The sequence below is a fragment of the Chenopodium quinoa genome, unplaced genomic scaffold (assembly GCF_001683475.1).
Source record: "Chenopodium quinoa cultivar QQ74 unplaced genomic scaffold, ASM168347v1, whole genome shotgun sequence".
NCBI classification, from domain to species: Eukaryota; Viridiplantae; Streptophyta; class Magnoliopsida; order Caryophyllales; family Amaranthaceae; genus Chenopodium; species Chenopodium quinoa.
The window spans coordinates 10,410,820-10,482,908 of NW_018742204.1; the positions used below are offsets into that span (position 1 = coordinate 10,410,820).

At 37.4% G+C, this 72,089-nt stretch overlaps 6 protein-coding genes across 6 annotated transcripts; 2 read left to right on the top strand and 4 right to left on the bottom strand.

Moving 5' to 3' along the window:
* Nucleotides 1-19,719: 19,719 nt before the first annotated feature.
* LOC110723098 lies at nt 19,720-20,433 on the bottom strand. The gene is made up of 2 exons (XM_021902429.1): nt 20,239-20,433; nt 19,720-20,154 (listed from the first exon to the last, which is right to left on the bottom strand). The coding sequence occupies exons 1-2, from the start codon at nt 20,431-20,433 to the stop codon at nt 19,720-19,722; spliced, it is 630 nt and encodes a 209-aa protein (XP_021758121.1).
* A 3,091-nt stretch (nt 20,434-23,524) lies between these two features.
* On the top strand, nt 23,525-28,799 carry LOC110715231. The gene is made up of 3 exons (XM_021893824.1): nt 23,525-23,835; nt 24,197-24,753; nt 28,264-28,799. The coding sequence occupies exons 2-3, from the start codon at nt 24,297-24,299 to the stop codon at nt 28,311-28,313; spliced, it is 507 nt and encodes a 168-aa protein (XP_021749516.1). The 5' UTR covers nt 23,525-23,835; nt 24,197-24,296; the 3' UTR covers nt 28,314-28,799.
* A 15,702-nt stretch (nt 28,800-44,501) lies between these two features.
* Nucleotides 44,502-47,249, top strand: LOC110715319 (photosynthetic NDH subunit of subcomplex B 5, chloroplastic-like). The gene is made up of 5 exons (XM_021893915.1): nt 44,502-44,812; nt 45,822-45,882; nt 46,371-46,433; nt 46,502-46,560; nt 46,657-47,249. The coding sequence occupies exons 1-5, from the start codon at nt 44,561-44,563 to the stop codon at nt 46,885-46,887; spliced, it is 666 nt and encodes a 221-aa protein (XP_021749607.1). The 5' UTR covers nt 44,502-44,560; the 3' UTR covers nt 46,888-47,249.
* Nucleotides 47,250-47,754: 505 nt separating this feature from the next.
* On the bottom strand, nt 47,755-52,078 carry LOC110715407 (zinc finger CCCH domain-containing protein 15-like). The gene is made up of 3 exons (XM_021894015.1): nt 51,815-52,078; nt 50,506-51,250; nt 47,755-48,622 (listed from the first exon to the last, which is right to left on the bottom strand). The coding sequence occupies exons 2-3, from the start codon at nt 51,235-51,237 to the stop codon at nt 48,314-48,316; spliced, it is 1,041 nt and encodes a 346-aa protein (XP_021749707.1). The 5' UTR covers nt 51,238-51,250; nt 51,815-52,078; the 3' UTR covers nt 47,755-48,313.
* Nucleotides 52,079-61,470: 9,392 nt separating this feature from the next.
* LOC110723266 (E3 ubiquitin-protein ligase RNF115-like) lies at nt 61,471-61,950 on the bottom strand. Its single transcript, XM_021902646.1, has one exon. The coding sequence runs from the start codon at nt 61,948-61,950 to the stop codon at nt 61,471-61,473; it is 480 nt and encodes a 159-aa protein (XP_021758338.1).
* Nucleotides 61,951-63,741: 1,791 nt separating this feature from the next.
* On the bottom strand, nt 63,742-64,164 carry LOC110723351 (E3 ubiquitin-protein ligase RING1-like). Its single transcript, XM_021902729.1, has one exon. The coding sequence runs from the start codon at nt 64,162-64,164 to the stop codon at nt 63,742-63,744; it is 423 nt and encodes a 140-aa protein (XP_021758421.1).
* Between the last annotated feature and the right edge of the window lie 7,925 nt (nt 64,165-72,089).

The following is a 72,089-nucleotide window of genomic DNA, read 5'->3' on the forward strand; positions in this document are numbered from 1 at the left end:
ATGCTCAGCAGCCTCGCGTCATTGAACATATGACACGGCGGAGGAGCAGGAACGATAAAAGCACCCAAGGAGTGCTGAATAGCAACCCTCTCTCCAAGGTATGCAACCGCTCCATACGTCCTTAAGAAGTTGCGACGCTCAGCGGTGTACTCCGCAGCTAACCTAGGGACAACCAAGCCGTTCCATGGCCGGTACTGCACAACAGGCTCCTGCGAAGAATGCCTATGAGACGAGAGTCTACTAAAGATAATACAAAAATGTTCAACTATGCAAAAAATCATACCGAAAGGATCTGATCCCGAACATAAGCGGTAGACATGCCAACGTGGCGGCCTCCCCAACAGGTGTTCATAGGAAACCCGCGGGGCGACGGTTTCGCCAGCGCGACTGAAGGAAAGTACTCGTAGAACAAGATCTACAAAAGAAAAAAAATTATCAGCAAGTGCTACAAAAGCTTAGAGCTAACTTTATGGGGGATAAAGTATACCTCTACGACTCTCCAGAAGCTGGACAGAGCGACGTTCCCCGTAAAAGACCGGTGTCGACAATAGTCTCGCAACGCTCGAACAAAGTCAGCATAAGCTAAGCTGACCCAGTCATAAGTCCCGATCATGTGGAGATCAAGGACTGCAGGAATGTAGTATAGCAGCACTCTACTGCCTTTGTCAGGGGAAAACTTCCCTAACAGCAAGATAAGCACAAAGATGCGCACCCGCTGCTCTCGGGTGGTCACATCATCCTCAAAAGTTGCCACCAAAGTCCACCGGCGAATGCCCTTAGCACTGAACTGAGTCGACTCTACCTCAGCACAAGCCCAAACAGCAATCGAACCCAACAGCTCCTCAACCTCAGGAGAGAAGATGCTGATGTTACTATCAAACGGCAACGCAGTAGAACTAAACTCCAGTCCCGTAATGAGACTGAAGTCGGTTGGGGTGACCATCATCTCACCCCAAGGAAAGTGGAAAGTGTTGGTGGTGTCCTAGAAGAACTCCACAAGAGCGCGAGCCACGCGGTGACCCCCATCAGAAGCAATCATGGCCTCCGCGGCCTCGAACAGGGCGGTCAGCCCACAAGACTCCTAGTGAAGTCTCAACTCTCCATCGACGCCGATGTGCATTCTATACAGGTCGCCCAGAGTATCGTTGCCCGAGCCATGGCAACGAGTCCTACCAACAGTAATCCCATGACGCACCCTCTCAGAAATGTGGTGGTCGGGGGAGAAGTACAAAGTCCGCTCATCCCACTCAGGGAGGGGACCGAGAGAAGTGGACGGGTCAGCGTCCTTTTCTACGGGCTCATGCTCCCGTCGTGTGTCTCAGGACCGTGAACTTTAACCTCTCTTTCTAGCCATGCTACATTGTGCAAAATCAACATAAATTAAGGTTCTATAGTATCTAAGGTTCTCATAGCCGCATGATACTATGTTCGCAAAAAACAGAGTACGTAGTACTAAAACAGAGCACAATTTCAATGTGAACATATACGGCATTTTTCAAGCATCCAAACAATGTCTTGCAATACTATGGTAATTATTGTGACAAATTGGACAAGAATTGCTAGTAAAAACATCAAGAACAAGCCACATTGTCTTCCCGACCTTAAGAGGTCCAACAATGGTGATTTGTTTGTTTCTTAACCAAATTGAGTCAAACAAGTCTCAAATTACTCCCAAGGCAATATATAAACATAATCAAGCAATTTCATGGCATAAAATTTTACAAACAAAGCGAATTAATCAATTTAAGGTTCGAATTTTCCTAAAATTCGTGAACAAAGAATGTCAAATTTATTAAAAACCGGAGAGAGTTTGAAGAAAACTTACATAGATAGGGAAAGTAGATGAAAGAAGCTTTGATTTGCAACAAATTTGACAAAATTTGGTTGAGAAACAAGCAAGAACAACCAAGACGAAGTTTCGCGGCGATTTTCGAAGAAGAAGCAGCAGCAGCGGCGAAATCAGGAAGAAAGGGGATATATACGAAATTCCCGACTCTAGCGCCAAACGACAGCTTTAGCATCTGGCGCTAGTGTTCAACGCCGGGCGCTAGTTCCAGCATCTGGCGCCAGAGAAAATTCGTGACGCCAGTAACATTTCAGCGGCGACAGAATGCTAAACTACTCAGAACGGTTATTTCGATCTCTTATAGCAATTTTGGGTTCCTTGGTACGCCATTTAGCCCCTCTAAGAAATTTGACATGATCTAATAATCGGCTCGATTACAATTGCATTAAGTGATCGACCTGATGAATAAACGTCTCACTTAGCTTAAAGCGCCTAAGCATTGGCTCATCGAAGGCACCGACATAATGGTTCATAAACAGCGAAAGCACCGACATAATGGTTCATAAACAACAGAGGCACCAACATACTGGTTCACAATTCAAAGCAGCAAAAGCGCCGACGTACAGGCATAGCAAATCAAAAGATGGATAGACGTTGGTCTTCGGTGATACTCTTCAAAGTATTGTCGCAACAAATGAGGATAACTTCAGGCGAGGATATTTTCGATAGCGTTCCCTAGCTTGTGGAGGGTTGTCACAAACAACTGGAGGTGATTTCATGCGAAATTATCTTCGATCGTGTTCCCTGGCTCGCGGAAGATGGTCACAAAGCGCTAGAAGGTCGTTTCAGGTGAAGCAATCTTTCGATGGGGTTCTCTAGCTTGTAAAAGTCTATCACGGCAGGATGGAGGCAATAGGCGTAGCAGTCTTCAGGCGGTATTCTCTAGCTTGCAGAAGATCGTCAAAACAAATAGCAGGATGGCATTCCCAAGCTTGCGGAGGGTTGTCACAACATCAAATACAACAGTGCAGCAACAAATCGGTTACCTCCAGAGACGTGTGCTCGACGGTGCAAGATACACGTTTCTTAACTCTTTTATCTGTTTAAATAACTCTAGTTTGCAGGTATCGACATTACAAAAATTATTTAGGATTGCAAAACATTTTGAATCATTCTCCGTCCCTATCGATACTTTGACTTTTGTTTTCGAAGCTTGCGTTTCTCCAAAGTCAGTTAAAGTGGGGGCTTTTGTAGACACCCATTTGTGTCTCCCCACAACCAAACCCAATGAAGAGTACCTTTTACGTCAAATCATAATCGAATGAAGTGAAAGTGTGGAAAGTCTAGTGTTCCGGATAGTTTTTATTTATTTTCTTTCTCTCTATTTTTGAAAACCTATTTTAAGAAGACAACCAATCCAGTTTGGTTTGATCCATGGAAGGGTCCAATAATAGTGTAGTTGGGCCAGGTCAAAAAAGAGCTTTCCAAAAATATATTATAAGCCCAATTCCGATGAATAATGAGGAAGTTATGGCCAAATTACTAAACTGGGCCCGGTTTGATATTTATATGCGGCCCAATGATCTAGAGGAGGGCCTAATATTGATTTATCATTCCTAATGCAATTAGAATTGATTATAGTCTTCTAGATTCTTCTATAAGGTTCTTTTAATTCCTAATTTAATTAGCATTGATAAATTGACTTTAGTTGACTTTTTAGAGTTTTAATCAGAATAAAAGAAGTGTTTTTAAGGAAAATACGATTTTGCCCTCCTGTACGGCTAAATTTTATCAAAATTAAGAAAACGTGTGGAAACTGTTTTCTAGCGCCTGACGACAGGATTAGCGCCTGGCGCTAATGCTTTGCGTCTGGCGCTAATGTCTAACGTCTGGCGCTAATTCGTTTTATTCTCTTCGAAACTCTGATTCATTTTTCTATCCATCCAACTGATTTTCTCTATAAATAGCCTCCTAAAACCTCTGTTTTCAATCATCAACAACTATCAATAACAATTAATTTTCTCTAATTCTCAATTCTTCTCATCAACTCTCATCAAGAGTCTCTTGATTACTCTCTCTCTCTCTCTCTCTTCTAAACTAGCCTTTTGCATACAAAATTCCGCATTCACAAGATCTAGAAATAGCTAGCCAAATTCGAAGTTGCCTAGCCCTAGACGTGAAAGGTTTTAATTTCTGAGGGTTTGGTCCCATATCCCTATTTCAATTATTTAATTTAATTGTTTTATTTATTATTTTCCTTAAAGTTACTAATGTATGTATTTTGTTATTAGAAAGAGGTACGAGGCATCCAAGTAAGTGCTTTAATTGTTTAATTGATATTATGATATAGAGATCATGTTTAGGTTGTTATGTTGATTCTTAGTATCATGTTATGATGATTTTCTTAATTTGATGTTTAGGGTGACAACAATAAGTTCTTAGTATCATGTTTAGGGTAAAAAATATAATGTCAATTATGATTTCTATGATATCTTTTATTGTCTTTTCCTAATAGTCCTGTTAGTATCATGTTAGGGTTATATATATTTGATCTTTATTGTTTAGTGACATTCTAGGGTTTGTTATTAATCTTGTTAGTATCATGCCTAGGATCTTGCTATTAATATTATTATACTTTAACATGATTATGATAATTATGATTATGATTATGACTATTGTTGTGTCGAATTATATAATTAACGTAATTTGTTAATTAGCGAATTGTTTCACGTAATTTGTTAATTTACAAATTGTTTTACGTAATTCGTTAATTTACGAATTATTACATGTCATTTGTTAATTGACGGATAACTTATATATAATTTGTTAATATCATGTTGCTTGATGCATATTATTATTTATTGCTTGATCACGCCTTTTATGCATGTTTCACTCTTAATAAGATAATTAATAATCTTGTTTATGGTTAATCTGATTATAATTCAAGTGATCACCAATAATAGTTTTATTTTTGCTTTAATATTCAACCAACATAGATTAAACAGGTTTAGTGTTAATCCTATTGATTGCATGTTAGTTAGAAAGCGCACATGAATACGATCAGAATAAAGTAGAGACCTATTATTAGGGCAGGTTCAATCTCTTTTTGGTTGGATTTATACCTTCATCCCCGAACTACAAGTCATGGTTCCAAACCTATTGGAATTAACGATCTCCTAGATCGTTAAGGGTTGTAACCTTCACCTCGTGAATAGTTTACAAGTTCCTAAAACTTGTTGGCGACCCTTTTGCTCTAGCTTCCTTCCCTTTGGACGCCACCGTACTTTAGTGTATGATCACAGTGGGTTCAAGTTTGGGGTAATGCTTTAAATATTCCCTACAATGACCAAATATACTTCCCTTAGGAACCCTTTGTCATGAAATCTTAACACAACGTTGAAGCATGCCTTGTCATATCAACATTAATCATCATTGCATTACAAAGTATGAAGTACTTAGCATCTACGCCTAAGTCACCTAAATACTTTCATTATCAAGTTAACAATTGAGATAGCCTAGGATGAATTAATCCTTGTACCTTGAGAGATAGTATCAAGCAACATTTGACTAAGCTCATTCAACATGCACCTTTAAAAACTTCACTTCTTTCTTTTTTTTTTTTTTTTTTTGCGTCTTTCTTTTTCGGGAGAAAGTCAGTACCCTCCACAAAAATGACGGATATTTTTGTTTTCCTGCATTTCGAGTCATGTAAGTATCGAGTTCATGAGTCAACACTATGCACACACGAGTCACACAAAGTGAGTCAAGTTTGTACCTTGAGTCGTGTCAAGTCAATGAGTCAAGAAACACTAAGCCTTAGGTCAACCCTAAGATAATAAGAAAGATAAGAAAAGTCCTATAGTCAAAGATATAAATGCAGGTGCATCCCGGCAAGCAAGAACATTCCCGGATTTTTTTCGAAAAACCGCGAAGATAACACAAGAGATTCTTCCAAGATGAGAAGAATTTGAGAAAAATTACATGGATCAGTAAATTAGAGATAAAGAGCTTTAATTTACAAAATATTTGAGCAGATTTGGTTGAAAGGAAACGACCAAGTTCAAAGTTCGGAGCGAAACCGAGCAACAGCAGCAGCAAGAGCAAAATAAGGAAGACCCGACTCCAGCGCCAGACGACAAGGCTATCGCCTGGCGACAACACCTGTCGCCTGACGACAGAGCACAATCGCGGCGCCAGATCTCGAAGCCTCTGAAAACGGTTATTTCGACCTCGTACAGCAATTTTGGGTTCCTTGGTATGCCACTTAGCCCCTATAAGAAAATTGACATGATTAGTAGTCGGCTTGATTACAATCGCAGTAGGTGATTGACCTGACGATGATCGTCTCACTTAGCTTAATTGGCTCATCACAAACATTAACGCATCGATTCAAAAGCAAGCACTTATACGATAACATTTGCAAGATTGGATTATCATCCCCAACTGACAATATTTCCAAATGTGGATTGTTGTGCATCTTCTTCAAATGACAATTTTTCCAAGATTGGATTGTCATCCCTAACTGAAAATATTTCCAAAAGAGGATTGTCGCACATCCTTCTAAAACAACAATTTTTCCAAGATTGGATAGTCATCTCTGGCAAAGTTTCCAAGCGTGGATTGTCATGCTCCTTCTCTGTTTGGCAATTTTTTCCAAGTTTGGATTGTCATCGCTGGCAAGTTTTCCGAGATTGGATTGGAATATACCTAGTTCCCTATGGCAAAATTCCCAAAGTATTATCGTAGGTCTCTATTCATCATAAATTTCGGCAAAGGGTCCTCAACATGGATCGTCATTCATTTCAGTAAGTGGCAAATTTTCCAGAAGTGGATTGTCGATCGACTCTTTTTTGCAAACGTTCCAAGACGCGGATTGTCAATAGTGGCAATATTTTCCTAAAAGGATTAACACATAGCATTGCAAATTTCCAAGGTGGATTGCTTTCAAGAGTTATATTCCAAGATGTGGATTGTTGATCGTAGCAAAGTTCTTATGACAGATTGTTACGAAGCATTGACAACTTTCCCTAAATCGGATTTTCATACATCAGACAAGAGTTGTGTTGGCAACTATTCCCAAAGAAAAGAGGATTGTCATCACCGCAAAAGCACCGACATACTGGTTCACAATTCAAAAGCACCGACATACTGGTTCACAAGCAGCAAAACTGCCGACGCACTAGCATAACACCATTAAGGATCAACAAGCAGTGGTCTTTCGAAGACTATCACAACGGAATTGGAGGCAGTTACAGGCGTAGCAGTCTTCGGGTGGTATATCCTAGCTTGTAGAAGATCTTCAAAACAGCAGGATGGCGTTCCCTAGCTTGCGGAAGGTTGTCAACAACAGCAATGCAGCAACAAATCGGTTACCTCCAGAGACGTGTGCTCGACGGTGCAAAATACGTGTTTCTTAACTCTTTTATCTGTTTAACTAACGCTAGTTTGCAGGTATCGGCGTTACAAGAATGATTTAGGATCGCAGAACGTTCTGAATCATTCCCCGTCCCTATCGCTACTTTGACTTTTGTTTTCGAAACTTGCGTTTCTCCAAACTCAGTCAAAGTGGGGGCTTTTGTAGACACCCATTTGTGTCTCCCCAAAACCAAACCCATTGATAAGTACCTTTCAGGTCGAATCATAATAGAATGAAGTGAAAGTGTAGAAAGTCTAGTGTTGCGGTTAGTTTTTAATTCTTTTCTTTCTCTGTTTTTAATACCTATTTATGAAAACAGCCAATCCATTTTGGTTTGGTCCATGACAAGGGTCCAATAATGGTGAAGTTGGGTCGGGTTCTAAAAGAGCTTTTCAACGATATATTATAAGCCCAATTCCGATGAATAATGAGGAAGTTATGGCCAAATTACTAAACTAGGCCTGGTTTGCTCCTTTTATGTGGCTCAATGATCAACAGGAGGGCCTATTATGATTTATCATTCCTAGTGTGATTAGGATTGATTATAGTCTTCTAGAATCTTCTAGAAGGTTCTTTTTAATCCTAATTTGATTAGCATTGATAAGTTGACTTTAATTGACTTTTAAGAGTTTTAATTAGAATAAAAGAAGTGTTTTTAAGGGAAATACACTTTTACCCTCTCGTACGCTTAAATTTTATCAAAATAAGAAAACGCGTGGAAAATTGTTTGCAGCGCCATACGACATGTCTATCGCCTAGCGACAGACCTGGCATCTTGCAACACGCGCAGCATCTGGCGACACGCGCAGCATCTGGCGACACGCGCAGCCTCTGGCGACAGCCTTGTCGTCTGGCAACAGGCGCGTGTTTGGCGCTGCAATCGTGTTTTATTCTTTTCGAAACTCTAATTCGTTTTTTGTCATATCTGGCTTATTTTCGTTATAAGTAGCCTCTTAAAATTCTGTTTTCAATCATCAATTCCTATCAACAATCATCAATTTCCATCAATTCTTCTCATCAACTCTAATTAAGAAATTCTTGATATGCTCTCTCTCTTTTTCTAAACTACCCTTTTTACAAACAAAATTCCGCATTCACAAGATCTAGACATACCTAACATTGTTCGAAGTTGCCTTCGCCCTAGACGTGAAAGGTTTGATATTTCTGAGGGTTTGGTCCCAAATCTCTATTTCAATTATTTAATTTAATTCTTTAATTTTATTATTCTCCTTGAAGTTACTAATGTGTGTATTTTGTTATTACAAAGAGGTACGAGGCATCCAAGTAAGTGCTTTAATTGTTTGCAATTTTATTATGATATAGAAATCATATCTAGGTTATTATTATGATTCCTAATGTCATGTTAGGGTGTTTTGATCTTCCTAGTATCATGTTTAGGGAAAAGGTTATAATATTAAAAATGCTTATTATGATTTCTAAGATGCTTCCTATTTCTTTCCTAATCATGTTAGTATCATGTTAGGGCTATATATTTGATCTTTATTGTTTAGTGACATGCTAGGGTTTGTTATTAATCTAGTTAGTATCGTGCTTTTGATCTTGCTAATATTATTATGCTTTAACATTATTAATTTTATTATTATGATTATTATTATGTTGTTTGATGTTTATTATTGTTATTGCTTGATCACACCTTTTATGCATGTTTAAAGAGAATTTGTACTTGTAATCACGCTCAATAAGATAATTAATAATCTTGTTTAGGGTAATTTGATTATAATTCAAGTGATCGCCAATAATAGATTTATTTTCTTCATTAATATTCAACCAACATAGATTAAACAGGTTTAGGGTAAACCTTATGATTGTTTGTTAGTCAGAAGGCGCACATGAATACGAGAAGAATAAAGTAGAGGCCTATCATTAGAGCAGGTTCAATCTCTTTTAGGTTGGATTTGTACCTTCATCCCCGAACTACCAGTCATGGTTCCAGACCTATTGGAGTTAAAAATCTCCTGGATCATTAAGGGGTGTAACCTTCACCCTGTGAACGGTTTACAAGTTCCTAAAACTTGTTGGCGACTCTTTTGCTCTAGATTTCTTCCCTTTGGACGCCACAATGCTTAAGTGAATGATCACAGGGGGGTTCAAGTTTGGGGTAATGCTTGAAATATTCCCTACAGTTTTTGGCGACTCCACTGGGGAGGATTTCTATTTTAATTCCTGAGATTTATTTTGTTAATGATTTAGAAATGAGTGGATGAGACTCGAAAAGTTCTAAGTATTTCATGTGCGTAATTTTGATTATCATTATTGTCATATGCATAAAAAAAGATCTTATTGGAAAGACCATCCGTAATGAGTTAAAAACATAGGATTTTCACACGTAGGAAATTTGAGGAATATCTTTCACAACTAAGATCAAAATAATGCTGCGCGAAATTGGAAAATTTTATCGAGCATAGAAAGTTGTCGAGGCATGTAGGAACTGGCGTCTAGAAAACAAAGTATATCGCCAACGATATGACTCTGTCGCCAGGCGACACTTCTGTCGCCAGGAGACAGAGCCATATTGCGGCGACGGCCTCAGTTTGCTGGCGCCAAGTTCTTCCAATACCGAGCCATAAATATGTGTTCTAATTTTAACCAGTTTTTAGCATTGTTTGCTTGATTCTACTTCCTGATTAAGTTTTTCTCACTTTTCTTAAACCTATATGTATTCTACATACGGACATAACCCACTAGGAATTCATGCTCCATCTACCTGATTGAACGCTTTGTGCAACAAAGGGTACATCCGAGAATGTTGAATTCACCAAGCCATGGAAGCGAGTTTTTAACTCGCGGTGTCCCATCTACTCGCGCCAACCCTTCAAAAGGTAAGGCTTCCGCGTGGTGCATCTGGACAATTAACCATGGACCCTCTTTAATTAACCCATATCCCAAACTTTAGAGAACTAGAGCACGCCATGGTTAGTTTGTGATTATTGTTATTGTTGTTATGATTAGTGTTCTTAGTATTTTTTATATTAAAAGTACATTGGAAAATTATTATTAATTATTGTTATTATTATTATTATTATTATTATTATTATTATTACTAAAATTGGATTTTGTACTTATTATATGTAGATCGAGGGTTCTGGTGCTCGACATGCAATATCACGACGTCTGAATGCGTCTGTTAGGAGACGGTCATCTCGTTCAGCACCGTTTCAGGCCAAGCAGCAATACGGGTCTACTAGTGGTTGGTCGGGAGACCCACGATCTGGTAGTAGTCGGCCCTTGTACTCTGCAAGTGGAGCACCTACACCTGACGAGGAAGACGAATTCTCGGCTAGTAATGCTGGTGACCAGGATGAAGAACCGGACCCTCAGGATTACCATATGGTATATAGGGGTCAGTTTGGCAGATTTGTTGGTAGTGGATCGAGTCAGCCTACTATCAGCTGTTGACACCCAAATATGTCTCCCCAAAACCAAACCCAGTGATGAATACCTTTCGTGTTGAATCATAATCGAACGAGGCAAAAGTGTGAAAAGTCTAGTGATGAGGATGTTTTCATTAAAATATCTTTTCTTTCTGTTTTTAAAATATTTCTTTTTTTACCCTATTTATGAAAAACATGCATTCTAGTTTAGTTTGGTCTATGAAAAGGGTCCAATAATAGTGTAATTAGATGGGACTTGTAAAGACCTTTCCAACGATATATTATAAGCCCAATTTCGATGAATAATGAGGAAGTTATGGCCAAAATACTAAATTGGGTCCGTTTTGGTTTTTATATGCGGCCCAATGATCTAGAGGAGGGCCTATTATTAACTATCATTCCTAAAGCTATTAGGATTGATTATAGTCTTCTAGAATATTCTAGAAGGTTCTCTTAAATCCTAATGGAGTTAGGATTGATAATTATGTTTCAAAGAGTTTGAAATTGTATAAAACTACTCCTTTTGAGAATCCTTGTTTTGTACGAGATGAAATATATTCAAATATTATTTTCGTGCCTCATAATCTTTATCCAAATTTTATATGATTGAATAGATCTTGAAATTATCTTTCCAATGATATATTATAATATTAAATCCGAGATATAACGAAAAAGATATGAATGGAATATGAAACTCTATCCAAAACTAACACCTTTCCACTATTTCAGACATATCTTTTTATCTGCAAAATATTTTAATCTGATCCTAATTGTATTGGAAAGTAGACTTCAAGAGCTTTCCAACGACATATTATATGACTTATTTGGTCTTCTGGATCAAAAGATATGATAAAAACAAAATCCGTAAATCTGTCTTGCAGCGCCGGACAACAAGCCTGTCACCTGGCAACAGACCTGGCGTTTGGCACTGCACTCCAGCGTTTGGCGACAGGCGCGTGTTTGGAGCTGCATCGTGTTTTATTCTTTTTGAAACTCTGATTCGTTTTTTATCATATCCGGTTGATTTTCTCTATAAATAGCCTCCTAAAACCTCTGTTTTCAATCATCAACAACTCTCTAATTCTCTTCTCTCTCTAAGCTAAAGCTTATTCTCTCTCTCTTTTTTAAACTAGCCTTTTGCATACAAAATTCCGCATTCACAAGATCTAGAAACACCTAGCCAAGTTCAAAGTTGCCTTCGCCCTTGACGTGAAAGGTTTTAATTTCTGAGGGTTTGGTCCCAAATCTCTCTTTCAATTATTTAATTTAATTGTTTGATTTTATTATTTTCCTTGAAGTTACTAACGCGTGTATTTTGTTATTAGCAAGAGGTATGAGGCATCCAAGTAAGTTCTTTAATTGATTTATTGATATTAAGATATAGAAATCATGTCTAGATTGTTATTAGGGTGTTTTGATCTTCCTAGTATCATGTTTAGTGAAAACGTTATAATATCAAATATGATTATTATGATTCCTGCGATACTTCCTATTTTCTTTCCTAATATTCATGTTAGTATCATGTTAGGGTTAAATATTTGATCTTTATTGTTTAGTGTCATGCTAGGGTTTGTTATTAATCTTGTTAGTATCAAGCCTAAGATCTTGCTATTATTATCACTGGATGTAAGCCCGTGCGATGCACAGTTCTAGTAATTATTTAATTTAATTTAAAATTGTGTATATTTATGAATATCATTCATTTGGATAAAATTCCTAATATCATAAGATAATTTTTTTATTTTAACATTAAAGTTATCTTTTGTTGTTTTATTTATTTTATGTGACGCAGTGACGCTTGAAATTAAAATCCCAAACCTTATTCACTAATTTTGCTTATGTGACAATTTAGATTTTTAATTCAAAAAAGAAATGACAAATCTCGTTTTTTTATTGATCAAAATAAGTCGTTTTCTTATGCATTTATTAATATACTCATTCTATTTAAAATGTTAGTTTCATTTATAATCGTTTAACTATAAAAAAGTCTCGATGAGTACATTATTAAAATCAGACTTTTACAACATTTTCTAGGGAGAGATTAAAGATATTTGCGATTAAAAATTTGCATCCATATATGTAAAAAAGATAATTATTACTTAGTTTTTTTTATTGTTTTTTTTTAGAGAGGATAACTATTGGTTTTTAAAAGTAATTTAAATTTTAATTATCTCTATTCGTTGTTTTTACCTATGTGTCAAAATTCTTAAATTTTATTCGTCACTTTTGCTTAGGTGGCGAGTAAATTTTTTAATTCTAAAATAAATTATTAATCTAATTTTTCATTGGACAAAATAATACCTTTTCTTATGTGGCGCGCCAAAAGCTCCCGAAAAATGCCTACTTTATTTATATATATTAGATTATTATTATTATTATTATTATTATTATCATTATTATTATTATTATTATTATTATTATTATTATTATGCTTTAGCGTTGATATGATTATTATTTTTATGATTATTATGATTGTTATAATTATTATGATTATTATGTTGCTTAATATATATTTATTGTTATTGCTTGATCACGCCTTTTATGCATGTTTAAAGGGAATTTGTACTTGTTATCATGCTTAATAAGATAACTAATAATCTTGTTTAGGGTTAATTTGATTATAATTCAAGTGATCGCCAATAATAGTTTTATTTGTGCATTAATATTCAACCAACATAGATTAAAGAGGTTTAGGGTAAACCTATTGATTGCATGTTAGTCAGAAAGCGCACATGAATATGAGAAGAATAAAGTAGAGGCCTATTATTAGGTTAGGTTCAATCTCTTTTAGGTTGGATTTGTACCTTCATCCCCAAACTACCAGTCATGGTTCCAGACCTATTGGAGTTGACGATCTTTTGGATCGTTAAGGGGTGTAACCTTCACCTCGTGAACGGTTTACAAGTTCCTAAAACTTGTTGGCGACTCTTTTGCTCTATCTTATTTCCCTTTGGACGCCACCATGCTTAAGTGTATGATCATAGTGAGGTTCAAATTTGGGGTAATTCTTGAAATATTCCCTACACCAGCTATGCAGAGGCATGGTTAGTGTAGGAACCGATGCTGGGTGGTCTTGAGGATGGGACTGTTATCCCTAGTTTTGGTGGTCACGTGGCACGATATATCTTGATCGAGCAGGAGCGTAGTGTTTTGCTCTGTTTATGTAGGTCAAAGTTGTGTTTTGACTTGGTTACGTGGCGAGGTCGTCAATCAGTGGAGAACCTCAAGGAGATTGATTGTAGTTGGTTGCCTCACTTGCCCGGGTTGATGTTTAAAAGACTTGATTGGCCGTTGATTTCGGCTTTTGTTGAGAGATGGCAGCTAGATACAAACACCTTTCATATGTCATTTGGGGAGATTACGATCTTGTTGCACGAAGTGTACAACATACTTGGGTTACGTGTCGAAGGTAATATGGTCACCACTACTCCTAGCACGGACGTGTTACGGGACGCTTGCTCAATCATCATGGATATGACTCCAGATGATTAGTCTGAGATTGACGGCACAAAGACAATTTGGCAGGGTAGTGGGGTGTTGAGTGATAAGATTTTTGAGTCGACATTGGAGGTTGAGAGGGAGTTTAGTGATCAGCTTACTGGATACTTGTGGTTAGTGCTTGGAGGTACACTGTTTGTAGACAAGAGTGGTAACCGTACGCATCTTTCCTTCCTCCACGAGCTATGTTATATGGATGTCCCTATTAACGAGTATGCTTGGGGAACAGCTGCACTAGCTTACTTGTATCGGCAATTGGGCATGACATCATGGAAAGGTGTTGCTTCGATTGCTGGTTGTCTCACGCTTCTGTAAGCGTGGATTTACGAGGACTTTCTGTGCTTTCGGCCACAGCAGGGTACCTTGACCCGGGACCTTCAAATGCCGCGTGCGTCTGCGTGGGATGTTGGACCGGGATGTCCTAGCAAGAACTTGGAGTGTCTGTTATCTTTTCGTACTAGAATTGATGCGCTGATTGACCGTGAGGTGAACTGGCTACCGTACGGAGTTGATCCTGCATTACGAGTGCCCCCCACTTAATTCATTGGCTGCATCCAGTACCGAAACATCATTGAGTCATACATGCCTGATAGAGTGGTTCGACAGCTTGGTTTCGTGCAAGGCATTCCTCGTGAGATCATCAAGCCAGAGAAGGCCAAGAGGCCGACTAACTTGAAGATGTACCGGGTAGACTTCCCGACCGAGATGACATATGTGATGTGGAAGAGGTTTGTCCCTGGGGTATCTCATAGTGTAGTTTTAGGTGTCCTCACCAGGTTTAGTGCTGCAGCTCCTTCGGTTGCGCCTGGTTACATGTAGTGGCTGTACAGGTTTTCTCACATGCGGGTATCCTCAGGTGCAGGAGTTACAAGCAACCTGCCTGAGCGGACTAACACTGATTAAGTAAGTCTCTATGCTTATTATAATATTAAGAATGACTTCTACTAATTGTTGTGTATATAATATGTTATTGTTTGATTTGCATTGGATGGGTCGGTCCATGGAGATTCACCATAGAGCACTGGCTGAGTATCCTCACATGTCGAGTGAGACTCAGACAATGACTGAGCAGCTTGTATTCAATTGGAAGTAAAAAATGGGGCTTTAGCTTATTTTGATTGGAAGTCGTGTTAGTGGTTTTAATTACTTGTTTGAACTGATTTATTTTTATATATATATATTTTTCATGTAATGTAAAAACTAGACACTGATTTATTTTTGTTGCACGTCATGTTAGAATTTAACTAAATTAAAAGCAAGCACATTAAAAATTATATTAATAATTCTACTATTCTTACAAATGTTCAAAGTCAATGAATGTACATTACAAACTACCTAACTAATGCACCCCACATGTTCCTTCTAAATTCATGTTGTTGACCCATCCATTAACACTAGCCTCATGGTGTTCAGTCCACCAACCGGCGATCGGCGGGAGAGGTGAATCAGGTACAAGGTCAAGATGGATGAAATGTGATCCACCAACTGCAGCAATCACGAACTCTCGACTCGGTATCCGAACCCCGTTGCGTGCACTCAACGGTAAGAATGTGATGCATGGGTAGTAGCAAGTTGGTACTATGCCTACCCCGAGACAAATCACCCTTGTGTTGAACCATGTAGAATAGGAAATAAATCTTGAATTGTAACCATCCAATGTCGCTCCCCGACAGCCCCACTTTCTCATCGAATACGCTCTACGTTCATCCAAAGTCGTCCACGCCCGTAAATCCGTTCATACAAATCAGGATGAACGGCGATCTCGTTCGCTACTGTTTCCCGAGCGTCAAACCACAACACCTGATCGCCATAGAAGAAGTCGGCGACACAACGAAAGCCACAGTTCCCATCACCAATGACATCCTTCCAAGACGAAGACGAAATGTACGGCAACATTGGGCCGGGAAGCAAGTTCAAATACCTGCATTGACTAATGTCACACGGATCTATTGCACATAATTAATAGATAAACAACAACAACAACAACAACTACAACAACAACAACAACAACAACAATAATAATAATAATAATAATAATAACAATAAACAATAATAACAACAAATACAAAACAATAATAATAATAATAATAATAATAATAATAGTAATAATAGTAAAAATAGTAATAATAATAATAATAATAAAATAATAATAAAAATAATAATAATAATAATAATAATAATAATAATAATAATAATAATAACAACAACAACAACAAATACAACAACAAATACAACAACAAATACAAAACAATAACAATAACAATAATAATAATAATAATAATAATAATAATAATAATAATAAATAATAATAATAATTATAACAAAAAATACAGAACAATAATACCCTAACATTAATTACTAATTAATATAATAATAATAATAATAATATTTATAAAATTATATTTCTAATAATTAATAATAAGAATAACAACAACAACAATAACAATAATAATAATAACAACAATAATAATATTATTATTATTATTAATAACAATAATAATAATAATAATGTTACAAAAAATAATCATATTACTAATAATCATATTAATATAAAACAATAATAATTACATTTATTATCAAAAACTTAATCACTACAACAATCACAAGCGCACGAAAAAAAAAAAACTTAATTAACATTAAACAAAAATAAACTTAATTAACATAAAATAAAAATAAAATTAAAAAATAAAAAATAAATAAAACTGGAAAAGGGACATCCGCCTAAAAATTTCGGATGCCCCATGGTGGATCCGCCTAAAATTTCCAACATCCGAAAGTTTCAGGCGGATCCCTACTTCCGCTTGAAATTTCCGAATGTTCCATGCTAGATCCGGAAATTTTAGGCGGATCTACCATGGGACATTCGGATTTTTTAGGTGGATGTCCTATTTCCAGGAAAAAAAACAAAAAACTTACAGAATGTTCCGACGCATTCTCCGGCGTACGAATGTTCCACTCGTCGTCCATGACCCAAGACCCGTCGGAAAAATTTTATGATTAATTTTTTTTTAAAAAAAGGAATTAAGGTGGTCGTGGGGACCGATTTGGTTTTAAGGTTGTGGGGACCGATTTAGTGGACTCGGGATAGTAACGTCGTAATATGAGGGGACCGTTTGATAAAATGTGTCCATATGGGGAACAAAGTCCACAAATTTCATAAAGGGCATATTTGTCCATTCAAGTCAAAATGGGAGCGTTACTATGTAAAATGGGAGCGACGAATAGCAGTTCACATAATTTACAATATCCTCCTCTTAACCATGAACCAATGAACAATTGTTCATGTTACTATTCACCTACCCCACCTCAATTTATCTTTTTACTAAAAATTAAAATACATACATAATTAACAATATATTAATCTCATTTAATATGTAGTTTATTGTTATTATCGTAATTAGTTACGTTTTAGTATTATGAAATTACAATTAGCATTATTTGCAAGCAAAATTAGCTAAAATTATCGTAATTAGCGTTGTTAATTGTCTGCGATTAGCATAATTAGTGTTATTAATTACTTTGTTAATTAAAAGATACAAAATACAAATTTTTTATTAATAGAAAATTTGTGAAAAAAAAAAACAACCATAGTGCATTAGACATAACACATACTTAACAACATAATTGAAATCTAATTGTTACTGTTCTCGTTACACCCAAATTTCTTCCAAATGTGTTCAAACAAATCGTGTTTTAAATGCAAGGGTTGATCTTCAATCTCTGTTCTTCATTGCAAATATATATTGATGTCTACTACACGCTCATTACAATACTCGAAGGCTTCCTCGTTAGAACCACTTTGGTTGTCAATGAAGTGAAACGTGTCAGAGTTGTTCAAATATGTATCTCGTTCATCTTCAATGATGCACGATAACATAATTTTGTGAAGTATTTGAACATCCCAAGCAAGAGATGGTTTTCTAATTATAGAGAATCGAGATTTTAGAACTCCAAAAGCTCGCTTAACATCTTTCCTCGCTGCTTCTTAATGTTGTGCAAACAATTTATGTTTCTAAGTCTGTGGACTAGTGATAGACTTCACAAAAGTATCCCACTTGGGATAAATACTGTCAGTAAGATAATATCCCTTGTTGTATTGATGACCATTAACAAAAAAGCTCACATGAGGTGTACGCCCCTCCAACACATCCTAAAATACAGGAGATCGGTGTAACACATTTAAGACATTGTAAGAACTCGTCATCCCAAAGAAAAAATGCCAAATCCACAAGTCTCGATCAGTAACAGCCTCTAATATAAGAGTGGCTACTATTTTTATGTCTTGATATTATCCTTTCCATGCCGTCGGAAAATTTTTCCACTCCCAGTGCATACAATCAATGCTTCCGCTCATGCCTAGAAATCCACGCTCCCCTCCTATTCGTAGCAGCCTTTCCATATCATGACCATTTGGGCGTCTCAAGTACTGATCACCGAATTGGTTGATGACACCTTCGGTAAACTTTTCTAATGCCAACTTCGCAGTACTTTCGCTTATTCTTATGTACTCATCACAAGCGTCGGCGGCTAAACCATAAGACAGTTGCCGAATTGCTGCAGTGCACTTTTGTAGTGGAGACAAGCCTAGACGGCCAGTAGCATCTCTTTTTTGTTGGAACCATGTATCATTTTTTGTTACTGCATACATAACACGTTCATAGACATGCTTGTGCATTCGGAATCTACGTCGGAAAAGGTCAGTTGGGTAGACTGGAACTTCTGAAAAGTAATCATTGTACAACCGCAGATGACCTTCTTCACGTCGTCTATGTGAGCGCCGTGGTGGAGGTGTTGTCGTCGAGTCTAGGATTGGGAGGTAAGTGGAGGTGACTGTGTCAATCATGTCATCTATTTCCCTCTCTTCTCGAGCTAATGCTTCCCTTCTATCCTAATCTGAGTTATCAGTGGAGCTTATATTAATTTTGTAGGAATCCATTTTCTTCTTATGTTATATGAAAGAGTAAAAGTTGTTAGTTTCATAATTAAATTAGGGTTTTGATGAAGAAAGGTTGCACTTTCGCAGGCGTAGTTTGGATCTTATATAAAAATAATCAATGATATGAATGCACAAGTGCATCACATGAAAATTAAATAAAACTTTATGTAGATTTGACAACTCAATGAATTCTGAAAAGTCATCACATGTAAGACCATTGCATGTAATAAATGGATTCTGAAAAGTATTTACTTTGACTCTGAAAAGTATTAATAGACTCTAGAAAATTATTCAAATAGAGTCGTCAAATCAATTGGATTCTGAAAAGTACTTATTGAAATTGACTTAACAAATCACGTGAACAAAGTTTCACACATAAAACGACAAAATATTTAAAATTTTATTACATGGTTGCAATACTATTCATTACACATACAATACCATTTTGAAGGACAAACACATAAACTAAACATAACACAACTAACCTAACTTGAAACTGAATACATTGAAGGGAAAACAACTTAAAACATCACTAGCACAATGCAACCTATTCCATAACATAACATTAAAATGCCCTAAATTTGCTGAGGTATTCTTGGAGTTCGATGATCATCTGATCTTCCCACAGGGCACGAACTTCTTTGGCAAGCAATTATTAGATCATGTCCCAATTCATTTTATATTGTTGCATCTAAATGTTTCTCTCCTCCAGCTCAATTTGCTTTTGTTTTCTAGCTTCTTTCTTCTTCTCCAACTTGAGCCTTTCTAAATCTCTATCAACAGTCTTATCCCTCATCTCACCGTATAGTTTAAGTTTGTCACCAAATGATTCGAAAGTATCAAGTGCTTGAGTTGTTACTTCCTTACCCTTCAACCTCAACTTAGCCTTCTTCAAACCATCAGGACGTGGTACAAACTCATCAGTAAAAAAGTCTCCACTTGTTGGTGTATTTGGTGTTTGTCCACCATTTTCATCCCTTGATCTCTTTTCGCTGCTACCGCTCTCCGGGGTATTAACCGTCGCAGGCTTCTTTGATGGACGACCACGTCCTGACACATGAACTTTTTGCTTAAGAATAGAACGATATATATCCCACTTCTTAAGTTGGAGCCACTCTTTATAGAACTAGAACTTCCCATATGAGTTCTTATGGATCTTGTGGGCCTCATCAATCACATCATCAACATTTTGCCCACTACGCAGCCTTACCTTGTCGATGCTACCACACCACTTGACAATTGCCGGAGCAATTCTTAACCACCGTCCCTTCAGAGTACCAACGGTTCTGATGGCGATCTCCTCCGGGTTTGCTTTTCTTGCATCTTCGTAGGACGCTAGAACCCTTTGCCAAAATACATTTGATCTTTGATTTGTTCCGGTAATTTGATCGTTGGTTGTGTTCATGTACGTAGAGATTAAAGCAGTTGTCTCTACTTCATCCCAAATTTTTTTTATCAGGCTCTTCAGTGGGTTTAGGAGTGGGATGAGGTACAGATTGGAAGGTTGGCTGTGTTAGGAGTTCGGTGTAGTTCATTTGGGTGCATGGAACATCCAATTCCTCCTCCTCATCATCGTCTTCTTCATCGTCATCAAGTGCATAATTTTCGTCTGTGCTCCCGCCTCCTCCGGATGTTGACTGATGAGAATAACCACTTCCTGAACCATATTCACCATAATTTTGTTGGTTAATTGATTCAGTTGAGAAGTTTGATTGACTAGGTTGAGCGTAGTTGAAGCTTGGTGGGTAATTTTGACAATTTCCCTCAAAATTCATGGTGAAACTTCGAGGGATTACTTGTGGAGAATTTTGTGGGTGATTAGGGGGGGTTTAAGCCCAATTTTCTTGAGTATTCTATAATTTGGTGGATTTTGTTGTGGATTTTTTTTTGGATTTACGCTTTGTTTGAGGTTTTGGATTACTAAAAGCATAATTAGGAATGTTTAGATCCATAATTTGTAATTTTTTGGCTAGTTTTGTGAAGAAATCAAATTAAGATACAAACTATGGTTTAAAAAGAGGTAGTTTTGGAGGTTGTCGAAACTATATCAATGTGGGTGTCTATTTATAGAGAATGAAAAAATATGATCGTTGGTAATTTTTTTAAAAAAAAAAAAATTCATGTTAAAAGTTATTAACGTTACAAAAATTGTAACATTACTATTTTTTGTAACGTTAATAACCAATTCATACACTCATGCTAGTTACAAGTGGCACAATCTCACAAATTCCCCTTTTTGTTTTGTTTTTTTTTTTAATTTCTACTAGATTCACGTGCCTTTTTTGAGTAAAATATTAGCAAAAGTAACTCTTTGTCAGACAAATAATTTTTGACGAACGGTTTGCTTTTCCAAACCATTTGTATTTGTTCATTGCACTGTTCATAAATCTTTAAATTTTTTAACATTATTTTATGTAAATAGTAACTCAAATAATTTCTTCTATTCATGGTTAAGGGTGCTCTTAGTAGGCTGACCAACACCTCGTTCTTTTTTAGAAATTTCTGTATATATAAATTGGAACACAAAATTACTAAAATTTATATCAAAAAAAAAAAAGAAAAAAACTATGTAAACGAACATGAAGTGAACCAAAATGAATTTTAACAAAAATTGTGGAAATTGCATACCCTTTGTCACTGAGGGGGTCTGAAAGTTCTACAATATTTGTGTTACAAGTTCCGAAACTTTGTTGTTTAGAATTTCTTTTGTTTGTTCAGAAGGCTTTGAACATTTTTCATTGTCTTTGTCATAAATTATAATGTACAATAATCATATTTCTACCGTATAAAGTGAGTATAATAATAATTAAAATGAACATAAGTACAATAAATATGAATTTTTTTTCAGTAACAAAACGAACATACTTGTCATTTGTACTTCTTTCATCCTTAGTTTCAACTTCTTTTTCCAAATCCTTCAAGATATTTTCATCTACAATCGAACTTTAACACCTTTCTTGTTTTTCTTTCCAAACAATTGAGAAAGATTGCTGTTAAATTAATTTAGGGTTTTTAGTGAAAAATCAAAATTCATATAATCAACAATATAACAATGAATTATTAATTTATAACAATGATTTTCAATACTTACGCATGATCTTCGTCATCTGAACTACTACTAGTATCTTTTTTTTTCTACAGAATAAAATTAAAAAACCAACAAATTCTTTTCAATTTTCTCCAAAAATAACCAAAATTAACTTAAAAATGTAAATTCTAAAAAATGTAAACAATATTCACATAATATCACTGATATTTAACTTAGATGAAGTAATTTTTTCATAAATTAAAAAACTAAGTAAATATTTGAAATTTTTTTGGACAATTAATATAAATCGCTAAACAATTCAACATAAATTCAACATAAAAATTTTCGGACTATTATGAAATTTAACATAAATTATGCTAATCTTCATAACAACTTACCCTTTTTTCGGATATTTGGGTTAAACCTTGCTTTTCATGGAGTTTGCAAATTTTTAGAGAAAGAAAACTAGAGAAAGGAGAGAGAAGACTAGAGAATGGAGAGAGAAAATAAATTGATGTTGGGAAGTAAATGAATTTTGGGAGGAGAAGTTTGAATCAATGCGGTTTACAATAAACAAATGACGGTTTATTTTGTTTTCTTTTTTACCGAAAGATTGAGGTAAGTATGGTCGGGTGGGCCGTTTTGTTCTAGCACGCGTTTGTGTTGGGCTTTTGGGCCTTGTTTCAACCATCTTGGCTGCACTAGAGTACCAATTGTTTCTTATAGATTTATGATTACATACTTTAAAGGCTTATATGATTAATCTAATACATTATAAATTTTTTGAAAGATAAAATTTATTATGGAAAAATAAAAACTTTTGTAGTATAAAGGGTAACTAAATACTTTTAAAATAAATTTAATCCGTTTAACAATTAATTAACGTACACCCACCTTTTTAGAGAATATTTGTCAACGTTTATAATTCTAAACTATTAATTTATGAGTCTGTTCTCTTCAGCTTAATTTCAGATCACTTCAGCTCCAATCAATTCACTTTAGCAACTCAGTTCAGTAAATCAGAGGCCCTAAGAGTAAAGTCACGAGGAGAGAGAAGGTAAAGATCTTGGTAGATGATTAAGCTGTTAGAGGGAAAAAAAGAGGAAAGTGACGCACTCTATTAATTGCTCTTGTACGACATGATACAATGCGGTAAACAATCACAAAAAACGGTTCACTTCACCTTTTTTTTTTGTTGAACTGGATTATTTTTACTAAACTAAAATTCTTTTTGCTTAATTGAAATTAATTTTATTTAACTGAAATTAATTTTACTGAAGTGAAATTTTTTTTAAATGAAATTATTTATGCTAATTTTTTTTTAAAATTATATTCCTTCTTGTAATTTACTGATTTTTACAAAACTGAAATTATATTTGCTAAATTAAATTTATTTTTTTTCGTAAAAAAAACTGAAATTAATTTTATAAATAAAAAATAAAAATTGCAGCTTATAGCCTTATACTATAATTAATTTATAAAAAAATTACTGCATAAAATAGGGAAAAAAGTACGGAAAAGAATAAAAGTACAAAATAAAAAAATATCCAGTTATAATTATAATGAATAGGATAAATTCAATGAACCAAGTTACCACCTAAGCTTTCCTCCTTTGACACAACTTCCTCCTTTCTTCTTCTTCCTCCTTAAATAATGGCGTAATTCTTCTATTCGCCTCCTTTTTGGAGTTATACTGGCGTCTAAGACAAGATTTCTGATTTTTTCACCCTAAATCAAATTTCTTCCTTCCTTCCTTCAACTTTATTTACGATTTCCAAGGTACCCTATTTAATTGCTTCTTTCTCTTCTCAAATTTCTCGTTGAATTTTTCAATTTTTCTTAGTTTTTTTATTAAATAATTTCTGGGTTTTTGTTTATCTTTTTTATTATATCAGAGATTATTGAGGTGTTGATTTCTGTTCTTGTTTTTGTTGTAATTGTAATCTGATAATGGAAAGTTCTAATTTTGGAATTACAGTTGAATTTTTAAGTAATCATGGATGTTTAGTTGGTTTTAAGCGAATTCTTGATTTAGTTGATATTAGTATAATTGCTGTTTATATTGCTTGATGTGGATTCAATTGTCATTAGCTTAGTTAATTATCGTCTGATTATGGGTTTAAATTGTTTTTAATTGCAGTTTACAAAATTGTGGGAATTAATCTGTAAAAGAGTAGTTGATTTTGCAAAATTAAAATTAGGGGGGAAATAAGGAGGAGGCAAGATTATCTGATTGATTTATGTCTCTGACATTTCCCAACCTATCTTGGTGGTTGTGGAGTGGTAAAAAAAAAGATGCTAAATTGAAGAAAGGGTCTTCTCTAGATTCGTCGACCGAATTGAATGTAGATGTGCTGAAGTTCCCTGCTATTAGTGGGACGGGGGCTAATTTAGGTTCTAACTCGAGGAGGGGTAGGCGAAAAGGGCGGGCTCAAGAGGGTGGGAAGGTTGATAAGGAGCATGATGTTGTTCTTGTGCCTTCAGATGGAGGTGGTACGTCTGATAATGAATCGGATGCTTCAGATTGGTCGATAGGATGGTCTGAGCCACATGCCTCGGGGTTCTTGAGTGAGGATGAAATTGATGGGGGATTTGGTGTTCTTGTCCGGTGCTACGGGCGTGGCTCTGGAGGGAACCAAGACCGTAGGAAAAACAGTGTGGTCAATAATGCCAATGTACCAGAGCTTTATTCTGCTGGTAAGTTCTTGATTTGGTTTCAGAAACTGCTTTTTATTTCTTTTGGAAGTGGATAGTATTACTCCTTAGATTTCATTTGTGTTGCTTGTTTATCTTTTTAAATCATCAATCATGTTTTATTCGTTTATGCAATCTTGTACTTTATAAGCTTGAACTGTTGCTGAACTTAAAGCTAGAATTGCTCATTCGACAAAATATGTTTGTCCTTGATTATTGTACTCATTCTGATTGTTATAGTATTTACTTTTTGCCTGTTAAGAATTGTTGTGAGATTCTCTAAGTTCTCCAGTCACATTGAAATGAAAAATTGACAAGAAATGGTTGTTATTGTCTGAAACCATCACCCTTTAGAAATTGAGGATACCTTTGATTTTCAGGTATTGAACGGTTCATGTTGGTCTTATTTGTACCTTGATATGAGGGGATAGAAATTGCACTGCTCTTTTTATCCCTCCTCTCTAGACTTTGGTTTTCAAGAATGAAGTGCTTACATAGTTGCCCAAAAAAGCTTGGAGCATGGTTAGTCATCTGCCCTCTTCTAGGCTCTTAGCTGTTTTCTCCTGTTAGCCTGCATTGTATGCCTTAATCTTTGGCACAAAACTACTTGATTACCCTTTTTGATATGCTATTCTACAATAGGAGTGAGCATTACTTTCTTTTGGTCAACAAGCTTGTGGTTTAACAACTTTAGACTTTAGAGGATAGTAGTCAGCTAGATTTTACCCTCTTGCTCTTCTGTGAAATCTAGTTTGTATACATACTTTTAGGATCCTACAATGGTAGTTAAGCTGTTAATGTTGATAACAAGTTGGCAGCCTAACACTTATAAAAATACAACTAGAGTGTGTTCTTTTATATTAAATATTACTGTTTAAGAAATTTAACCTCACATAAGTTCCAACAAGTTAGGTGAAGTTCCGACTAGCTCACTACTACTATAGTACAATTAGCCTTAATAAGTTCGTAATTAGGTTAACAAAACACACCTATAACCCTCTGTCATGAGCCAACAATTATCAATTAGTGGTTGGTGTAGGCATGTTCCCCCGGAGAATGTTTGGGATTTTGGAATTTGTTTTTGGTTTCTAGCTCCAGAGGAAGAGTGGCAGATTTATATGGGTGGGATGGGAATTCTGGGCTTCAGTTAGATATGTGATAGTGGCTGATGTGGATGAACATAGTTTGGTTTGGAGGAAAATGGCCAATAGAAAAGACTGACTGATGGTAGTAATGGATGACTAAGATTGAACGACAATATCTTGGGTTAATATCACACCACATAATACTGCTCTTAGAAGTGTCTAGAACTCTAGATTTGGTTTAATATCACACCACTTAGTATAGCTCTTAGAAGTTACTAGATTTGGTTTAGAAAGTCATGCAATTAGTCTGAACATTTTAATAGTGACATCTTAATTGGTTTGATGTTGCTCCAGTTTATAGTGCTAAAGTCCTAGCTGATTGAACCGCTTGGGTTTGAAACTCAGAAAATAGTAGACATTATGGCGTTTTTGAGTGAATTTTCGAGTGATATTAATGTTGAAGAAAAACCACATGGTTTAGAACTTATCTTTTGTTTATCCATGATAGATGTTTTGTGCTGTGCTCCTTGGCTTATGTACACTTGATGGTTTATTAGTCATCTTTCCGTTGCATGGGAGATATTCCAACTGGCAGTGGAAGCTCGGACTTTTAGTATCTGGAAAATTGGTAAAATTTAGGACATTGTGTCCGAAATTAACTTGTTTTACACTTTATTTTTTTTCAACTAGTTGAACTTTTTTCTTTTGTCACTTAGAATCTTTAAATTTCTCTCTTTTAAAAGCAACACCTTGTGGCTTGTATTGTCTTTTCTGGTGGACTTTTTAACTTTCTGGTCTCTTTTTCCCTCTCCATGTGCTCGAGTAACACACTCTTCTTGTATAAAGCTATACTCTTTCCTCTTCTTCTTGCGCCAGTCATGGAAGACCTCCTTCTTCTTTCCTCCTCAGCCCCCTCCTCTTTACTCTCTCTTTCCCCCTTTATTATTCTTCTTATCATAATTCATGTCGGCGGTGATAGAAAAATTTGAGGAAGGAAGAAGAGAATCGTTGTGGGGGTGAGGATTTGCTGTACGAAAGGTAACACAAAAGTTAATCAAAATGCGTGTGAGGGAAAGTACACAAAAGGAGAATATCATCCATGTGTGAAAATAGGGGTAAAAAAAGTCGATGCCTCATTTTTCTCATGGAATCCGGCAATACGCTTTTTTTTTTCCTTAAAAAAAATTCATTATTAAGATTCTCGGTAAGTTTCCATGATTATATGATTGTCCTATGGGATGAAAAGATGCACATCTTTTAGATTAAATTTGGTTGCTGGGAGCAATATATGAAATGGCTCAAGGTGTATTGAGTCGATGGGTATCCTTCTAGTGTGCCTCATTTAAGTTTGTTGCAGTAAAGATTTTTGTGAAAAATGAAAATTTTTGCGCCTTGGCCTGCATCTCTTTGAAATTGGCTTGCCTAGAACCAAAAAAAATGGACTTGAAGATTCAACTCCGTTGTCAAGTCAATCGCTTTTTTTGAGGGCATTTACAGGCTATAGCCATCGGCTTATCTGCTTTTGCCTTTTCACACCTTTCTTGTGTCTTTTTTTTTTTCTTCTCTAGTAGCTGCTATCGTTGGGTAGTAGAGCTCTTGTCTGTTTAGTCGCTAGCAAGTGAACCTATTTATCTAAGTAAATTACAGACTAATTAAGGTGGGCAGTTTCAGTTAGTTCCACTCTCCTGATTTGATTCAAATCAGTTCGCTATCGGTAGAGCGTGTACAGTAAAATTTAGCCATATAGGATGAACTGATGTAGTGATGAACTCAAGTTCAGTTCACTGGTACAGAATATTTGGGGGGAACAGTGACCACTATCACCTTGCACCTCAGCACCTAGACATGTTTATATACATTGTAAGTGACTGGGGGAGATATATTTTAACTCAAACAGAATGCTGGAGGAACTAGTCGAAAGCATGTTTTTGAAGAACGTGAATTTTGCATTTGATCATCAAGTAAGTGTGTGTGTGTGTGTGTGTTTTTTTTTTTTTTTCTTTCTTTTTTTAAAAGAAGGGGGAGGGGGTTGAATATCAAGTCAAATTGTTATTGTGTTGGATGTAGGTGTATTTTGATAATGTAATACTAATTACTATTATTCCTGCCGAAATACTAGGCAAGTAGCAATTGAATATTTATCGCTAATGTTACATTCTTTGCAACTATTCTACGGAATACTATTTTATTATTTTAGGGTATTGTGCAGATAGATTGTCTTCCTAATCTATCAATCTATGTAGATGTTGTGTACGTCTTTGCTTTAGTAGGTTTGTATCAAGGTGATTACGTATCAAAGTGATTATGTGTGTGCGTGTTCAGAATGCATATGTGCTACAGATTTTGGGTTGTCCACAAGTCCATAACCAATTTAGGATGTGAGGAATTTTTTCTGATCTTGTTCTGCATTTTTTTTTATTGTTCGCAGATGGCGAAAAGTACATGGAACGGTGGCTTTCTTCTCTACAGCATAACTGAACTAGCCATATTGCTCCCTGCCATGCTCTTTCTGCTGCTGTTTAGTTTGTGAATTAAATGATCGTTAAAATGGGGTTTTTATCAGTTGATGTATTTCAACTTCTTTGATACTGTTCTACTAACTATGATGGGATTGACAGTAAGTTGAAATACAACGGCTTATACATCAAACCGTTTACTCGTATTTATTTTTTCTTATCATGTAGATTTGTTAATAAGATCTTAAATGTTTTTTTAAAAGGAAAAAACATCAATAATAGGAAAAAAATACAAAAAAACAAGGGGAAGTTTGGCTTATAAAAAAGAAAAAAAAGAAAAAAAAAAAAGCCCTGAATTACTGCTAGTGTGAATTCTTTGTAAATTCTTTGTTTCGACCGCCTTTGTAAATACATTTGGATATTGTGGTTAATTTGATTCATCAGTTGTAAATACTTTTACTTCATAAATAATATCAAAAACTCTGTTTTGTTGTTTTATTTTTATTAATAGTATGTGTAGTTATCTTCCTACATGAGCATTTGACAATTTGACAGTGATGTGAATTATTTTTGCTTAGAAATCTGAGATTCGGGGATTACGTGCAGAGTTGTTGATAACTTTGTGGTTGCTTATAATTTGTAAATGCAAAGGCTAGGTTTCCAAGCAAATTATCTTCTTAGCTTTACCATTTACTCATTCCTCTTTTTTCTGTGATATATATATAAAGCTAAACTTTTAGTGTGAATTTTGCTAAGCTTTATATATATATCACTTATATATATATACACTTGGCGTTTTAACTTTTTGCCAAGTGTCGCGCCACGATGGATAAATTTAAATAAACGATTAAAAAGTTAATTTAAAATTCTATTTGGATATAATTTTAGGATAAAATTGTTAGTTTAAAGTTTTATTTTCAATAAAATACCAATATTTCAGATGTATAAATTGAAATATAATTTTGTTAAAAATTTTCGATGCAATATAGCAAATCGTTGTAAAAGCACATCAATTGGGACACAAAACCAGTATACCTCATGAATTCATGATTAGTCAGAGGCCCTTCACATTTCTTTACTTTTGGTGTGGCACCTGGTAGATTTACAGAGAGTATTACAAATTACAACAAAAAAGTAACTAACCACTAAAGAACTAAGCTTTTAAATCGTTACAAAACAGGAAAATAAGGCTTTTGATAACAAAACCATTACATGTTTTTACAACACGAGATACACCTACACAAATCAACATTTTTTTTTAAAAAAAAGGCCTGTTAAACCAAAGATTATCTATACGACTATACTTAGTATTTAAAAACTCAAATAAAAAAACACATTCATTCTATTACACTTCTCTATTTTTTTTTTCCTAATCCAATATGTCACATGTCGTCTTATTTTTTAATTTCACTATTTTTCTTAACTCTTTCATTAAACACTTCACGTTCATCTCGCCTAGCCTCTTCAATTCAACCTTTTTATTTTTTCTCTTGAATTTTAATCCCTCCACCTTTCTATCAAGCCTCATTTTGAATTGAAGTCCCAAATTTTTTTTTATTTCTTTAATTATGTTTTCAGTTACATATCACACCAATAATTATTTATTGGTATTTCCTTACTTATCTCTCAATGTAATTTTCTGAATTTTCTCCCTAGAGGCGGATGTACAATGCTCCGTGCATCTTTTTTTATTTATTTTTTATTTTTTTTAAAAGGCGAAATGGACATTTAGTTATTCAGTGAAGAACATATAGTTGTTTTGTAAAGAACATGTAGCTATTTTATAAAGAACATCACATATAATTGTTTTGTAATGAAATATAGTTGTTTTGTAAAGAACATATAGCTATTTTGTTAAAAAAAAAAATCAACTTTATGTTCTATATATATATATATATATAAAGAACATTCGGAATATTAATAAACAACATGATAATAAAATGTACTCCTTCTGTTTCGGGGTTTTCTGATGTCCTGCGGGAGAGTTACAATTCCGAGACTGGAACCGGACGCCTGTACCTGCAAAATAACGGAGACTCCTGAGAGCTCCGCCTCCAACGGTCAAGTTAGTACCTGATTAAGGAGTAATTAATACGGAAATTAAAGTAATAAGATCTCTCTAGGTGAGAGTGTTTAATGTAGGTAATCTGCTTTGTTAGCGAGATTAGCCGGTTATTAGTGTGTTCCGTAATGTTTCTGTTCTTCTCTGTTCTTCAAGTGAGATTCATTGCTTCCTCCCCTTTAATGAGGATTAATTAAGTATTTATAGTCTTGAGAAGCGTGCCACTCTCTAGGTTTAGGGTAAACCTAGGGCTGACCGGGCCTCTAAACAGGATTGGGCCTTGTTGGCCGGTTTTCCCATTTGGCATGGGTGGACACGTGGCATGTCTCAATTGGTCCGTAGAGGACGTATCTGTGATTGACACGTGGCAGGCTCCTATTGGCCTACGTGAAGGACACGTGGCGGAACCTGGTTGGTCCACTTGTCAGACGGTGATTGGTGGATAAAAATCCCCTAATCATTTGCCCCTCACAGGTGGCACGTGACTGGTCACGTGTCACCTGTGACAGGTGCCACACGGTGACAGGCGACGGCCTGCTACAGGTGTCACCTTGCAAATGGCCGAGAGATTTTCCCGCCCAAATTTTGAATTTGGAAGCGACCCTTCGCCTTCTCACTTTGCCTATATAAGGAAGTGCTGACTTCGGTCATTTTCACATTTGAGAACTTTGCGAGAACATTCGGACCCCTGAACTTGCTCTGACATTTCAGACCTTTTCTGCCTACCGCCTGTTCTGACAAGCCGACTGCACCGGATTTCCAGAACTTCATCAACCGTCACTCGTTCAGGTAACTCAGTTCTCTTACTCTTAATTTTCTTTTTATTTTTTGAAATGGCACCACGGAAGCACACGACACGACCTAAGTTAGTGATCAGCCGGTCACCGGGGACGGCTGAATCTAGGACTAGGAGTGTCGCCTGCCCTTTTCTGGACCCATCTTTGCCCTTTATACAAAGTCCGACTGTATCTGTGTCTATGCAGAACGTGATGGCCAGAACGAAAAAGACTGCTATGATCTCAAACTCAGACGGCTCCTCCCAAAGGGTGCTCATTAGTGAAACATCTGACCAGGCGCCAGATGTAGAAGTGAAGCAAAGCGGCTTGACAGCCGGCAGTTCTGAGGGAGGGGTCAAGGTGGTCCCTTCCCATTTCACCATTGATATGTCTAATTTTCCTTCTGCTCCTTCTAAGGGAGAGGAGGCGGGCCCCTCTGGGAGAGGGGAGGAGTCGTCCTCTTCGGACTCGTCAGAGGACGAGTCTGAGTCCAGCTCTTCTGGCCACGCTTCTCAAGGCTCAGAAGAAAGAAACAGCCGCCTACAAGAGGCGAGGCTTTCTCATGCAGTTGAGAAGGGGGACAATTGGGCGGAGCCGTCCGCCTCTTACAGAGAGGAAAACACCCCTTACTACTACACGGTACCCCGGGGCCGGATCGCAACCATGCAAGACAAAGTGGAGAGCTTTATAGCTAACCACAGAATGGGCCCCGAATTTTTACTGTTCGTGCCAGATCCAGAAGACACTGTCGTCTGGCCGGCTGGTACCAGCTATGATGACGGCTGCTTTGGCTGCTATGTGGCGGCCATCAAAGCTGGACTGCGCTTCCCATTACATCCGGCTGTTCAGCGGATTTTAGATGGGTATGATTTGGGGTTATGGCAGTTAGCCCCCAACTCTTGGGTAAACGTACTCGGCTATGTGGCCGGGTGCGAAATGTACGGGGTGGAGCCAAGCTTTGAGGCTTTCGCCCACATGAACTATCTCAGCCGGACCCCTAAGTCGGGAGGTACCGGCTGGTATCAATTAACAAGCCATAGGGGCTACCTCATGACGAGAGGTAAGGCGAACAAATGGAAGGATTGGCGGAACACCTTCCTTATCACCGAGGGTTCAGACACGGAGCTGAACAAACGCTTTAACAAGTGGAATAGGGATCCGCCTCTTCTCGCAGGCGGTCGCAGCATGCCGCCTGTTCCCCCAAAGGCTAAAAAAGAGATCCTAGACAAAGGACTCTTCAAAGTAGAGACTAGGGTGAACTCTACTTCAGGGGTACGAGAGCAAGTACCCCTAAACTGCGTCCCGAGCTTCAAGTGGCTCTATGACGAGTACTTTTTGGACGCCTGTGGTCTCAGCAGTCGGTGCTCTAGAGGTAGCCGGCCTGACAAATACTCTGTTTTTTCACGCCTTGTTTACTTGGGATCTTTACTAACTTTGCTGTTTATTTTTTGCAGCTGACGCCATGAGTAAAATAACAGCATCCAAGACTGCGGCGGCCATGTTGCGGGCCTCTCTCATGCAACAGTCTTGTACCGACTCCCCCAACAAGGGGGCACCCTTGGTAGGCTTCGAAAACTCTTCCTCTTTTAGGAGTTGTCTTATGCATATACTAACTCTTTTTATTTTCAGTCGGGCACTCCAAGAGCTTCTTCCTCGCAACAGCCGGACCCCAAGGCCCGGAGGACGACTGTTGCAAGCTCTCCTAGGTCTTCCAGGAAAACAGTGGCGGCTGAGAAGCAGCCGACCACTTCTTCTAAAACCCCGGCGGGGCCGCCTAGAAGTATGGACAATTACTTGTAAAAACTTTTACACTTGCTTCCTTCTTGACTAGGTCTAACTTGCTTTTTTACGCTTGATGCAGCCGGCCCTCAGGGGCTTGACTTGGTTGAGGTAGCCAAGTCCATGATCAAAGTAGTTCCTCCATCTGAAAGGGAGGCGGTCAGGGGTGCCGGCACCCTTGACCTTGATGGGATTGCAGGGGTCCTTGCTGAGGTATACTGTTTGAGTATTTGAATTCCAGGACGCCTGTTATCTTTTTTGTTTGGAAACTGACGCCTGTTTTTTTTTGTACTTAGGCCCTGCTCCGAGTTAACAGCCTTCGCAAGCCGCTTGATCGGAAAAACAAAGAGGTAAAGGCTGCAAAAGCTATGGCCGCCTCTAACTGTGATAAGGCAATGTTTCAAATTGCCCAAAATGAAGTACTGACCATTGATATTCTTTATTATCAGGCGCAGGCTACCGCCGCTGTTCGGGCTCAGTTAGAGGCGGCCCAGAAGAAGAATGACGAGCTGGAGGCGACCATCACAAATCTTAAGGCCGAGCTGAAACCTCTTCGCCAAAAAATGTACTCTTACGAAGCCATGGAGAAATCCTTGGCCAACGTAAAAGAACGCCTGGTGAGCCAAGAGAAGAGTCTTACCCAAGAGCTCTCGGAAAAGGCCGAGCAAGAGAAGAAAGAGCTCGTCCGGGAGATGATGGAAGACTCCGCTCAAATCCAGCGCATGACCTGGGGCCGCCTGTTCCCCAATGCCGACTTTGCCTCTTGGGAAAGAACGTACCGCCAGTGTTCGGAAACATATAATCAAGAGATCCTGGCGGCTGCTGAAGAAGAGGCGTTGGGAGATGCGTTGGAGGAGGAGGAAGAGCCGGTTGTGGCGCTTGTGCCACTTGGGGGTAAGGCATCAAAAGAGGATGCAGCTGAAGCCGAGTCCAGCAAGAAGAGTGCTGACCAGGCGGCAGCTGCTAATACTGAACTGCCCCCTTCTTAAGCTTAATGTATTTTTTCCACGGCCTGCGTGCCGTTTGCTTTGTATTTACCCGGCCAGGGGGCCGGGGCTTTGAATATTTTGCTGGTCTTTAATGACCGGCTTATTTATAATGAATTTTTATTTTGCTTCAAATTTGTCCAAGTATTCCATATCTAATATCCCATTGTTTACTAGACCGACTGTTGTACATGGCCGAACGTTGCAGACAGGTACGGATAGTTAGTACGCCGCCTATGCCCCTGGACGACTGGTTGTATGTTTCCAGGATAGACGATCAGTCGACCATTTATTCAATCGGTATTCGAACTATTTTGTCTGGATCCTTTTTAGGCAGGCGTGCCTGTCTTTTTGTAATTTTAACCAAGTAGGAAAGTGGTCTGACCAAGTAAATAGAATATTACCTAGTCGCCAAGGAATTGAGTGGTAGAGATAACAAGCGGCGGGTACCGGTTGTTTCCCTATATTGCCAATGTTGTTGGCTTTTAACTCATAATTTGTTAACCTAGCAAGAGTAGTGGTTGAGAGCCCCTGTTTGTTAAAAACAGGCGGACGACTCATACCTTTTAGGCTCCATACTAAGTTTGAGTGACTATTAAGTTAACATAGGAGTTACTTAGTCTTCGTCACACTCTAGATTGAGTAGTAGAGGTACCAGGCGGCGGAGGCCGGCTGATCCTCTTGATTTGCCAATGTTTGTTGGCTATTAACTCAATAGGTTACCTAGTAGGAATAGGGGTTTGAGTGCCCTTGTTTGTTAAAAACAGGCGGACGACTCAAACCTTTTAGGTTCCATACCAAATTTGAAGGAGTGACTATGATTTAACGTTGGAGTTACTCAGTCGCCGTCACTTTTGTTTGAGAAGTAGAGGTACCAGGCGGCGTAGGCCGGCTAGACCCCTTGATTCGCCAATGTTTGTTGGCTATTAACTCAATAGGTACCCCCTGCATTTATCCCAAGTAATACAGGCGGTCATCTGACTCAGATGTCAACTGCTACCACTGGTTTGGTTAGTGATAGAGTTATCTTTGTCTCAAAAACGGCTACGTGGTTGCCCTTGGGGACAGTCGTATAGGTGCCGTGTAATTAGTTTATAGAACAATGTTCCACCCAAAAGGGAGCTGCTCTCTGCGACGAATTTCATCCGGAGGGATGCCGTCGGACGCCTGCTATGATGTTGGGACAGGTCGTATTAGTTTTGTAGATTTGATCAGTTGGCTTGGCGCCTTGTCTGATCATTCGGCCGGTGGCCTTGGTAAGTTCTTGGTGAACGTAGGTGCTAAGTAAAAGAAGGGTAGCCGCCTGTTAGGCACAGGGTCGGCCAGGCCCTAATCTTTTTAGCTAAGTATTGTGAGTAAAATACTCAATGGAGAGTAGCCGACTGTAAAGGTACAGACGACATGCCCCTCGTAATAAGAAATTGAATAGTAAGTGCAAACTTTTATTAAGTAGCTCTTTACTTTACATCATTCAGAAGAAATATTTTTTAAGATTATCTACATTCCAAGTTCGAGGCAACGGTTGTCCGTCTGGTGTTTCCAGACGGTAGGTACCGTCCCTGACTTCCTCATAGATTCGGTAGGGTCCTTCCCAGTTGGGAGTTAGTTTGCCAGACTCATTAGCCCTACCAACTGCTTCCATTTTTCTAAGTACAAAGTCCCCTACTTTGAGTGGACGCCTGTGTACTTTTTTGTTGTATGATCTAGTCATTCTCAGGCGATAGATCTCATGGCGCAAAACAGCATTGCCCCTCTTTTCAGGAAGTGAGTCTAATGCCAGGCGCATGGCTTCCCAGTTTGCCTCTTCGTCATATAGCATTACTCGAAGAGTCGGCTCGTAGTGTTCTATTGGAAGAACAGCTTCCGCACCGTAAGTTAGGAGGAATGGAGTTTCTCCAGTCTCCCCTTTTTCAGTCGTCCTAATGGCCCAGAGAACATGTGGTAGTTCATCCGCCCATAGGCCGCCTGCTCGTTCAATCTTTTTCTTGAGACCGTCTGAGATGATTTTATTAAAGGCTTCTACCTGGCCGTTTGCTTGTGGACGGCCGACAGATGCAAAGTAGTGTGCAATTCCTTGGTCTCCCAACCAGCTTTTGAGAACAGGCGTCTCAAATTGGGGACCATTATCAAAAACCATAGACATGGGAACCCCGAACCGAGTGATGACATTTTTCCAAATGAATGAAATTACATCTTTTGTCTTGATTCCCTTTACAGCCTCCGCTTCTACCCATTTAGTGAAGTAGTCAACGGCAACAAGTATGTACCTTCTGCCGCCTGTAGCAGGCGTATATGGACCCAGAATGTCCATGCCCCACTTAGCAAACGGTAGTGGGCTGTGAATGGTAGTGAGGTCATTAGCCGGACGGTGAATTAGTTTGCCAAACCTTTGGCACTTGTCACATTTTTTCACCATCTCCATTGCATCTGCTTCCAAAGTAAGCCAAAAGTAGCCCTGCCGCCTTGCCCTTTGAGCAAGCATCCTACCACCTATATGAGAAGCACAGTAACCAGAGTGAAGATCATCTAGTATCTCTCGTCCCTTTTCTGGAGTAACACACTTTAAGAAAGGTTGAAGGTACCCCCTCTTGTGAAGTTCTCCCTTAATCATTTCAAAACAAGTGGCTTTTTTTTTCAGTGCCGCCGCCTGTTGAGGATCATCCGGCAGTGTACCGTTTGTCAGATATGCCCTTATTGAATCCATCCAGGTTGAGCTTCTGTCTAGGATTCCAATAGGGTCTTCCTCGATGCTTCTCTTCTCCATTACTTCCCAAAAAACAGTTCGAGGAGTATCGGAGGAGGCGGATGATGCTAATTTTGACAGCGCATCCGCCTGGTTGTTTTCTGATCTCGGCACTTGGATCAGATGGAAATCCTCAAGGGAGCCGACTGCTTGTCGGACCGCCTGTAAATACTTGATCATGGCCGGATGGGTTGCTTCGTATTCGCCATTGTACTGACTCACTATCAATTGTGAATCGGAACAGGCGTCTATTTTTCTTGCCCTTGCCGCCTTGCACATGCGGATCCCGGCTAGTAAAGCTTCATATTCTGCCTCATTGTTTGAAGCCTGAAAACTGAAGCGTAGAGCATACTCGAACCTGTCGCCCTCTGGCGACTGACATATGACACCTGCTCCACAACCATTTGAAGTAGAGCTTTCGTCCACATATACCTTCCATACTTGGTCTGGAACTTGAGAGTCAGGAGGACGAGTCATCTCTACAATAAAGTCAGCAAAGGCTTGCCCCTTCACTGCTTTTCTAGGCTCGAAAGTAACTTCGAGGCTCTGTATTTCTATGGCCCATTTGATCATTCGGCCTGACGACTCCATGATGGTCAGCGGCCGCTTGATAGGTTGGTCTGTATACACGACGACTGTATGTGCCAAAAAGTAGGGCTTCAATTTTTTAACAGCCATGAAGAGTGCAAGACCAAATTTCTCCACTAGGGGATACCTCAACTCGGCATTTTTCAGTACGTGACTGACAAAGTAGACCGGGAGCTGACAGCCGTCCCTTTCAGCAAGGAGAACAGCGCTTAACGCATGATCAGAGACGGCCAGGTACATGTAGAGATCCTCTTTGGGCAAAGGGCTGACCAGCCTCGGCAAGGAATGCAAGTGAACTTTTAATTTCTGGAAGGCGGCCTCAGCATCCGGCCCCCATTCAAACCTTGCCTTTTTCTTAATTGCCTGGAAAAAGTATAGGCATTTGTCGCCTGATCGGCTTAGAAATCTTCCCAAGGCCGCCAGACAACCTGTTAACTTCTGAACCTCTCGGATGGTACGAGGCGACTGCATGTCAATGACCGCCTGCACCTTCTCAGGGTTCGCTTCTATTCCTCTCTGATTGATAAGGAATCCGAGAAATTTCCCAGACTCAACTCCAAATACACATTTCTTGGGATTGAGCATGACATGGTGCCGCCTGAGTGTGGCGAAAGTTTCTCGGAGGTCCGTCAGATGATCTTTCTGAAGTTTAGTCTTGACAATCATATCATCAATATATGCCTCGACGTTTCTCCCAATCTGATCAAAGAACACAGTGTTTATCATTCGTTGGAAGGTAGCCGGGGCATTCTTAAGACCAAACGGCATGACCGTGTAACAGTATAACCCCTGATCAGTGACGAAGGCCGTCTTCTCCTGATCTTTCTTCCATAAGGGAATTTGATGGAAACCAGAATAGGCGTCCATGAAACTCATCAAGGCATGGTCGGCTGTTGAGTCGACCAGGTTATCAATTTTAGGCAGAGGGTAACTGTCTTTGGGGCACGCCTTGTTTAAGTCTGTGTAGTCTACACACATTCGCCAGGTGCCATTCGGCTTTTTAACAAGCACCACATTTGCAACCCAGTCTGGGAAGTAACATTGCCGAATGAACCCTGCATCAAGTAATTTTTTAACTGCGGCGGCTGCCGCCTGACTTCTTTCTTCGCCATGGTTCCGCTTCTTTTGCCGTACCGGCTTCTTTTTCGGATCCACAGCGAGTTTATGTACCGCCAGATCAGGACTAATGCCTGGCATTTCATGGAATTCAAATGCAAATATGTCCTTGTATTCTTTCAATAGGTTGTGAAAGTCGTCACCAAGGTTTCTCAGAGCAGTCGTCCCAACTTTGACTGTTCGGTCAGGACGTGAGTCGTCTAAGATCAGGTCCACATGCTCACCAGCCGGCTGAGGGCGGAACTCATCCGGCCGCTCCTCTGCCAATGATTGCTATTTTCTCGCTTTTCTTGCGGACTCTGTCTAGGACGCCTTTCTCTTTTTGCCGCCTGCTTCTTGAACAGGCGCACTCTTCTTGACATTGTCAAGGTCTGTTTTTTCACCACTTGACCCAGTGGCCATAACAGTGGGCTTGACATCCGAGAGATAGCACTCTCGGGCCATCATCTGATCTCCCCTTAGGGAGCCGACTGTTCCATTATCCCTCTCAAACTTGAGCAACATAAGAGACGGGATTATAAAAGCCTTGGAATTATTCAGGGTTGGTCGACCCAGAATCATGTTGTAGGTCGAGAGTTCCTCTACTACTAGGAACCGGACTACCATGTGTCGTCCTTCCCCTTTTTCGCCAAGGCGAATGGGCAAATCTACTCGTCCCAGTGGGTGGACTCCTCCTCCTCCAAACCCTATTAAAGGGTGGGAGGCCGGATGTATGCAGTCAGTCTGATATTTCAGTTTCGACAGACATTTGCTGCTGATGAGATCTGAGGAGCTCCCGGTATCTATAAGGATTCGGCCAACTCTCTGGTTGGCCACTTTACATTCAATAACGAGAGGGTCGTCATGCGGCCCCCTTACCCCTCCTAGATCCTCTTCAGTGATGACAATCTCAGGAAATGTATATTTGGACGGCCGTTCTTGGTGAACGGAATTTACATCTAACCGCCTTATATTATCTTTGTTGCCCCTAATAGTGGGCCGCCTCCTGAGAAGCCGCCTGCAATGGTGTAGACGACTGCATCATCTGTATCGGAGCTGTCGGCCTGTTGATTCTTTTTGGCCGACTGCTTTTTTGAGGAAGTGTTCCCCGTAGATTTCTTGACATAAGTGTCAAGATCACCTTGCTCAGCCAGGCGGTCTAGGTACCGCATGAGACTGATGCAATCATTGGTGTGATGACCAACGTCATCATGATAAGCACAGATTTTATCTTGGTTCCGGTTGTTTGCAGAACCCTTCATGGGGACCGGCTTCTCAATTGAGATCCGTCCCTTTATTTCTTTTAGGATAAATTGGTTATCCTTGTTAAACACATACTTTGGGGAGTATGGTTTGAATTCTTTTTTCTTTTTCTGGGCCGGCTGTTTAGAGGAATCAGCCGCCCAGACCTCTTTTCTTTTCTCATCTTTGTTAGACGACTGTTTCTGTCGTCCTTCTCTTTTGTCGAACCTTTTCCCGTCCGACTGTTTTATCGTACACAGATCAGTCGCCTGTATATAGGCTTCTGCTTCAATCAAGGCCTCTTGAAGAGTCGCCACCCTTTTTCGAACCAAATCAAATTTGAAGGTAGACCCGTCTTTGAGACCTCTAAAAAAGTCGGTATAAGCTACCTCATCCGGTAACCCTTGAATCTGTATTCTCATCAGGTTGAACCGCCTGATGTAAGAACGAAGCCCCTCCTTCTCGCCCTGCTGAATTGTTCCCAAATCAAGGGTCGTTTTCTTCGCAGGGATGTTCATGGCGAAGTTGGAGGCAAATAAGTAAGCAAGCGTCCTGAAGCTGTTTACACAACCAGTCGGCAGGTTGCCGAACCATTGCTGTGCGATTCCCTTGAGAGTCGCTGGGAAACACTTGCACCAAGTGGGATCATCCAACCCTTGAAGGTACATCAGGTTGGTGAATGCCATCAGATGGTCTTCTGGGTTAGTAGTGCCGTCATAGGCGCCTACTAGTACATTTTTTACTTTGGCCGGCTGAGCGGCTTCAGTAATTTCCTTGGAGAAGGCCGACGGCTGTTCACCAAGTCTAAGCAACCGTAGCTGCCAGTCCATAGGTTGGACGTTTTTTACTGCAGGTCCACCAAATGGAGGTGGCTGCATAAAATACTGTTGTTGCGGCACAAATGGTAAGTTTGGTACCGCCAGGGCACTATGAAAGCCGGACTGACGGGAGGTGCCGCCTGACTGACTCTCATGGTACGACTGAGTATGCCTCATCGAGGCATTTCGCAAACTGTCTTGAAAGTCTGAAGTAGAAGCTGACTCTGACAATCGGTCACTCTTCTTCTGCTCTAGCAGTAGCCGAGCATCTGTGAACGTTTGCTTTGACCCGTCCGCCTGAATATGACGAACCGGTTTCCTATTTCCTGTAGGATAACGGAATTTTGTGAAATCAAGGGCAGGTGGCTCCCGCTTCCTAGATTTAGGATGAGGAGTCGCCTCTCGCCCTTGAACTGGCTTCCTCTTCAGTGAAGTGGAAGGTTTCTTGGCCGACTGCTCCGTGACTGAAGCAGGCGGCTTCTTGTTGATCAACTCTTGAATCTCTCCCTTGAAGTCCCTCATGAAGGTCATGAGTTCGTTTCTTGTGATGGGAGCAGACCCATCAGTCGGCTGTTGCCGAGCAGGCGGTGCGCCTGCTGGCTCGCTTCCTGTTTGAAGATGCTCCCGTTCCCTCCTTTCGGTATGACGGGTACGTCGGGCCCTTAGGGTCCCGTCTGGAGCTGTATGAGTTTCAACTTCAAATTCACTTTCGGTGTCATGGTCCGACTGAACTTGAGGGTCGTTTAGGGGACGCCTCTCTTCAGGAGTCGGTACAGACTTGGATGCCATCTCTGAAGTACTCTCCCCACAGACGGCGCCAAATGTTTCGGGGTTTTCTGATGTCCTGCGGGAGAGTTACAATTCCGAGACTGGAACCGGACGCCTGTACCTGCAAAATAACGGAGACTCCTGAGAGCTCCGCCTCCAACGGTCAAGTTAGTACCTGATTAAGGAGTAATTAATACGGAAATTAAAGTAATAAGATCTCTCTAGGTGAGAGTGTTTAATGTAGGTAATCTGCTTTGTTAGCGAGATTAGCCGGTTATTAGTGTGTTCCGTAATGTTTCTGTTCTTCTCTGTTCTTCAAGTGAGATTCATTGCTTCCTCCCCTTTAATGAGGATTAATTAAGTATTTATAGTCTTGAGAAGCGTGCCACTCTCTAGGTTTAGGGTAAACCTAGGGCTGACCGGGCCTCTAAACAGGATTGGGCCTTGTTGGCCGGTTTTCCCATTTGGCATGGGTGGACACGTGGCGTGTCTCAATTGGTCCGTAGAGGACGTATCTGTGATTGACACGTGGAAGACTCCTATTGGCCTACGTGAAGGACACGTGGCGGAACCTGGTTGGTCCACTTGTCAGACGGTGATTGGTGGATAAAAATCCCCTAATCACCTTCCATCCCTAAATTAAAAGCATCTTTCTCTTTATTACTTGTATGTGAGTAGTAAATGCTAGAAAGAGGCTTTGTATTAAGAGGTGTAGGGAGTAATACACATTATTTTTATTCAACCAACATTATTTTTATTCAATCACCATAATCTAAAGACAAAATTCAAAAAACATTTCAAAATAAACAATTAACATTATGTCACAAATAAAAGTTTATTATACTGACAATCAAAGAACATGAAGATAAAGAACATTATTTAACAGCATGTTATGTCCTTTACAATTATATAACATGTTCTTTTCACTTTAACTGAATGTCCTTAACATTTCTATACAATGTTATTTCTGCTCTTTACAATTTTTAACATGTTCTTTTCACTTTAACTAAATGTTCTTTACATTTCTATACAATGTTTTTTTTTTTTTTGAAAGGGATGCACCTGCGGATCGTGCATCCGCCTGCAGGAACCACGCATTACAATTTCCTATGAACAACCCGTGCATTGCACAATTAAAGACATCTATACTAAAAGGCGTTTCTAAAAATGTTAATGTGCCACGTAGGCCCTTTTTTTTTTTAATTATGACACGTCACCTTCTCAATATCTCATGATGCCACATGACCTTTAATAGTTGAAACTATTACGCCATGTCATTGACATAAAAACATAAGGTTGAGGTGATTCAAAAACCAAACCTCTTATAACAAGATGATTATTTAACTATATAAGCCAATATCAACCATGTTATTAATATGTTAAAAAAAATTATACAAGTGAAAAGCACAAGATTTGGTTTTTTTAAAAAATGATACTCAAAGAATAAACTAAATATTTATTCAATGTAACTATTACCTTGTATCTCTTGGGGATGAAAGATCTATCAAATTCATCTACATAAGTATAATTCATGAAAACTATAATACAATAACATATTACGTATGACTCGGGGCATCGTCCGGACTAAACATTAGTTGTGTTATAATAAATAGGCTCCTCATTGAAATTTGATTTTAATTTTATAAAAAAAAAGCAATTTTATTAATATAAGAACCAATTTTATTAATAAAAAAGTAAAAAAAAAAAAAAAAAAAAACTCTGTTACTTTAATTTATGTCCAGGTACAATTTTTTTTTTTTTTTTTTTTTTTTTTTTTTTTAATTGGTAAGGTGAATTAATTGGTAAGGTGAACTCTCACCTTGAGAGGGGCTTGAGATGGGGGAATAAGGGAAATCCTCCCAATGTGAGTTTAATTTGATGAGAATTGAACCCAGGTCTCTCACCTAGAATTCGAGACTTGGCTAGTTGAGCCAAGCCTCCTTCTCTCCAAGTAAAATACTAATTGTACACCCAATATTTTTGTCTAAATTACAATTTTTTAATTTTATTTTTGGGTGTAGAAAGAGTAATTGGGCAATGTTGTATACCAAATTTCATCCCCATTCTTGAGTACTATTCCCCAAAACTTAATATCAATGCGTTTTCTTCCCTTTTAATCTACCGTTTCCTTTTTGAATGCCTCAAGTGAGCACTTTCTAGTTTTGACCCTATAAGAACTTTTAAATCATTTATGCAATACACATTTATATGAACATATATATGACTGTGTCTTTTCACATACTTCCCTCGTTTCCCAAATATTGCAACATGGGGATCAGACAAGGAATATTTGTCTCAAATAAAAAAAATGTTACAATATTTATTGTTTAAGGTAAAAACAATGGGACCTTCGGCAAGGTCCTTTTCTATGGGTTGAAGACTGATCTCGGTCCAAGTGATGATTTTGGGCCGAGGGTTTCTTGCACAGCAAACACACGTAAAGTAGTCTCGGGGGTTTTTCCGAGAAAGGCCCCCCGATGCTAAAGTTAGTACGAGGTTTAAAGAGAGAAAGTTATGCAAAAGTATTAATTACTTAAGGCTTAATGTGAATGAATGTATAGAGAGAGAATTGAAGGCTTTAATACCTTTACTCAATAGATAGATAGGCCGTAAATCAAGTGAGCTTGTCACATTAACTCGATCTTGACTGATTTTGACATGGCTTGGAGGGTTAGAGTTAGCTTTGGGCTTTCTAATTGAATCATTTGTGGATCGACCCAATTGGAGTAAATTGGACCTAAATATTTGAGAAACTTCCTAAAATGATAATTGTGTCATATAAACTTCCTAAACTTCCATGCCCAACTCTACATTCAAGTATACAACGTAAGATTTGTTTCTCTTTTATGGCCATGTCTGGTAATTGGCTTTTTGGTTAGGTTTTGGCTTTTGGCTTTTTTCTTTTTTAGGTGGTCAAACAGTCAAAAAATATGTTTGTTAATTGGCTTTTTAGTCGGCGAAAAAGCTGGCTTTTAAGCCAAAATGAAAAAGCTTCTTTGAGTAGCTTTTTTGTTAGCTTTTGGTTTGTTGGCCCACAAATTATCTAATAAACAGCCAACAACCACCAATTAATTTACCAAACACTTTTATAAACAACCAGCTTAAACAGCCAATTTCAAAAGCCATTATAAACAACCAAACATTCCAGCTGGTCAAACAAGCCAAGTGAATCAGCCAACAACCAACCGCCAACAATCATTTGCCAAACAAGGCCTATGTGTTCAATAATCTAATACATTGAAATATATAATAAGTTAATAACCCAGCTTTTAGGATATAGAAATGATTGGATATAGCACAAGCTGACGTGGCAACACCATAGGCAATATGGGTATAATATGTTAAAATCGTTAAATTAAATATACAACCTCCACCACTCTTAACAATTGCTACTGATCTGAAGACAAAAGCTATGGCAGCTACATGTACTTCTACTTGGCTACCTGCAGCTGCATCAGTGATTTGCAGAAATCCATCATCCAAAATCAGCATGAATTTAACCCCAACACTACCTTATCATAGTAATAATAAGGTCTTGATTAGCAGCAATCCAAGAGCAACAAGAAGGTTGTCTACAAAGTTGAGAGCAGCTGGTTTAACGGATATCGAACCTGACCTCAATGAAGATCCTGGTGACCGGTGGGCTACGAATGGAGTTGATGCTGTTTGTCTCTCTTTCTCTCTTACTTTTATTTTTATTTTTATTTTTATTTTTCATTACACTTATATATGATGTATGATGATTGAGTGATTAGAGGTTTAGGACTGATTGAACAAATGTGGGTAGTTTGATATTCAAATCAATAGCCACATAGAGTATGTATGGAAAAAAAGTTGTCGCATTTCCTAAAATAAATCTAGATTACAGTTTGATTTATGAACATAACTCTACTTAGATAAAGCGGTGAAGGGAAGAGAGGGTGCTATGGTGAAATTGTGGTGATTCCTTTGAACAGGGCCGTCTCCGGAAATTCAGTGGCCCTGTTCTCTAAAATATTGGGCCCTTAAATTTTTAAAGAACTAATTTTAATACGTTAAAAATATTATTATTTTAAAATAACTTTATTTAGTATTAATAATACAAATTGAAGAGGAAAATATTCATATTACTAAGTTTAATAATAATTCAATAAAAAACAAATAAAAACTTTTTATTTAAAAAATGTCAACCTTCTAACATTCTTTGAAGCAAAATCCTTAGTTATATCTTTATCATTTTAATTTTGATTAGGAAATTAAAAGGCAAAATCAAAGATTTAAGATGAAATTTTGAGTTTTATTTTGAAAATGTTGGCCCTTTACGAGAAAGAAGGTGAATAGGTAAGTTATGATTTTTTTTTAACGAGTCATCATTTTTTAAAATTATGCGGCCCTGATTTTTTGGGGCCCTGTTCTGTGTGTGAGAAAAAACATGTCCAAAGACGGCCCTGCCTTTAAAATAGAGGATTTGGTATAAACTGAGTATTAAATAAGAAAAAACAGAGAAAATGATGGATAAATGAGCAATAATCTTTTACTACTATATGAATGTTACATGACTAGAAAGTTGTTATGATTCCAAATGCAGTTCTGTACCAATTTCATCGACGGTATAAATTGTGTTTAACTGAAATTGTTTCTTACTACTGTAAGAAAATGTGTTGGTTGAATTTGGTTTTTACTTCTGTCTGTAGGAAGATTTTATATATGGAGAATATGATGGACATCATACATATTTTGAAACTTCAGAGAAAGGTAGGGAACACTTGGTTGATTGATCTCCTCTTGTAAGTTGACTTTACTGCTTGTTTTTCGAAGAATATATTTGTCAGGAAGTGTATAGATTCTTTAGATCACATATATCAGCTTTTCTATAAAGCAGATCTAATTATTTAATACATACAACATACATACTTGTTTTGCGCTTAGGTACCAGTTATGTCAAATTTTGTTGCTACATGTGCATCAGTGTATGTATAATAAGGAGTTATCAGTTTTACAGGAAGTTGCAGTTCTAAAAGAATTTCAGGGAAAATTATACAGGAAATACTTGACATCATTTCCTGAAAGAAAAATAGAGGATATAGCAACCTTTTGTACATATTGCAAGAGTTCACGGATGAATTAACTTCATGTTTTATGTATAAATTGCATGCTGCTGAAGTGAAGTGTCATTTATTTACACCCGTTTTGATTCCAGTTAACAAGATCATATAAATACACTTTCTGGTGATCTATTTCAGGAACATTTTGGGGAGCAGTGGCTGAAGAATATAATGCCATGGAACCACCTACTGGTTTCCAAGGTTTGTTATTATTCTCCGATTCTCTATATATGATAAACTGTAAACTTCACACTTATCTTGATTGGCAGGTCTTATTTCGTGGCTGTTCCTTCCAGCAGTTGCTGCGGGGATGTATTTCAATGTTCCGGTACTAAATTGTCTGCAATAATAATTCACTACCTACATTAAAGCTCACATATAGAGATAAATAAACTAAGCTTAAACTTTTGTCTCCAACTTGTAGGGGGAGTATCTGTACATTGGAGCAGGACTATTTACAATCGTATTCTGCATAATTGAGATGGATAAACCAGACAAACCTCACAACTTTGAGCCCCAAATATACAACATGGAAAGAGGAGCTCGTGACAAGTTGATCGCTGATTATAATACTATGGACATTTGGGACTTTAATGAAAAATACGGAGAACTCTGGGATTTTACTTTGAAAAACGATGATATAGTAAAGAGATAATTGTCAGGAAATGACATTGGTTTGGGATATTTCCAACTGATATGCACAGTTGAATCAGGTATATTTGTCTGATTTCTTCAGTTAAGATTTTTAACCTTGTCCAATGATTGGACTTTGGTCAGAGTGTACAAATTGAATTAGTGTCCACCATAAAAATTGAAAGTTGAAGCTGCTGAGCACAAATCATGGCCTTACTATTGTCAGTTTGTCACAAAAAAAATTGTATGATTGTAAATAATGAATTCATATAAATATTATTCTGTGGGTAATTCATGATACTATATTTGTTATCAGAAGAGTGCAGCATAGTATTTTATTTTGCAGCATAGTAGTTAATTTTGCTATGTGATCTGATTTACCTACATAAGTTTTGTAATATAACAAAGTCCTCAGTCCTCACTATTGTATGATTGTTGTGGATATGCTTTCGGGAATATTTGAATGAAAGAAAATGCTACGAGTAGCTAATTGGGGGGATGGCAATCTATTTTTCTGAGCAGCAGGCCTTTATCTCGATTCTCTGATTCTGATGTAAAGCAGACAGTGTATTAATGTGGCGTTAATTTTTCATATGTAGCTAGAATATTTAGCCTCCTTAGTTTGAAATTGTTTGGTTGATCCTGAGGTACAATGGCATTATAATGTCATCCTGGAAAACTACTATTGTTTAACTTATGTGATTTTTGCACAAAGCAGAACGAATTCCAATCTTCAGAATACCATATCAGACGTCAATGTAATGACACGATCTTACTTATACGACATTAGATTACTCCCGTTTCCCTCCTCTTCCCCAAACACCCCCCCTCTTAAAATGTGAGGACTTCAGAATTCAGACATGAATATATTGATGAATGTTTGGAAGCACTCAAACCATTACAGGGCTTGTTTGATACCACTACAGAAAAGTTAATCTTATATACAATTATCCTTGGAATATTATGCAATTAAACCATGCACAATATACAAAGTATAGATTCATTACTATGAATCAAAAACCTCTGCAGTTTCAGATTTTCAATGACTTATTTACAAACAAGCTCTGGAAAAATGTAGCTAGTGGAACAAAGCATGAACTAATAGAACTTATTACAAAATCTAGTCCAGTTTTCCTCTGAGTCTTGACTGACGCTTTCAGCATCAGAAAAAGCTAGCAAACCTTCAATATCTTCTCTCAGCTACAATGATATCTAATTTCCTGTTTCTTAAATTTTTGGTAATTATAGACACTATACTTACTAATTGAATCCTGATTATGTAATTTTTATATCTTTTTATGTATTTTATGCTATATAGTATATTTCACTCATAGGTATTATCATACGGAAGTATAAACATTCAGTCCACCATCATGGTGTATTGTAAGTCATCATACCTCAACTAGGTTCCAGCAGATGATGAATTGGGTAACCAGGAAAAGAGTTGGCTAGTTAAGCCTGGGTGAATGCATGAGCTTCTCCTCGTCAGTGAGGGCATGGCGAAAGTGACAGCGATGACCATAAGGGCAGGGATCACCAGCAAGGACCATGCGACAGACCTCAGTCTTGTAGCGAGGGTGACGGATGACAGGGCGAAGCTCCTCAATGCCATGAGCAAATTGGCAATGATCACCATAAGGGCAGGTCTTAGTCTCTTGCCATTTGTTGCATAGCTCAGTCTTGAACATGCCTTGATTGTAAACTTCCAGCTCAATTGGTCCGTTTTTGTTGCTCCCTCCTCGCACATATACCTTTTGCTGTACACAGAACAAGTTAAGCAAATTATTGCAGTCCTCATGAGATCTATAAGATAATGCAGGAATTAGAATTTTACATAAATCAGATGGTATCTAAAGGCAAGTGTTTTACTGCTATGTACTGATCTGATGTCCAAAATGATAGACTGTATAAGATAACAATTGATAATCTAAGAAGATAAACGGGCCAAACAACTCAATCCCAAATGATTTCTCAATGATACCAAGCCAAAATGAGAAGCAGAATTGACATCCAGTGAGAAGACTGAGAACCTCAGAAATACTCTTATCCCAAAAACAACAAACTACTACTACACATTAAAGCTTTTTAGCAAGTCTTAAAATCAAACTGAAGATCTTCAGCATGCCAATTAATCACCAGACTTACTATGTTCTTTCTTATAACCAAAATTGTCAACGTAGTTAGTGAAATCCTGCAATTACTTGACAAAATGAGAGGCAGAATTGAAATCCAGTAAGAACTTCAGAAATACTCTTATCCCAACAACAACAAATTACAACTATGCATTGAAGCTTTTTGGTGAGTCTTGAAATCAAACTGAAGATCTTCAGCATGCTAATTAATCACCAGACTTACTATATTCTTTCTTATAACTAAAATTATCAATTTAGTTTAGTGAAATCCTGCAACTACTTGAAAATTCTCAAGCGATGCTTGGATCATAAGCCCAGCCCTCAGGCTAATACTACTTGAGTAAATTTAACAACAATGATCAGCACAAGAATTTGGTTGCTAATCGTATACACATTACAAAACACGGGTAATGCACAGGATGCAGTCCTTAGAATACTGTCCTTTTGAAGCAATATGACAAAGAGTAATTCAAAATCAGTATAAAATGACTAATACTACTATCTTTGAGGTCCAAAGACAAATAAATCTGAGCTAGTAAATTATAAACTTACTTCAATCTAAAGCTGATCTTAACATATCTACTTAAGCCAGTCATATCAAAGAAAAGGACAGGTGAACTATATTTATTTATTTTTACTTGATATTCACATTTCAGAACTCTAAGTATAATAGTGTAAGCTCTGTGTTTATCAAAGTTCAGGACCATGAGTAGTACAAGTACTGCATCATCAAGTACAAAATCATGATTGCTTACAAATTAATGCTTCGTATATAGATTTAAGACATCTAACTGGCTTTCGCACACAAAACATAAACTGCAAATCACAAACAAGTCAATTACTAAGCTAATCTTTACATGTTTTGCTACATGTAAAATAGAATATTACATAAGTTCATTTAACAATTAACAGTTTAACACCATAAGTTCATCTAATGATGTGTGCTAGTTAACAAATTTGAACTGATTAGCATGAACGCTTAGCCAATCAAATACTCCGTACATAACAAAGGTGATTCCTGAGTTATTTGATCCAAAATCTTAAGTTTTAACATTAACTGATTAACTATTTAACTTGCGGTCTTTTGCAACGAGGCACGACAACAGCAACAATAAAAATAAAAATTCCTAGTTTTGTCACAGTAACACCATCACAGCAGCAACAAGATAAATGTATCAACTTTTAGTCCCCTTAACAATAAATAAAGTTACCAACAGCCATTGCCTAACATTGAAATTGATATTTTTCTTTTTTCTTTCTTTTGACAGGACATTCAAAATCATGCTACCACATCACCAATTCTAAAGATAATTTGGTCACGTAACCACCATAGCAACAATCAACCAATGTAAATTCAACTTAACCATTCATGCACCAAACAACCATTACATAACTTCAAACAATTAATCATGAGTATTAACCATATAATAATACTTAAAAACAAAATTATAATTAAAGAAACAGATAATCCAGAAATTAAAAAGTAAATATCAAGTTTAGAAGCATACCGGTCCAGACACTTTGCCTGAAGATCGAAGCGGAGTCACAGACCGAGCTGGAGTCGAATCCTTCTGAGTTGAACCAGCAGCAATCTGATTCATCTTCACAAATCCATTAGACCTGACTGAGATACTCTTAGGCAGAGCAACACGAGCATTTTCCTCCTTCCAATCCTCCTTTTGACTCTTCTCATTCACAGTAGGTCGATTCTGATTATTACTGCAGAATCCTTCATCCCAATCTCCACTCACTCTCTCCTTCTGGAAGCTTCCATTGCTACTTCCATTGCCGCCGCCTAACTTCTCAGCAGCCGCTGAGAGAGATGAAGAGCCGAACTGCTCCGGATAATCAGAAAACGGCATAGCTAGGTATCTGCTCTGGAGACTATCCTCGATGAGGAGGTCGAGTTGGTTGCTCAGCTCAAGATTTTCGAGTCGGAGGTTAGTGTTCTCTTGCCGGAGAGTCTCTGCTTCATTGAACGTCTTCTGAAGCTGAGCGAGGCAGACAGAGTGGCGACTGAGCAGCTCCTTGTGTTCCGCCATTATCCGAGAGAGGCTTCTCAAAGCTATAGCGCTGATGTTGTCGGTGTTTCTGCCGGAATTGCCGTCGGAATTGACTGGAGTTGAGTTGAAGCTCGTCGGAGAAGTAGCGGAGTGGAAGAAAATGGAGTACGGCGGTGGAGTGAACATATCTCCGGCCGATGACATCATATTTGACGAGGCGGAATTGTCTTGCTGCATTTTCCGATATCTGCTGGAAAAATTGAAGGAGAAAACAGAGCAATAATATTTCAGTGATTAATTCTTAGGGTTTTCCACAATGCAGATGATCGAATCACATAATTCGATCGTAATTTCACAGTGAACTATTGTAATCAGAAACTAATTGATTGAATTTAGCCAGAAAATTACTACATTGCGAGTTATAAGCTAGTAGGAAAATCAAAAACTCATCTGAAATTGCGATCAAAATCAACAAAAACGAATTCAAAAATTAGCGAAATGCTTAAATCATCAAACACATTTATTTCTGCAGAATAATTTATACACTCCTAGTAACCTAAAACCTCGAATTTCAACGAAGATAAAGGAGATTAACAATCAATAATTAGCAGAGGATCATGTAAAGGTTGAAATTCAAAAACAACTGAAATTGCGATCAAATTCAATTAAAACAATACATAAATCAGCGAAAAGTTTCAATTATCGTAAGAGTTTGTTACAGCAGAATGAATTAAACACTCTCAGTAACCTAAAACAAAAAATTTCAACGAAGATGAAGAAATTAACAATCAGAAAATAGCAGAGGATCACTTACAGGATGAATTTCTTGATAATCTACTTCGAAATTAAGATGAATAATAGCGAAAAGAGTTTCTTCTCAGAAAATGGAGGAAAATTTTTAGAGAGAGAAAGAGGAGTTGGGAAGAGAGAGAGAGAAAGGCGGTGAATGAGAGAGAAGGAAATGGGCGGGAAGAAAATAAAGAAGGGAAAAATCCGAATTTTGTTGGTTGTTATGGCTTTAGTCAATTTGTCAACGCCGGAATGAGAATTACCGTCAATGGTGAATTGATGAGCGAGACTATAATTTAACCGTATTGTCCCTGTCTTTCTTTGGATGTCAAGAGGTATTACATACGAATTTTTAAATTTTTATTTTGTAGAGCAGTAAAAAATGATGATTACAAATTATATAACCAATTAAGTTAGATGATGATTATATGGTTACTCGATATTTTGATGTGTCTGCAAAGATAGGTTTATTAAATTACCTTTCTAACGATTAAAGCTTATTTGTACCTAAGTTTCAAACAATGATAACTTCCCTGCCTCTGATCCTTGCTCTTTGTTTTCTTTATTGTTTAAAGTGGTAATTAGAATTAGACTTGGTGAATAATATTGAATCAATATTTTTTTTTTGGTGATAGAGAGCCACAAGGGCGGATATTTGATGACATCATACTTTAATGTTAATCATTATTGTTGGTAAAATAACTGTTGAAATCAATAACAAACAAAAAGATTAGAACTTTCCTGGATTGAAGATCCCAAACTCACAGTCGCGCCGTGGAACAAAATCCACTGCCTTAGAAGCGAAATACGCCACCACCGGTACAAGTTTCCTAGTGACGCACGCCCCCCAAGTTTAACGCAACTCTCTCCATAATCCGTGCACCCGAACTCGAAGAGTGGAATTGCTCAAGAACTGTTCAGATCTCAAAAGGTAGGTTTGTGTTTTCGGCTAGAAAGTGAATGAATCTCATAAAAAGGCAAGACTCGTATTTATATGAATCCCGGAAAAGGAAACACGCAAAACAAACCGACCTATGAAAAAAGGCGGGCCCGATCGGGCGAGCTGCCGCCCGATCGGGCGCGAGATTAAGTTTCTCCAGACCTGGTGTCGCGCCCGATCGGGCGAACACCGCCCGGTCGGGTGATCTAGAAACCCCATCCCGGGCGAGCCATCGGGCGAAGTCGCCCGATCGGGCTCGTCAAAAACTCGAGTCCGCCGCCCGGTCGGGCGAAGGCCGCCCGATCGGGCGCGAGAGTTCTCGTCAAAAACTCTTGTCCGCCGCCCTGTCTGGCGAAGGCCGCCCGAACGGGCGCGAGAGTTCTCCTATTTTCCTTGATCACCTCCGCCCGATCGGGCGCGAGCATCCGTTTGCATTACCTATTTCCAACAATCCCCCACTAATGCGAGCGGATCTTGAACATGAAATCTGAACAGTAAAAGAAAGTCTTAGTACTTAAATGCTAGTATCCAAAGGTTTGAACTAACACATTAGTGCACAAGGTTTTCAACACTTCCCTAGTGAGTATACTAAGATTTGAACTCCTAGGAGCGAGGAAGGGACCTTGAATACACATACCTTGACTTTAGAGCTTAAGCAACTCCGCCAATCTTGGCCAACACTTGGGCTCTCATGAGTACTTCAGGAAAACAATACTCCAGTCTTCCCTTGAGAGAGGCCACCTCTCGTACTCACGTAGGTGTTCATCCTATGTGTTATTCACACACGTTCCCAACAAATTCAAAGGTCTTTCCCTGCAGGCTTAAACATGTTTAAGCTCCTTGCAAACCAGAGAATTACATGCAATGGAACTAGAACATTAAGAACATAAGTTCAACCCTTCAACTTTCGGTGTCATCATCTATCCTGTTTTAAGAACTAATGGGACAAAGGTCTTAACTCTCTTAAGAACCTCAATCTATCCTTGCTCAGAAAACAACTGGACTAATGACATTAAGAGACAAACTCATCCTAGCATAATCTAACTGGTAAAACTTACCACTGTTATAGAGTAATAGATTCAAACACATGATACATAAATAACAAATCCACATGATTCATGCCAATGAAACAAACAAACCAAAACAGGTTCCAGATTTATTAAAACCAATGTATCATGTCACATAGCTAGTATAGCTACCATTTCAAGTCATTACAACATAGGTCCTAAACCCATACCAGTTGATGACTCCACCACTAGTCTACGACTTAATCCCTTAGTAAAAGGGTCTGCCAGGTTTTTCTCTGTTCGAACATAGTCCAACGAAATAACCCCATTCATAATAAACTGCCTCACAGACTCGTGTCTGACTCTTATGTGCCTTTTCTTACCATTGTAAACGCTGTTTTTAGCAACACATATAGCAGCTTGGGAATCACAATGCATAGACACAGGTGGTGACGGCTTCCTCCACAAGGGAATATCAATAAGAAAATTTCTCAACCAATCTGCCTCTTGTGTAGCAAGATCCAATGCAATGAACTCAGCTTCCATTGTTGATCTAGCTATACACGTCTGCTTTCCAGACTTCCATGAAACTGCACCCCCACTGAGGGTAAACACATAGCCACTTGTAGAGCTTGTTTCATCACTATCCGTTACCCAATTTGCATCACAATACCCTTCAAGAACCAAAGGATGACCATTAAAATTCAATCCCCAAGACACGGTTCCACATAGATATCTGAGCACACGCCTCAAAGCAACCCAATGTGGCTCACTAGGACGATGAGTATAGCGACTAAGTCTACTAACAGCAAAAGCAATATCAGGGCGATTGCAGTTCATCAAAAACATCAGACTACCAAGAACCTTAGCATATTCAGTTTGAGACACACCGTCCCCCACATTTTTCAACAAAGTTCCAGAAGGATCAAAGGGAGTTCTCAATGGAGGCAAATAAAAACAATTAAAGTTCTTTAGAATTTTCTCCACATAATGAGACTGAGACAGAAAATACCCTTTCTTGGTTTTAGTAACTTTAACACCAAGGATCACATCTACCTCTCCCAAATCCTTCATCTCGAACTTCAAAATTAAATACTTCTTAGTTTCATTTATGACATACATGTTTGTGCCAAACAGGAGCATGTCGTCAACGTACAGGCATAATATCACACATTGCGCACCAAACATCTTAGAGTACACACATGCATCACTACCATTGACAACAAAATCAAAACTAAGAACAGTTTTATGAAATTTTTCATACCATTGCTTCGGAGCTTGTTTCAAGCCATACAAGGACTTCTTTAGTCTGCACACCTTATTCTCCATCCCAGGAACTACAAAACTCGGAGGTTGCTCCATGTAGATCTCCTCCTCCAAATCGCCATTCAGAAAAGCTGTCTTAACATCCATCTAATGCACAATCAAGTTGTAAGATGAAGCTAAGGCAAACAAAACACGAATAGTGGCAATTTTAGTCACTGGAGAATAAGTATAAAAATAATCAAGGCCAATTTTTTGAGTGAATCCTCTTATCACCAATCTAGCTTTAAACCTTTTCACGGTGCCATCGGTTCTCATTTTTCTCTTGAAAATCCACTTGCACCCAATAGCTCTGCTCCCTTTTGGCAGGTCCACAAGTTCCCAGGTTCCATTTGACATGATTGAGTCAAGCTCACTGTTTACAACTTCCTTCCAGAAGGATGCATCTACTAAACTCATAGCTTTTTCAAACGATTTCGGATCTTCATCCACAAGCTGTAGACACAGCATGATCTCATCTAGATCATCTTCGAATTCACCTAGATTTCCGCACTCTGCTATAAAGGCTGTTAGGAAATCAGGTCCAAAGCTTGTCTCCACTCTTTGCCTTTTACTTCTCCTAGGTTGAATCTCACTTTCAATCCTAGGGGAAGCATCTCCTGGCTCTGCAGATGAAGAAACTGAAGAAACATCGTTAGTAACTAAGTTTTTCTTCAAAGGAAATACATGTTCAAAGAACTCTGCATCACGAGATTCAGATATGGAGCGATCTTCCAGACTCATAAACCTGTATGCGGCACTATTCTCAGCATAACCAATGAATACTGTATCATAGGTCCTGGAACCTATAGTTGAGTGCTTGAACGATGGATAGCCCACCTTAGCTAGACACCCCCACACTTTCATGTGATTCAAGTTTGGGGCATAACCCTTCCATATTTCATATGGAGTCTTGTCTAACTTCTTGTGAGTTACTCTGTTCTGTACATAATTAGCTGATAGAACCGCTTCACCCACAAATTGTCTGGCAACCCGGAACTTAGAGCATTGCATTCATCATTTCCTTCAAGGTCCTATTTTTCCTTTATGCCACACCATTTTGCTGCGGAGTCTACGGGGCCGATACTTCGTGAATGATTCCCTCACTTTCACATAAGTCTTTGAGGAAATCGGAGCCATACTCTCCACCCCTATATATCTGAGCGAACTCTCTTTATTTTCCGCTCCAACTGATTTTCTACTTCTGCCTTATACACAAGGAACTTGGACTCAGCTTCATCCTTCGTCCTTAAAAGATACACCTTGCTATATCTCGAACAATCATCAACGAAGGTGATATAGTAGCGTTTCCCGCCTCTACTTTCCAAGTTCTTAAAGTTTGCTAAATCTGAATGAAGTAGCTCAATTGGTGTGGTCTCTCTCTTCGTGATAGATTTGTAGGGTTTCTTCACGAATTTAGACTCCGCACACACTTCACATTTTTCAAATCCATCTAATGACATATTTGGGAGAAAATTTAAACTTTTCATTTGTTTCAATTTTGTTGCACCAACATGACCCAATCTACTATGCCATAATTCAAAGGACTCAACAATATAAGTAGAAGTAGAAATCTTATTCATTGAAGGAAAAGTTACAATCTCAAGAATAAATAGGCCCCCACTAAGGTAACCCTTTCCAACATACTCCCCATTACGGGTTAACACAAGTTTATTAGCATAAAAAACTAACTTAACTCCTACTTTGTTCAACAAAGCACCAGAAATTAAATTTCTATGAAGAGAAGGAACATACAGCACATTGTGAAGAGCCAAGATTTTCCCTGAAGTCAGTTTCAGAACCACTTTTCCCTTTCCAAGTACCTCAGAGCTGCTTGAATTTCCCATGTAGACTTGTTCACCTTCCTTTGCATCTTCCATACTGACAAACAGGTCCTTGTTAGCACAGAAGTGTTTAGATGCAACAGTGTCCACGATCCATTCACTGTTGTTCTCAACCAGGTTGACTTCAGAAACAACTGCAGCAATGATATCTTCATCCTCATTCTCAACCAGATGAGCATGACCCTTGATTCCTCCACTCGATTTCAGATTTTTCTTCTTCTTGTTTTTGCATTGTGAAGCAAAGTGCCCCACTTCACCACATGACCAACACTTGACAGTGACTTTCTTCCCAATCTTGCCCTTAGCTTGGTGATTTCCCTTCTTCTCAGAGCTCCCCTTCTTGGCACGATTATCACCTGCTTTCTTGTCAGAGTCAGCACCAGATTCAACAAGGTTAGCCTTGATTGCTAACACATTCTTTGGCTTTGAGGAAACATCCTTAAGCTTGTTGGCTTCCTCAATCTTCATGTGGCTCACAAGTTCTTCTAGGGTTAAATCCCTCTTTTTATGCTTGAGGTGATTTCTATAATCAGACCAGGAATCAGGTAATTTTTCAATCAAAACATTAGCCTGAAGGATTTCACACATCTTCATACCCTGAGCAAGAATTTCAGCAACATAATTTTCATACACATGGACTTGGTCCATAATAGGCTTTGTATCAAGCAATTTGAAATTCAACCAATTTCCAGTCACATACTTCTTTTTTCCAGCATCATCAGCACCATATTTCTTCTCTAAAGACTCCCACATCTCCTTAGCAGATTTCATATTAACATACAAATCAAATATGTTGTTTTTCATGCTGTTCAAAAGATGACCTCTAACAAATTTATTATCACGATCAAATTTCTTGATTTCAGATTCATTAGCAATAACAGTAGTGGTCCTTTGACTAGAGCAAGATTCTTTATTCCCAGGAACAAGAGTACTAGGAATTTCAATCATGGTATTGGTTTGCTCAATAGGTTTTGGAGCATCCCTAAACAAAACATAATCAATTTCTACTTGTTCAAAAGCAATCAACATCCTTTGTGACCATCTTTTATAATTAATTCCATCAAGAGACTCAACCTTAGACAGATCTAGGTATAGACGAGTTTGAGAATTGCTAGTCATGATATCAACAGAATAAATCAAAATATTTCGCTTCTAAATTGTTGGCAAAATAACTGTTGAAATCAATAACAAACAAAAAGATTAGAAATTTCCTGGATTGAAGATCCCAAACTCACAGTCGCGCCGTGGAACAAAATTCATTGCCTTAGAAGCGAAATACGCCACCAACGATACAAGTTTCCTAGTGACGCACGCCCCCCAAGTTTAACGCAACTCTCTCCGTAATCCGTGCACCCGAACTCGAAGAGTGGAATTGCTCAAGAACTGTTCAGATCTCAAAAGGTAGGTTTGTGTTTTCGGCTAGAAAGTGAATGAATCTCATGAAAAGGCAAGACTCGTATTTATATGAGTCCCGGAAAAGGAAACACGCAAAACAAACCGACCTAGGAAAAAAGGCGGGCCCGATCGGGCGAGCTGCCGCCCGATCGGGCGCGAGATTAAGTTTCTCCAGACCTAGTGTCACGCCCGATTGGGCGAACACCGCCCGGTCGGGCTATCTAGAAACCCCATCCCGGGCGATCTAGAAACCCCATCCCGAGCGAGCCATCGGGCGAAGTCGCCTGATCGGGCTCGTCAAAAACTCGAGTCCGCCGCCCGGTCGGGCGAAGGCCGCCCGATCGGGCGCGAGAGTTCTTGTATTTTCCTTGATCACCTCCGCCCGATCGGGCGAGGGCCGCCTGATCGGGTGCGAGCATCCGTTTGCATTACCTGTTTCCAACAATTATTTGGAATTAAATGTAGTTGTAAACCTATAATATTGTAATTAATATTGTTGGTTTACCAATATATATAATATTTCCTATGTAAGACAAGTTTTTTTTTTTTTTTTTTATTATTATTATTTTTTTAAACTATTTTTCTTTCCTATCGTATCTCTTATTTTCTTTATTCCTTAAACCTTCATGATCTCATTCAAGGAATCAATTCATTAGGTTGACATAAAAAACCTACAAATTAATGAACTCTTATAATTCGTTGATCTAGGCAACTCTTCACCTCGAATTAACTATAATAACTTAAACTTATATATATATATATATATATATATATATATATATATATATATATATATATATATATATATATATATATATATATATATATATATATATATATATATATTCCAAAAGAAAAAAAAAAAAGGTTAGCAATGGTATATTTAATTTATGAAGGAACTATCAACAATGTTGCCTTGATTAATTTTTTGAAATTAATTTAAAGTTGTGTCAAAAAAAAAAAATTAAAGTTATCGATCGAATATATTGAACAACTATGACAAATGATCAACGTGAAAGAGTATCCATGTGTTTTGGCCCTTTTAGGGGTGTTTTGCTTGTCTATGACAACTATAACAAACAATGGAAGTGTTTGGTAATAAGCATGGTCCATTGATCTCTTTTAGGTCTTCCAAATTTCATGATTTCAATTAATGTCAACGGTTGTTAATTCTCGGGCCACAATTCTTTTTACACAATTAATATCTTTATTTTCTAAATTTCATCAAAACCATTACTACAAGCCTACCTTTCTCTTAGAAGAAACTCTCTATTTTAAATTAAATTCCAACATTTCAAAGGCCATGGTAACCTATTTATGAAAGGCCCTTAGTGTGGAGTAGTCTCAATCAGTAGCGTATTCAGGAATTTCGAACTGTGGGTTCGGAATCTTAAAAAACAAACGATGCTCATATATTAATTAAATATTCAATATATAAGTTCAAATTTTTTATTACAAATAGATGGATTAAACAGTTACAAAATAATAAATAATAAAAAAAACCCTTCAAAAGCATTCTTCGAGTTTTATACTTTGAAAGCGTGCTAAAATATTACTACTTCTATAAATGATAAATCTATAATTATATTGCAAAAAATCAATATTACACGAAAAACAAAAATCCCAAGTCCCCAATAAACACAAATTTGACAATGATTTTTTTTTTTCTAATTATCAATTAAAAGACCAAGTAAAAATTTTAAATTTTAAGTTTCTAAATTCAATTTGTACGTCAACAATATATCAAAACTAATTAAACAAATCAATAATTAATCTAATTATCACTAATTTACAAACAAATAAAGATTTAAGAATTAAGAGGAGTAGAGGAATAAGAGGATTGTTGAAACTAATACGTACTAAAGGATAAAAACAATAATAATATTAGATAAGTATGAAGCAAGTAAAATAAAGAACTCATAACATTTCTTCATGCTTAATTCACCAAATACAAGAGCCATATATGTAGGCTAACAAACAACAAATAATAAGCTAAAAAATTGAAAGTATAATGCCATGATTAAACCCACTAAATAAACTCATTAACTTCTAAATTCATTTGACTCTCTAACTTAACAAAATGACCAACATACTACTCCTAAAATTATTGACCCAACTATGGACTAACTCATGAAGAACAATGGAAGAAATCGAAAGGGGGGGGGGGGAGGGAAACAAAAAGACAAAACAAAAAAATGAGGGTAGCTGGTCTCGAACCCATGATCAAGAGGAGCCTCGTTACTCTATTAGTCACTCCCTTACCAATGTTTTTTTTACTTCACAAAAATTTGTTTTAACCTTATTTTTTTTCTTTTTTTTAAAAAAAAAAATATCAAAACTTATAATTTTTTTTCAAAAAATCTGGGGGTTCAATGAACCCTCTTGAACCCCCCTAGATCCGCCCATGGTCTCAATATGTACAATTCTTACCAATAAACTAGGTATTACATGGTGTTAATATATATATATATATATATATATATATATTTAGAAAAATAAAATTATCCATTCATATTTTGTTAGAAATATAACTAGCTTTTGGTACAATTGCTACCAAATTAGATATATGTTAAATAAATAATAAAAAAATCTTTAATAAAAGTAACTATGAGATTGATGAAATCTAAAGAAACTTTTTAAACTTGATCAATTTAACATTGAAAAGCATATCATGCATTTTATTTGTTACTCCGTAAAGTATTTTGCGAGTATATTATTTGAAGTGTCCATGTACACACATAAGAAATTCACAAATACATTTAGTACTGTATCATAATATTTGATCATTTTATGAATATAATTAATTACACATTAATAAATTTTACTCGTATTTAGTATATATTGATAACACGTTAAATCAGCCTCTAATAAAAGATAATTGCCGAATTTGGGAAAAACAACAATAAAAGGTACAAGTAATAATACTCGTAATAACAAAGAATGAAAAAAGAATACATATATAACAAGGCTAATTTTAATTAGAGTTATATAACATCCGAAGCATTTACTATAAGCTTAATGAAAACTTGCTTTGGATTTCTCATTAATAATGTAAACTAATAATACAAACTGTGTAATTTCCCTTAAGCTAGTAAAATGGCTAAACCCTAATTAATAAAAGAAAAAAACAATAAAATGACCACCTGTATTACGTTACTCCTATGTCTTTGTTCTAACTAACAAAGATTCAAGATCAAACACCTTGGCCTCTAACATCTCTCGCAGACGGCAACTCGAATCGACAAAGTGGACAGAAGTGATTAATCTTGAACCACTTATCAACACAACCGGGATGAAAGCAATGTTTACAAGGCGTGTACTTGACATCATCTCCTACTTTCCATCCTTCAAGACAAACCGAACAAACTTCACCACTATTAGCCAACTCTTCACTAGCTTTCTTGATCTCCAAGCTTGCCACGAATGACTCGTCCGCAGGCACCACACCCGTCGGTATTATTACTCCATCTTCGCTCATCGTGTCTTCAAGGCCATCTATGAGTAATGTATATATTATCTCCAAGATGCGGCTTGCTGTGGTGGCAATTCTTCTCGTCTCGCTGTCGTACCAGAGTTCTGTTAGATCTTCCAAGTCCATGATATAATCCTCCAAGGCAGGAAGATAAAGAATTAGGTCACCGAGTTGTTGATAATCTTCGCTTAATGATGACATTGTTTACTCAATTATGCTAATGACGATCGAAAGTTACGATGTGCGTACCAAAATACAATATAGACTCGCAAATAATGAGCCTACACTTTTTTTTAGTGGTATTGCAAGAGTATTGATGAAAAAATATTAGTAAGTTTTGATGGTTTATATAATAATAAATTAATGAGAAAGCAATGTATCGATCTTGTGTGTGGATAATGATAGGGTATAGTATATTTTGAAATGATAGGATTAATTATGCTAAGTAGTTTTGATTAGTTTCCAAAAATAAAAATGATCAATGTTTTTTTAAAAAATAAACATTTATTATTATTATTTCAAAATAAAATTAACTTTAACAAACTTGCTCAACATAAAATGTGACCCATTGATAACCTATTTAAAGAGATATTCTTCTTAATTATCTATTCCTCACTTAATTTGCTTATACCCTTCACTTAATTTGCTTATACCCTTCACTTAATTTTCTTATAGCTTACTTTTAATTCAGCTGACTTGATGTAATATTAATTACTCTCAATTTGGTATAATATAATTGCAATTAATTAATGATTTCCAAAAATAATGAAGAAAATATTATGGAGTATAATGGAGCTCGAATGTTTACAATTCTTCTTACATAAAAAAAATGTCTATTTCTAATATCAACAAAATTGTTGGTGCAACGCGTCAACACCTACTTTCAATTTTAGAATCCCAACATCTTTAACGATAAGGGTATAAGAAAATATCTGTTTCTTATTTTCTAATGAACCCCTATTGTGAATTATGGTAAGTTACAATCAATATCATAGTGTTAATATGAATATATTTAATTAATTAATTACAAATCAATAAATTCTATCTAGTATATATCGATAACACGTGATTGACGTGAAAGACTAATGCTGGAATTAATGAAAAGCAACAATACGAAATGTAATTTATCTTAAACTATGGAGTAAAGAAGAAGCTAGTAACAAAAACTAAGTAAACAAATAATAGTAAAACCTAATTAATATTAATAAGCTAGTTTTTCGACAAATAATTTTTTTTTTCTAGTGAACCCCTATTGTTAATTATGGTACTAGTGTACTGCTTTGGAATTCACGTTAATAAGGTAAACTAATACTACCAATTGTAATTAATCTTAAACAAGCTACGGAGTAAAGAATAAAAAAGAAGCTAATTACAACTAAAGAAAGAGTAAATTCTAATAATATTCTCTGTTGAACGAAAGAAAAGAAACCATTATAATGATAATGACCATGTACTACTACTAGCATTGCTCCTATGTCTCTGTTCTTACAAAGATACAAAGATCAAGCACCTCTAGGCTCTAGCATCTCTCGTCGGCGGCAACTCGAATCGACAACTGCTAGTATGATCTTATGCCTTTGTTCTTACAAAGATTCAAATATTAAACCAGTAATAAGAAATATTTTATGAGTGTATAATTTTAATGTCTATGTACATAGCGATAAATTCAATGAAGTATAAATTGATAACACATTAACCTCTACCAAAAGATAATTGTCGAAATTAATGATAAACAACGAAAAGGTACAAGTAATAATACTCATTAAAAATTAAAGAATGAAAAAAAAAAAACACATTATTACAAGGCTAATTTTAATGAGAGTTATATAACTTGCTTTGGATTTCACATTAATAAGGTAAACTAATAATACAAATTGTAATTAATCTTCAACAAACTAATATTCTCTGTTGAAGGAAAGAAAAGAAACAATAATAATGACCATGTACTACTAGCAATACTCCTATGTCTTTGTTCTTGCAAAGATACAAAGATCAAACACCTCTAGCATCTCTCGTCGGCGGCAACTCGAATCGACAAAGTGGGCAGAAGTGATTAATCTTGAACCACTTATCAACACAAGCCGGATGAAAGCAATGTTTACAAGGCGAATACTTAACATCATCACCTACTTTCCACCCTTCAAGACAAACCGAACAAACTTCACCACTATTAGCCAACTCTTCACTAGCTTTCTTGATTTCCAAGCTTGCCACGAATGACTCGTCTGCAGGCACCACACCCGTCGGTATTACTCCATCCTCGGTCATGTCTTCGACGCCATATAAGATTATAAGGAACTCTCTGTTGTATCTGAATTCCGTACTAGGATCTTCCATTCCCATGAGAAAATCTTCGGCAGTAATACGAAAAATTGTTGCAACAAGTTGTTGATCATCATGGCTTAATGATGACATCGTTGATTAATTATGCTAATGAAGTAATGATCGAAAGTGTTCTTGTTTGACGATGTCCGTCCGTACCTCTACAATATAGTCTCACGTCGTAAATAAAAATAATCAGCCTACAGTTTTCTTTTTGGTGATATTAATAAGTATTGATGAAAGAAAAAAGGTAAGTTTGGTGGTTTATAACTTTATATTATTAAAGGAATACATCATATCGATCTTATGAATTATGATTATGTATAGTATATTTTAGGATCTTAAAGGATAAGATTATGCTAAGTAGTTTCGATTAGTTTCCTAATTTTTTGTAGGTTCATTTAGCTTGTTATACAAGGCTTTTGTTCTCTTCACCTTAAAAATAAATAATATTAAGTAAAAATATTTTCATTTTAGTAAAAATAAGTCCAGTTCAGTAAATTAAAGTAAAAATAATTTCAATTCAATAAAAATAAGTTCAGTTCAGTAAAATTTAGTTTTCTTAAAAAAGAATTAAAATATAAAATCAGTAAAAATAATTTCAGTTCAACAAAAATAATTTCAGTTCAGTAAAATTAATTTAAGTTCAGTAAAAATAATCTAAGTTCAGCAAATTAAATATAATTATGTTTCAATAAAAATAATTTCAGTTCAACGAAAATAAGGTGAAGAGAACGGGGCCTAACTGTTATGTTATGTGCTTTTACCCTAAGATTATTGGGAGACAAATAATATTTTTGATATTAATTAGAAAAAATTGTCAAACAGAAAACAATACCTGTTGGTTTTCAATAAAATTTTATTGACATGATGTAAATACTCTCAATTTGGTATGAACGGATGTTTACAAATCTGGCTTCGGCTTATGACATCTAGTTCTAGAAAATTAAGATCGATGAAACTTGTAACTGTACAGACTTGTAAACATGGAAAGAACGAATCGAATTTTGCACAAAAAAGGTCAAAACAAGGGGAAGTTGACATGTTAATCAATTAAATATTGGAACTCACTGCAACTCATTATATTTGTTATACCGTAAGATTTTATTAATAAAAATTATTTTACAGTTTATTATCTTAAGTGTCCATGCACATACATTACAAAATCACAAATTCAATCAAATATATAATCAATTTCATTGTTCCAAAAAAAAAAAAAAACAATATTAATATTAGTTCATTTATGAATCCAATTAATTACAAATCAAATCATCAAGATAATTGTCAGAATTAATGAAAAACAACGATAAAAGGTAAAAGTAATAATACTCGTTACAAAGATTTTAAAAAGAATACATAAAGTTTGTAAATAATAATAAAAAAAAAATAACAAAGATAATTTTAATTTGATATCGGAAGCATTTACTACAAGGAAAACGAATTGAATAATACACTTAATATCTAATTTTTTCTGACAAACTCTTTAACAAACCTAATTTAATTTGTTTTTGTGTTTTTAAATTTACTTTTCACTTTTAAAATTTTAAATTATTATGCCATCTTCTTTTTATTTTGCTAAATTTCGATACTAAATTTATTTCTAGCCTCTTTTTAAAACCTTTTATTAATTAAGGGTATGAAACTTAAGTGAAAATTGATACTTAAAAAGTTTTTTTTTTTTCTTGAAATTGTTATTTCCATAAAAAGGGTTGGTAAAAAAAAAACCACAAAAAACGAACTAATTTAAGTATTCGCGAGTAATTTGTCGGAAATTTTTGTACTTTTGGGGTTAAATGTCGCATGAGATAATTTTATTTACCAAATTGTCGCCAGAGTTATTTTTTTTTTACCATATTGTTACTAAGGGTCTTTTTTATCACCAATTTGGTCTATTGACCCTTTTATGATATTAGGCTGATCTTAACTCATATTAGCCTTATACAAAGTATGACATACTCTAAATTGTAGCATTAAATGACCTATGACCAATGCGTTCATGAGGTTTTTCACTTTTGTCTTTTAGAGTAACTGCAGTTAGGTAAGTAATGTTAGGTAATTGTATTTTGGGAGGAAAAAGGTGTAATACCCCTCATGATTGCTTTAAAGGAGTTTAATATACTACTCATACCAATAAGGCACATCTTCTTTTTTGGGGAGCTCATTTGCCAAGATACTCCAGAATTAAGCGTGCTTGGTTGGGAGTAGTCTTGGGATGGGTGACCTCCTGAGAAGTTTTCTCGGGGTGCGCATGAGTGAGGACAAAGTGCGCGCGGAAGGACTCGTGTTGGACTGTGAGCACAGTTGTTGGCCCTTGATGCGCATTTCGTGACAATAGGCCCCTCCATAATTTGTTTGGGATCGGGGTGTTACAAAAGGTCCTAAGTTGCCAGTTGTCTAAAATACAATAGGTTACTTGTCAAAAAACTTGTAGTGATGAAGCTGATCCGTAGTTTTAGTCATAACATCTGTTAGAAATCCAGAATATTCTATACTATTCTGTAATGTTTTGTAAATCTCTCCTCTTTCTATATTTAGGATAAATAAATCAAATCACTCTGATTTTTAGAGTGATTACAGGCTGTGATTAAGGAGTGATTACAGACCGCAATTGTAGCCCAATTAGGCAAGTAGAACTTGTATAAATGCTGTAACCCGAGCATTTTTGAATACATAGAAAACCATTGAAAACCTTAAAACAGTGTAGTTTATTTTTAAGTTGGTATCAGAGCCAGGTTCGTTTTTCCGGTAATCGGAGACGATCAGGCAACATCATCTACCATGGAAACAGACAGCAAAGAGGTTGTACAACAACCAGTGACCATGGAAGCTTTAATGCAACTTTTATCAAAGTTAAACACCACTAAAACAACCACAGACATTCCAAATCAACCCATCCAAATCCCAGAAAAACTAAACCATAAAAATTTTATGAAATGGTCCAAACTGATGCAGTTGGAACTCGAAGGCAGGGGGAGGTTCAATCATATCACAGCCTCACCACCGCTGCCTGAGGACCCAGAATACACCAGATGGACTCAGCGGGACTCGTTGGTAAGGTCATGGATTATCGTAAACATTGATCCAGAACTGCAAAATCAGTTTTTGGATTACCCAACCGCAAGAGACTTGTGGAAGGGGATTGAAACTTTATACGGAGGCAGCAAAGACGGACTCCAAATCTTCGACCTTACGGTCCGGGAAAACAAGATGCAGCAAGGGATAGACCCAGTAGAGGTCTATTATAGCAAGTTAACAACAATATGGAAGGAAATTGATAGAAGAGTTCCTAATCCAATGACTAGCCCAAATGACAAATATACCTTTAATCGAACAACAGGTTATACCAATTTCTTGCCGGACTTGATGACTCATTCGACAAAGATCGGAGGGACATCCTCAACAGAGAACCCCTTCCAACCCCTGAAGAGGCGTTCGCCACCATCAGAAGAGAAGTGGCTTGCCGCGGAATCATGAAATCAACCGGAACAACCACCCCGATTTCCTCATCTACCCAATCATCGGAGATCGGGAGTGGTTTTGCGGCCAAAGGAAGGGCAGAGAAACCGGTTTTCCGGCGAGAAGATGAAAAATCGGGACTCAAGTGTACTCATTGCGGCGGTACTCGCCACACCAAGGATGGGTGCTTCAAAATAATAGGGTACCCGGAGTGGTGGACTGAACGAAAGAAGAAAGGAGGAAGAGGTAGTACCGGTAAGGCAGCTCTGAGCACCGGCGAAGCACCAGCGACAGGTGAAGGAGGAGTAACGGCAGCAGCAGCCACCACTGCTACAAAATCAGGTTTGAAAGAAAATAAAGAAGAAGGTATGAAGGATGAAACCTTAGACTCCTATTTATATGACTACAAAAATCAGGAGAGTATACCTCTTAAAAATTCATTTCAGCCCATTTGTGTTAAGCCCAAAACCGTGGACCTAGAACAACAGATTGAGCATGTGGACTTAGAACAGAAATTTAGTGAACCTACCCATTCAAACTCTCATAAAAAATCTGTTGGCTTAATGTGCAAACCCAATAAAAATAATAGGTGGATTTTCGATTGTGGAGCAACATACACTATGACTTTTGATATCAACGATCTCGAAAAAATCCATACACCAAAAAAGGACCATATACAAACAGCCAACGGAGAGGTAATTAAAACAAAGGGGTCGGGTGTTTTCAAAATTTCTGATAACATCAAACTACCTAATTGCCTCTTTATACCGGACTTATCCCATAAATTACTTTCTATTAGCCAATTGACAAAGGACTTAAACTGTACTGTTCTTATGAATTCTCGTGGATGTACTGTTCAGGATTCTCGGACAGGGAAGATTATTGGGCATGGTACTGAAGAAGGCGGTCTGTATTATGTTACTCGGATGCCTCAACATGGTAAAGCAGCGCTTGTTCGCGGGACAGTTGAACAACAGCTTTGGACTTGGCATAGGCGTTTAGGTCATCCGTCTCTTGGGTATTTAAAAAAACTCTTCCCTTCCCTTTCGAGTTCGAATTTTGTTTTTGATTGTGAGGCTTGTATTGTTGCAAAGAGTCATAAACATTTTTATCCAAGTAGTACGAGTCGAACTGATAAACCGTTAATTTTAATCCATTCTGATGTATGGGGTCCAGCTCCAGAGTTTAATAAACATGGTTTTCTATATTATGTTACCTTTATCGATGATTGCACTAGGATGAGTTGGGTTTATTTTCTTAGAAATAAGTCTGATGTCTTTAACACCTTTGTCTCCTTCTACAAAATGGCCCAAACACAATTTCAAACCCAAATTAGAATTCTCAGGTCTGATAATGGAACCGAGTATAAAAACATTGATATGGAAACCTTCATCCAAACAAATGGCCTTATTCACCAAACCACATGTCCTGACACTCCGCAACAAAATGGAGTAGCAGAAAGAAAAAACCGAACTCTCCTGGAAATGACTCGGGCCATGATGATAGAATCTTCTGTTCCTGCTTATTACTGGCCTGAGGCCATTTCCACAGCCAATTACCTCACCAACCGCCTACCTACAAAAAGCCTACATTTTTCTACTCCATTAGACACCCTTAAAAACCATGTCAGTGTTCCTACTGCCCACTCATTACCACCTAGAGTCTTCGGTTGTGTTGTGTATGTACATCTACCCAAACGGAATAGAAATAAGCTAGAACCACGGGTTGTCAAGTGTGTCTTTGTGGGGTATGGAACTAACCAAAAAGGATACCGTTGTTACGACCCAGTTGCAAACCGATTGTATACTACTATGGATTGTGACTTTGTCGAAACAGAATTTTATTATCACCACCTTCGATCTCAGGGGGAGAGCCCTAGTGAGGATCTAAGCTGGTTGGTCTATCCAGAACTGAATGTTCCTGACCCAAAAGAACTGGTAGGCGATACCGTCGAGGCAACTGATAACACTATACAGCTCGATCTTCCTAATATCATGCCTACTAATCCAAATATGTCTGAGTCTCCAGTTCAAAATGAAATAGAGGTATGTACACCAGAATCGAGCCATATTTCTGATTCTAGGTCACCTGAATCTACTAATGTACCTTCTGAAAGTGAAAATGTAGTACCAGGTTCAAGGGAAGATCAGTCGTTGAGTCCTGCACATGGCAGGTATGAGTTGCCACCAATGAGCACAAGAGGTGTTCCTCCCAAGAGGTATGATCCAGAATTTGAAGCCCAAAGATCAAAATATCCTGTGAGCAAGCCAGGAGAGGGAAATCTATCCCAAGGAGTAAAGAGCTACAGTGCAGCCTTATACTCTGAAAGCACTCCCGCCACAACAGAAGAAGCTCTTAGAAGTAAAAACTGGAAATCAGCTATGGAGGAAGAAATAAATGCACTGGTCCGAAATAAGACTTGGGAAAAGTGTACCCTACCTACTGGGAAAAAACCCGTAGGCTGCAAATGGGTCTTTACAATAAAACGTAAAGCAGATGGCAGCATTGAAAGATATAAAGCAAGGCTGGTAGCTAAAGGGTACACGCAAACTTATGGGATAGATTATGATGAAACTTTCTCTCCAGTAGCGAACTTCAACACTATCAGAGTGCTTTTTTCAGTTGCAGCGAACAAAGATTGGCCCCTCTATCAGTTCGATGTAAAAAACGCATTCCTTCATGGAGATCTTTCTGAAGAAGTCTATATGGAAGCTCCACCAGGGTTCTCACATGGCTTTGGTAAAGGTGAAGGTTGTAGACTGAAGAAATCCTTGTATGGACTGAAACAGTCACCAAGGGCGTGGTTTGGAAGATTCATTGTGGCAATGAAGAAGTTCGGATACAAACAAAGCAATGCAGATCATACCTTGTTTCTCAAAAGAAGAGGTACTGCAATTACCTGTCTTATCATATATGTTGATGATATGATAATAACAGGAGATGATACAGAAGAAATAGAGCAATTGAAGGAGAAACTTTTCAAGGAATTCGAAATGAAGGATCTTGGAAATCTTAAGTATTTCCTGGGAATAGAGGTACTCAGGTCAAAAAGGGGTATCTATATATCTCAAAGGAAGTATATCCTGGATTTCTTGACAGAGACAGGTATGATAGACTGTAAACCAGCCGACACTCCTATGGTTATGAACCATGGGCTCCAGATTATTGAAGGAGCTAAATCAGTAAATCAGACGCAGTACCAGAGACTCGTTGGAAAGCTAATATATTTGTCTCATACTCGGCCTGATTTAGCTTATGCAGTTGGAGTTGTTAGCAGATTCATGCATAAACCGTAGAAGCAGCATCTTGAGGCAGTTTACCGGATTCTGAGGTATTTAAAAGGGACTCCTGGAAAGGGAGTTATTTATGAGAACCATGGCCATTTAGATCTTCACGCCTTTACATATGCAGATTGGGGAGCAGATCGTGACAGTCGAAAATCGACTTCTGGTTATTTGACTTTTGTGGGTGGAAATTTGGTTTCGTGGAAGTGTAAGCGACAAAAGGTAGTTGCTATGTCGAGTGCTGAAGCAGAATTTAGGGGAATTGCAAAAGGAATTACTGAAGTGCTATGGATCAGAAAACTCCTACAGGAGCTTGGGTATGCACCAAAGAAAAGTTGTAAGTTGTACTGCGACAATATGGCTGCCATACGCATATCTGAAAACCCGGTCCAGCATGATCGAACAAAGCACGTGGAAATTGACAGACACTTCATCAAAGACCATCTAGATAGAAAAGTGATAATTCTACCTTTTGTTCGATCAGAAGATCAACTAGCAGATATCTTAACTAAAGCTGTTTCTACACAGGCGTTTGGGCAAGCATTGAGCAAGTTGGGTGTTAGAGATCCTACCATCCAACTTGAGGGGGAGTGTTAGAAATCCAGAATATTCTATACTATTCTGTAATGTTCTGTAAATCTCTCCTCTTTCTATACTTAGGATAATTAAATCAAATCACTCTGATTTTTAGAGTGATTACAGGCTGTGATTAAGGAGTGATTACAGACCGCAATTGTAGCCCAATTAGGCAAGTAGAACTTGTATAAATGCTGTAACCCGAGCATTTTTGAATACATAGAAAACCATTGAAAACCTTAAAACAGTGTAGTTTATTTTTAAGTACATCACTCATGTCATACATTGGAGATTTTAAGAGTCCAATTTCTCATACACCATCTATTTTTTATGTTTACTTTCGTACCTTTTAACTAGGTACATGTTCTCTTCAACTTATTTCAGGTACTTATGTTTTATTCCTTAATAAATATATATCATATCAGATTAGAAACATTTAGATCAGAACTTTTAATTATCATTTACTTATTGCTTAATATTGTTAATTTTGTATTATAAAAAATTATGAAAATTACATATTTGAAAAATTCATAATGAGACGAATCTAACAAGATCCATTTTGATTATGAATTTCTTTATAGATTATTATTAAAATGCGGTCAGAGTTTAGTCAAATTATTAAATCAGATTAGACTTTAAGAAAATCAGACCAAATCTCCTTGTTTTAGCCTTTCAGGTGAAGAGAACAAGTCCTAGGTTGCA

What these genes read in the sequence shown, in the direction of transcription:
- LOC110723098 (XM_021902429.1), bottom strand. Translation starts at nt 20,433, where the DNA reads ATGAACACAACCAACGATCAAATTACCGGAACAAATCAAAGATCAAAT. An exon ending in GGTGTGGTAGCATCGACAAG is followed by an intron (nt 20,155 to 20,238) that starts GTAAGGCTGCGT and finishes GGGAAGTTCTAG; the next exon opens with TTCTATAAAGAGTGGCTCCA.
- LOC110715319 (XM_021893915.1), top strand. Translation starts at nt 44,561, where the DNA reads ATGGCAGCTACATGTACTTCTACTTGGCTACCTGCAGCTGCATCAGTG. An exon ending in CTACGAATGGAGTTGATGCT is followed by an intron (nt 44,813 to 45,821) that starts GTTTGTCTCTCT and finishes TTCTGTCTGTAG; the next exon opens with GAAGATTTTATATATGGAGA. An exon ending in ACCACCTACTGGTTTCCAAG is followed by an intron (nt 46,434 to 46,501) that starts GTTTGTTATTAT and finishes CTTGATTGGCAG; the next exon opens with GTCTTATTTCGTGGCTGTTC.
- LOC110723266 (XM_021902646.1), bottom strand. Translation starts at nt 61,950, where the DNA reads ATGTCATCATTAAGCGAAGATTATCAACAACTCGGTGACCTAATTCTT.
- LOC110715407 (XM_021894015.1), bottom strand. Translation starts at nt 51,237, where the DNA reads ATGCAGCAAGACAATTCCGCCTCGTCAAATATGATGTCATCGGCCGGA. An exon ending in CAGGCAAAGTGTCTGGACCG is followed by an intron (nt 48,623 to 50,505) that starts GTATGCTTCTAA and finishes TTCTGTGTACAG; the next exon opens with CAAAAGGTATATGTGCGAGG.
- LOC110723351 (XM_021902729.1), bottom strand. Translation starts at nt 64,164, where the DNA reads ATGTCATCATTAAGCCATGATGATCAACAACTTGTTGCAACAATTTTT.
- LOC110715231 (XM_021893824.1), top strand. Translation starts at nt 24,297, where the DNA reads ATGTCTCTGACATTTCCCAACCTATCTTGGTGGTTGTGGAGTGGTAAA. An exon ending in ACCAGAGCTTTATTCTGCTG is followed by an intron (nt 24,754 to 28,263) that starts GTAAGTTCTTGA and finishes TATTGTTCGCAG; the next exon opens with ATGGCGAAAAGTACATGGAA.